General features: G+C 41.2%; 1 protein-coding gene across 1 annotated transcript; it reads left to right on the forward strand.

Annotated features, from left to right (window-relative positions):
- The first annotated feature begins 9,613 nt into the window (after positions 1-9,613).
- On the forward strand, positions 9,614-45,247 carry KCNK5 (potassium two pore domain channel subfamily K member 5). The gene is made up of 5 exons (XM_042022934.1): positions 9,614-9,986; positions 36,237-36,348; positions 37,763-37,929; positions 39,036-39,204; positions 40,036-45,247. Exons 1-5 carry the CDS (start codon positions 9,801-9,803, stop codon positions 40,848-40,850), a joined length of 1,449 nt encoding a protein of 482 aa, XP_041878868.1. The 5' UTR covers positions 9,614-9,800; the 3' UTR covers positions 40,851-45,247.
- Positions 45,248-72,089: the final 26,842 nt, after the last annotated feature.

Genomic DNA, 72,089 nt, shown 5'->3' on the forward strand with positions numbered 1-72,089 from the left:
GAGAAGAAGAAAAAAATACCCTCACTCCTCCCAAATAATCTTTTGTTGTCTTTAATCAAAATTTGCCTAAGTGCAGAAGTGTAACAAGTTATTTTCCACTTATAGCCAACCTGAGCATTAACTAGAACACAGGTGTTGTAGAAACCATGTCTTGGCCCTGTAAAAGGGCTGAAATTCCCTCAGTATTGTGCTGTGCGCAGTCCTTCAGGGAGAAAGTCAATACGAGGAATAAAGAATATACAGTATTACTATTGCTATCCTATATATGTATCTGATTCCACTGTCTTCCCTGTTGGCCCGACAAGTGTTGATATTACAGCAGAGGCAGCTTATCCAGCTAGAAAACAAGCTGGCTGCAAGACTAGCCATAGAGAAGATACTGTGAGAACAACCAGGATATGAGAAACTGCCAGAGCTCAGTGGGAATAAGTTATATGCCTAAAACTGCCCCCAGAAGAACAATAAATCTTTCAAGTTTGGAGGACTTTCTATTATAGAGGACTTCATAACTCAGCTTCGTGAATGTGACTGTTTCGGCTGAGGGCTTTGCACGTCGCAGGTGGCCTGTGTTGGTTTCAGTGGTTTTTTACAGGTGCTTAAAGAGGATTTGTGAGTTCTGATATATTGCCTCCCATATGTGAGACAATATTTAGTGTTACAGAAAGATGTGACTTCTTGTGCCATGCATTCCAGTTCATGTGTAATGTCCCACAGTCAGTTTTACCTACCTTACCAACAGAGAATTTACATAATTTTAAGAAATAAAAATGTGCTAGGAAGCAGGGAAAGTTCTACTGACTTTCTAACTCTATGCCTATGTAATATCTGCCTTTCTGTGGAGCTGAGTTTAAAAGTTGGATCAGGTGTACTGGAATCTTTCTCCTACCAAGTCTGTTTAAAACCAAGCATAAATGGTGTAAAGAGACTTGCCAAAAAAGGCAGAGAACTGGATAGGCAGCTTTGAAATTAGCACAGGAGAATATCAGAGTCAGTCTTTCCATTGTTATTTGAATGCCCTCATTACTACATGGTACAGTGTATTCTTTGGAAAAGGAGTGCATATGGGGGAACAGATTGGACAGTGTTACAGTCTGAAGTTATTTGCTATTCACTCTGCAAGGTACAACTGAAAACATAATTCACTGCAGGGACTAACCAAAAGGTGCATATTGCTTGTGTGTGCATTGGCAAGCTGTCAAGGTGCTGCTGTGAGCTAGCTCTTCCTTACCCCTGCCCCCTGGTCCTGAAGTGGGTACTCAACCATCCTGAAAAGCCTGTGCTGCACAAGTCACAAATGAAAAGACCACGATGTTATTTGGTCTGCTTCCTTAGTAGTGCTAGATCCCATCTTTTATATTATTCAAGGCCTTTTTGCTTTTCCTTTCTTTCTCTCTCTGCACCACTGTTTGAAGATATTCAGTCCTTCTATCCACATAGGACCAAATTCAAGCTTTATGTCTAAACCACAATCAATGTAAATAATATTAGATTTCTAATATGGAAAACTGCCAGACTCAGAGGAATTCTCCACAGAGTGGAGACCATAAGGAAAGCTTCAGATTTGAATTGGATCTTAAAACTTGGGATCTCTGTTCAAAAACAGATGAGTTTGCATCAAGGTGAATGGAGAAAAGACATTTTAGTTTAGTCACCCCAGATAGGAAAGCCAACTTTTTTCTGGAAAATAAAAATGATAGCTGGAGTATCTGTTCATTGTGTGGCCCTGTTGCCCACAACATGGCCAGCAAAGGCCCCCCCACCATGGCAGCCAGCCTGCACAACTCTTCCTGTAGGGCTCCATCCCACCCTTTTGTCCAGTGCCCAGCTTATGGCAGTAGCAGTCTCCCCACTGTGTCTTGCCAGTGAGGAACCACAGCAGCTTTTCCCACTGTTCTGTACTAATGACAGATATCAAAATCCCCTCTCTGCTTTACCTACGAACCCCAGTAATGTCCTTACCAAACTGCTCTGTCAGATTTCCACACATTATCATGATAATAGATATTCCAATTGTAATATTCCCACGTTTTCCAAGCAGCATGCCCTACAAGCAGTCCAGGTATAAAGAGAGGCAAAGGAATTTAATCTCTCTAAATGTCATACAAGGCATCTGTAGACTCTGATAGAGAGCTGCAAAATAACTCACTTCCCACTGCTGAGAATAGATATTTGTTAGTCAAGATATAATTGTGCAACTAGAGCTTTTCCCAGCACTAGCAGGAAATTTGGGAGGCATGTCTTCAGTTGATACATGCAGGTTTAATGATCTTGTCCAAAGTGCTTGTAAAAGACTGGTGTTGAGACAAGCCCAGAACTAAACAAGGTCTTCTTTATTGAGCAAGGCTGCTGTATTTGCACTAGACAGTACAGCAGAAGAAAGACTTCTCCAACAGCTCATTTATTTATCTGGCTTAGGCATTACTTATTTGTCATGTTTTAATAGCTCTGTGTCGATTATCAGTTCCTTTACTCAAAATGGAAGTTGCATTGTCATCTGTTTATAATAGACACACACTGAAATAACATACAACACAGTTAATGTCAACTGGCAGGTTCTGGACACTTCTGGCTAGTGAAAGTAGCGCAGTTTCTTCAACCTGGCTATGGAAAATTATGATTTTGGTAGGGCAGAGGCAGATGTCGTGTAATCTGTTGTATACCTAGTACAATAATTTCAGCAAGGTAGTCCAAGCTTGTGACACAGCGGCAGTAATGCAAGACTGTAAGCTCCAGACTACTTTTAGATTTATCTTGGAAGAGGGGGAGTGAGGGGGTGGGGGAGTGTAGTTTCTGCAGGACACATTTCTGCACTCAGATATGGGCTGCGGTAATCAAATCTCTCTTACGAAAATTAAGGGCTTCAGCCTTCTTGGTACACTGCCAGGGCAACCTCTACTTGGACAAAATGCTGCTGCTCCTCCTTCCCCTGTGAAAATTTCATGACAAAAGAAGATGATGCAAATTGCTTTATAGGATCACAGACACACCTTTATTAACTCTGATTGTCACTGAATTGCAAAAGCTTGGGGGTGAGAGTAGGGAGTAGTGAAGCAAGGGTAGAATATGAAGCAGACCTAAGAGCCAGGCTCCCCAGCCGGAGAATCTTTATTGTTACAAGTATCCACAGTCAGTGAGAGTTCATGGCTGCTGAGCTGAATGAGCTTTTGCAGATTGGTTCCATTATTTGCATACACTTCCTTGTTCCAAAGAAATCTTGCAAAAAACACATGCAGGGAAAGCACTGAATTTTCTGTCTTGACTGAAGCAATGCCATCTGCAGAGTTCGCCCATCTGCTTATTGACTTTATCTTATAAAATAAATGAAATAGCCCATTTAGTTTTTATTTCCTCCTCCTCCTCCCTTTTTCGCCTCTCTTTGGCAAAAGAAATAACTAATATTCAAAGGAAATGAATTGTGAAACCTCTAACAGGCTGCTAACCATTAGTTTCTATAACCCATGCTGGCAATGCAGTATTCCCTGGGGATGTTCAGCCTCAGATGGTCCTCTTGAATGAACAAAGAAGCTTGGGATGTTCACCTCTGTTTGGATGCCCTTAGAGAGACCCACATATTCTTCTCTCTCTCTCTCTCAGCTGCTTCAGAGATTTTTGCAGATGTACAGGTACAGTTAGGAATTGTCTATTCTTATGCTCTCTGCCTTCCCTCAACTCTGCTTCCTGACAGACCTCCCCCACACCTCATTGTTGGCACCGTTGTGAGTCTGACCTGAGTTACCAGGACTTCCCCAGAGCTCCCAAAGGAGAGCAGCAACATGGGCAGTTTGAGTTTGCTTCCATTCACTCACTGCTTCTTCACTTTCCCTGGACTTTGTTCCAGTTGTGAGACAGAATGATGAACAGAGCACTGCTGAGGTGCTACACAACAGGAGGAAAATATCCAGCATCTGACTTGCTTTTCCACCTCAGTCATGGGTTATCCTGCAATTGACTGTGACCATGCACACACACATCCCTACAAAGTCACTGAGAGCCAAGAGCATGGTGCTCACCATGAGACCTGGAAGTTAGAACCTGCAGGCAGCTTCTATGCTTAGAGCAATGACAACAGTCCTGCTGTTGACTGAAGCACTAGACCAGGTGGATTTTTTTCTGATGCTCTAACCCAGTCACTTTTGTGCCAAGTTAACTCCCAACAGTCATATCTGCAAGTCACCTGGATTTGCTTGCTGAGTTTTGGCATGTGGGAGGAACCACTGGAAGTCAGTAACACTGACATCTAAGTTCCTCCAAACTCTCTTATAACACCTCTCCTGGTGATGGTCTAGAAGGGTTCAAGGCATAAGTCAAAAGCCACTAACAGCTTTGCAGGCCCTTCACTTGCAGGACAGCTGTGGGTGTTAGTGCTCAGCCTTTGCTGCTGGTATTTCCCAATACCACACGTGACGTGGAGGGATCACAAAGAACCAGGTGCCAGGCTAAGGGGCTGTGGAGGTTGACTATGCCAGGAACTCTTGTCTTCTTTCAAAACTCCTTTAAACACATAAGAGAGAGGCACATGCATAGAGACCGCATGGGCTATGACCCTTCTTTCATTCCAGGACATCAAGCACAAAAGCAACTAGTGTCCATAGGAAACAAAAATCTTAAAAATCCATACTCCTTTAACTGCATGTAGCCAACTCTCTCACTTACTTACTCCATCTTTTCTTTCCCTAGATAAGGAACCCAATCTAGCCTCACAAGCTGTTGCTGCAGGGTTTGGAACAGGAGAACAGATGATAAAAATATGATCCTTTTCAATGTTTTTTTTGGTGTATAGCTGTCTTCATTTGTTATCTACGAGGCTCTACTCACCCAAGAGGGGGGAAAAAAAACCATCAACCTTCCCTCTGCTTTTCCTCTGCCAAAATTATGTGCTGACTTTTTCTCTATAAAGGGAAGAGATAGGTGGGAACAGAACAGCTCTTCCGGCATGTTGACTAACAAAACATGAGTGCTACACACCGTGCATGGAAGGGAGCCCAGTGTGGATTCGGGAGCTGCCCAGTCACATACAAGGCCCTTCATTGCACAACCTGGCACACAGACACACAGCTGTGCAACCCAGCTGGGAGACAGGGGAGGCTAACAGCTCCTTGAATTCTCCCCTGTAATCCAGCACTGTCACGTTCAGGCAGTAACACTGGAGAAGGTATGCACTGCACGCACTGCATGACACCAGATTGATAAAAGTTAAATTAAACTGGTTTGGGAAACAAGTTTCAGGGTGATGTGCAAACATTCATCCATATTACTGTACACAAATAAAATTTAATTCCTTCTTAATGACACAAAAATAAGACTTGAAAGTGATGTTTTACATAACAAAATAACAGATTGTTGCATATTCACTGACTCTGTTACCACGGTGCTCAGCTATCCTTGAACATATTATCTAGAAGAGTAATGTCCTCCGGGTATCATGGTGGTAAAAGCCAGTCCAGGACTGACATTGTATGAGCTGGTCTTTTTTTGTAGAGCTGTATTCTGAAATGCTTAGATCACTGACATGAATGTCAGCATGAAGGACTGCCGTAAAGCTTTTGGCACTACCAGTGAGGTCATGGTGGAACAGAAAGAGAAGGCCAGAGTATTTCTTTTTAAAATATTTTGAAGGAAGATGTGTTTCATCATCCAGTGACTGCTATGGATGGCTGAGGAACAAGTCAAGGAAATAGATGCAGAAAAACTGTTGAAATACCTAGGCTTCTTCCTGATGAAGATATTTCTCTCGAGCACTGCAGGTACCTCAGTGAAAAACAGATGATCCAAATGCATATTTTTCCTTGAACATATTACAGCCATTCCACACAGGTATTGTACTCATCACCAGTTATTCATTAAGCAGCATGACTAACATCTGTCATGTGGTGTTTGTTCACTCATTATCTGTCCATGGGTGAAGAAGTCTGTTGCAGTGGTATGCAGGTTGTTTTGGTAAAGGTTTTTATTATTTTTATTATGATTTACTATGTGTTACTTTACATTCAGGGCATAAAATGTGCTTTGTGTAAATACATAAGCCAAAAGGTATGAACAATCCCATGGAGAATTTTTGAACTTTCCACAAATGCCTCATATAAAATTCTGCATCATCTGCAGACCATTCTTACCCTCTCTGTGTGCACTGGACTGCATCAAAGAAGCCAAACTGCTCATGATAGTCACGACAGCGCACCCCTCAACTTAGTCAAACCATACGTGGCTAGATGCAAAGCACTTGAAGATAACGTTGGAGGTGTCTAAATTTCAAGTTAAAAAAAATGAAACATGCAGAGCTGACAGGCATTGACAACAGTCATCAACCAGCCCAAAACAGACTTCTAAGTGAAAAATGGCAGAGGCTTGAAGAGAGGCTCATAGCTCATACTCAGTATAACATGCCGTCTTTGCCACTACATGACAGGTTTCTTTAGCCCAAATAATGTCTTTTACTTGCTCCATCTAAAACATTTTCTGACATTTATTCATTCATTTCAGGCTGCTCTAGGAAACATCTGTACAGCAAATGTGTCTTAGACATACAGTTTGGATGAAAGAGATTTCCTTTTGGACTGGACAGCCTGAAATAATGTCCTACGCAAATAATACAAATGATTGATACTTGTGGTATTGCTCACCACAGTGCTTTCTGCTGTTTCTCCCTTGATTTTTAATGAGATTTAAAAGCCTGTGAGTGAATAACTCCAGCCTTTTCATTAACTTAGCTAGCATGAAAAGCTGTGGGGCCTATGTGGCAGGTGCTGTGGGTTGACAATAGGGGTACTGTTTAATCCAAGGGAAACAAAGAGGAGAAAAGGCCCATGAATAAAAGGATATGGGATCTTTTCTGAGGTCAGGAGAAGCATTTTAGATCAGGAGGCGCAAAGAGAGGCCAGCTACACAAAACATTCCTTCTTGCTGCACTCACTTGGCCAGCAGCATGAAAGTATACCTTGCAATTTGTTCTGCAAAAGACAATGGAATCAAAGTGAAATATCTAAGTGCTTGAAGTTTGTTGATACTCAGTGGATCACCTCTTCTTGTAGGAGTAGCTGGTTATGGTTCCTTGGGGAATAAACTATTCTTCTGGATGTTGCTCCTTACCAGGCTCACCTCTTTTAAACTCAGAGGAACACAAGGAGACAGTCTAACAAGTGCAATAGCATTTCAACACAGGGAAAAATGGTATGTGATACACAGGTTTGTTTGTTTTTAAACACCGACTGACTCAGTTACTGAGAGTACTAATTATGCAATCTGTGACTGGGAGTTTAGAGTGGAAAGCAGAAATGTTGAATCAAAATCACAAACTTTCTGTAAAATGCCTGGAAGTGTTTTTGCTCCTCTGTGCTCTGTAACTGCAGTGAGTTCAGGGTCATTCGTGTCATTCCTCATGCCTTTAAGATACTGTTTCAATGTATAAATGGGCCTTTAGAGACTTAAAGACAGATGGAGCAGAGTACAGTTTCAAAATTTAATCAAATACCTTCCAGTTACAAAGCACAGATGTTCAGGGTCAGGAACACACAAGTGCAGCATTGCTGTAACGTGTCAGGCTACTGGTGCTGCTGTCAGAATAACCTAACCACTTGCAGGTGACTCAGAAGAAGGTGCAAGAGCACCGAAAAGAAAATTGTATCATGATTTGCCTACTGAAAGTTCTTTAATACTTTCAGTCACTTGCCGTAAGTATTTATATACCTTACAATTTTTAGCTTTACTTTTAAATCAGTGAGTGAGACAGTGACAGATGCTCAAATTAATTTATGTGGCCAATGGCTTTTCAAGTTTTGCAAAGGTCTTGGGCCAAGTGATAACACCTGGGAATAATTTTCATGCGGTAATTGTGCATCATGAAATTCTTCTTTTCCTTTTAATTAAAAAATTACAGCCTTTCAACTTCATGAAGCATCCCCCATTTTTAACTTAATAAAAAAGATTAGTGGAGTTTCTTTATGACACTCATTTAAAAAATGTTTATTATGATGCTTTTTTCCTGCTATTTCCTCTAGCACATATAATTTTTTTAACTACTGCAGTTTGAAAATCCTTTTTCCTTCTTAATGTTTCCTTTAAATATCTGGGAAATCCCATGCAAAAAGTGATCACTTAATGTGCTTGTGGATTTTGTGGTTTCTCCAGTCCTGCTTTTAGGCTGCCAGGAACCTCTTGCAGATGTATTTTTATTGAGCACTATGTACATTAGTAGAAGGACTGCTTAAGGGCCATGTGATTTCCTGGGGGCAATCTCACACAAGCATCCGTTGGGCATGATTCAAAGTTTTACATAGGTATCTCCATACACCTTCTAACCAAGGCATGTTCCTCTGCCTTCCATGTGCTCTCCTTTTTGATTTTTCATCCTGTCTTGCATACTTCTTTCCTTTGTCTTTCCCATTATCCTCCATTCCCCGTCTTCCCATTTCAATTATGTCTGCACAGGCTTATCTTAGCCTTTTAGTTTCTGTACTCCAACTGAGTACCTATGCACCCCAAACCTCTTACTGCTGATGCAGTTGATATGAACGACTGTACTTCCTGAGTGTTTATTTCCTGTTGTGGGGGCTGGAAGAAAACAAGTTACCCCCACAAAAACAATGTTTGTAAGATGAACTGTGTCCGCACCAGAAGCACTGCCAGGGTGCATAACGCATCTCTATATCCTCTCCCTGCCCATTTAAACCCATTTCCAGCCCCATTCGAGCACGGAGCGGCGTGGGCTGGTGCATAGCTGTAAGAGTCTCCTGGAGAAGGCTTCACAAACAGGGGGAGCTTCAAGAGAGCTTCAGCCTGGAAGATGTTTTGAGCATCTCATGGAAAATCACTACCCCGTGTCCCCCTCCCTCCCAAACATACAGACAGCATACACAGCAATATTTACTGAAGGTACCAAAGGCATGAAAGAAAGGGAGATGCATTTTCTGCTCCGAATGATCTGTAATGCCCACGTGTGGACGTCTCAGGGAAGGGGTGAAATCTGCGGACAGACACCTTCTTTTCTCCTCAGAGCTCCTGCTCACCTTCCCCCCACGGTTCCACGCATCCAGGAAAGCTATAGACCTCGTTTCACAGCCTCCCGGCGTCGAAAACGAGGAATTCCGCTGAACCCGCCGGCATGAGGGAACAAGTAAAATAAAACTGAGCGACGTTACCCCTTCTTACCCTGACTCAAGGGAAAACACGGAGGGGAACGTACAGACGGCTGCGGGCGCGGGGACCAGCCGCGCTCAGGGGGAGGAGGCCGGGGCCGAGCCGCCCTCTCGGCCCCACACCAGCTCCTGCCAGGCAGGGCGGGAAGAGCGGAGGTCGCGGCCCCGCTCCCCTTCCCCCAGGCGGCCCCTCGGGGGAGGGCGATGGCGATGGCCGGACCCCACAGCCGCCCTCCCGCCCCGCGGGGACCGCCCGTCCCTGGCCGGGCCGCGGGCTGGGTCCCGCCGCGCCCGGGACGCCCCGCCGGCCTCTCCCCGGCGACAGCACCGCATGCGCGGGCCGGGGGCAGAGGAAGCGGGAGAGCACCAGGTTCAAATCGCTGCTCTGGAGGGAGGGGAAAGAACTGGGGGAAGGAGATCAGCCCGGGGGGAGTGGAGTGGAGCGGAGCAGAGGAGGGAGGAGGAAGAGTGGGAGGGGAGTGTGGAAGACTCTAAGGGAACGCGGCAGAAGCCGGGAGAGGAGGCACGGCGGACGGCCGGGGTAGGCAGAGGTGGTCAGGGAAGGACAGGGCGGCTTTGGGCACCCACGGCCGCAGCGCGGGGCACCCGCCCCGGCTCGCCCGCCTGCCGCGCTCCGCCAGCCCGCCCTCCGTGCCTGCCGCCGGCACCATGGTGGACAGGGGCCCCTTGCTGACCTCGGCCATCATCTTCTACCTGTCCATTGGGGCGGCGATCTTCGAGGTGCTGGAGGAGCCCCACTGGCGCTCGGCTACCGACAACTATAAGCGGCAGAAGACGGAGCTGCTCAAGCAGTTTCCTTGCCTGGGCCAAGAGGGGCTGGACAAGATCCTGCAGGTACAGCGGGCGCGGCCGGGGCTGGGGCCGGGGCTGGGGCCGGGGGGTGCCAGCAGCAGCAGCAGGTGCTGCCGGGCGCCCTGGAGCGGAAAACCCCGCGCCCGTGGGCGGGCGGGCTGAGGAACCAGCCGGGACCCGGCACAGCCCGACCGCGTCTGTGCCTTCACAAAGCCCGCTGCCGAAAAACTGTCCCTCGAGCGGGAGCGTAGGGAAACCTCTTAATCGTTCCTAACTACTTAATGACAGAGCCCTTAAATGGGTCCGCGTTGCCTTCTCTTTCCCTCTGAGTGCTAGAGGAGCTGGGGGTTGATTTCAGCGTTAGCTGGCCGGCCCAGAGGTGCCCGCCCGGAGTGTGCTCCCGCCCCCTGCTCGGCGCGGCGCCCTGAATGCGGCTCTTGTTTTAGCACCCAGGGTGGTTCCTTTTGCCTCAATGGATGTTGTGTTAAGAAGGAGGGAAGGTGAAGCTAAGAGTCTCGATCCTCTTCTGTTTGGTCTGATTTTCTTCCCTTTCTCTTTTTTAATTGTTTTCTTACTAAATGCTGAAGAGGTGCCCTGGGGGTCCCGGAGGTCAGTCGGGGTAACCGGGGGAAAGGGTGCACGGCTCGCACGGAGGGATGCTCGCAACTCTTGCGCTGTTGTACTCTAGGAGACTGACTTCTTTCCAAGCCGTAAGGAGTTGATAATCGTCCTGGTTTGGTCATCTGGCAGAATGCCTCTTCAAAACTAATTATTAATCGATAGCATGTATTAAATCCGAGAGCAGTATAAACTTGGTTAGTGCCTTTTTATGGATCCGTTAAAATGTCGTGGCAAGCAATGGTGAACTATGAAAAACAGGCTGCCCAGATATGTGGGGCTCCAGTGGTGAGAATGTTTATACCGGGTAGATTTTCTGTTCATTATTTCTGTTCATTGGGGTTTTTTTTTAAAAAAAAATTATTTTCAAATTCACTAAAAGTCTATTAAAATGCTAAAATACAGAAGAATGGCAAAGTGGCTCATTATTTTTCTTGGTGTAATCGATACTGTGCAAGCTTAGAAGAGTATAGGTTCTTGATCCCAAAAGTTTGTGGTTTAAGTTTCCTCAGTTGGTGGCTGCCTTCTGTCTGGTTCAGATAGCAGAGCTTTCTGGTAGTGTCCTTATTGTTACCATCTTAGTGCCCTGGTGTGTCTTTGTGGTATACAGTGGAACAGGTGGATGGAGGCTTGAAACCATAAAGGAATGTTGGAAAATGAAAGATATGCGATGTGTTTGGAGTATGTTTTTGCTGTCCTGGAGTCTTAACGAAATCTTACTCTAAGTTATATCCCAAGTCTGTTCTGATGTCCTCAAGAAAGAAACCTTGTTTGGATTGGGATGTGCATTAAGCCTGGTGTGCTTAACTTGCTGCAAACATAATGCAGAATCTACATTCTGCCTCAATTTAGGATGTAAATTATGTTGATATGAGGGAATCGTTAGGGGGTTTTTTGTTTGTTTGTTTTCTCCCATGATGCATATCACAATTAATCCTGAAGTGGCAGAAAGTTGTGGGTTTTTTGGTTTGGTTTTTTTTTTTTTCTTAAAAACCAAGATGACAGTGAAAATGTGGAGGGCCTTCCCTCTTCAATGCGTGTTAGGCCCTGGTAATAGTCCCATATGTGGTTTGAGTTTTCCCTCTGTACTTCTTCCAGTCATGTCCTACTTTCCATGTCCAGTCTCGATGGTCTGATGATCCCTCATAGATGGTCTGTTGTCGTCCTAAGCTCAAGTTAGCTCAAATGTAAATGCCTTTATTTCACTCTTACTGGTAACTGGAAACTTTACTGCCTGCTTTCTTTTTGACTTGTAGTTTTGTTCCTGTTCTTACTCAACTTCTATGTAAGAAGTGATGGGAAAGAGGGTAGTGTCATTTCTGACAGATGATGGATGATGGCAGGGTGAAATCTAACCTAGCTGAAGCTAACTGTGATGGGGGAATCATGTAAGGACATCGGGATTCTGTCCTGAGTAAGCTGTAAAGTATATCGGAAATAGTCATTGTAGTTGTCCTTTCTCAGCCACTCAGTGCTGCTTCTGTTGGGTTCTGCCGAATCTTTAAAACATTGCTAGCATCTCTTTCACAAATCTTGATTATCCTCTTCTCTTATTAAACCTCCAGATTTTTTCTTTTGTAATAAATCCAGAAGGTTGCTGATTTGAAAATGGGCTTTTAACACGTCCCCACCCATCCTCACCCCCACTTCTGTCTTGTTCCTCTGAGCCTCTTCCTCTAGCTTCTTCCATGGACTCCCTAAACTTGTTCTTGGGATTTTGCATAGTTTAACTCATTTCTCTGCTGTTGTCTCTTTTTAATGGGTGGTTTCATCTTGAAGCCTTTTCTTTCACTCTGTTTTTGGTCCCCACTGACACTCATATGACTTTACAGAGCCATGTTGAGCTTTGCTGTTACTTCTCTGATGTTCTATTTAAGACCCCCATTTAAAACACACCGGATAAAGTTCTTCAGCAAATATCACCAACTGTAGAATTTTAAACGGGTATTAGTAAAATGAAAGGATGCCAAGAAATGTTCAAGTTGAACTAACAATACCAATTTTGTTTCCAGAAGCAGCCTGAAAGGTGACAAGGACTGACTTATTCAGAGACCGGTCTCTCTGCTGCCCTTGTTCCCCACCCAGGTTAGCTTGTGTGTTCCTTTGAGCCTAATGCTAGCTCTAAGTGCAATGGAAACTGTGTGGAATGACTACAAAGCTAGATCTGTAGCGTTGATCTTGAGCACTTAAAAAGACAAGTAGGTTATCAGCACAGATTCTCAGCTCACCTACAGACCAGTATCTCTGTGCCAACAGTTCAACTGATTATTAAGTGAGCTGTATTTGGTCAAGTACTGTCTAAAGTTTATATTCCGTAATAAAAATTTCACAATGCATTACAGTAGAAATACACCACAATAAATGTTTACTGAAATGTGTTTAACACACGTGCAGAAATTTACAAGCTGAGTATTGTTGGATATGCTGAGAAGAAAGCCTTTTCCTTCCATGCTGAGAAATGCCTAAAAATAAACTTGCTTAAAAGCAACTTTTAGGAGTCTCTTGTGTGAAGAATCCATTTGCTTTTGAGTGTTGAGAGCACCGTATTACTTATCACAACTGTAAGAAGTAAAGAAAGTACTTAAACACTTCTTGGAGTAATGTTATGTAGACCCTGATTTTAAAGGTGGCTCACCCTGGGCAGTGTATAGGCTGGTTTCTGCCTGTCCATGTTCTTCTGGGTAGAGCTGATTGCTCAAATGTAAATGTGGCTGAGATGCCACATCATTCACATTATTTAAGCCTCCAAAGACCCTCAGCCACAACTGCGTATTTACACAAGAACTGCGTAATCTCCCATCTCTACGTACAGTTACTTTGCAAGAGAAATGTCTCATACCTCTTTAGAGTATATGCAAAAATTAACATTTTTAGCATTAATATACCATATTTATTATCATTGTAGAATCCTAAAAACAGTTTAACAGCTTTGTCTGTTGATAAAAAGTCTATGGCTTGTCATTGCCACTTGTTTCAGTGGCCCTAAATCCTGGGACTCTTTAGGAAGGGCAACAAAGCAGGGATCCATAGTGATGACACCTTTATCTACCCTGCTGCAGGAGGAAGACTGAGCCAAATATAAGGTGATTCAGTCATTTCCCTCTTCTCCAGTTCCTTACTTTTACTCTTTATTGCTCCATCCTGATTGTGAAACATCAGCTTAATAATAAAGAAGCTATTCATGCAAGGAGGTGCCCTCTTGACCCTCATGTCTATTCACATAAGCAAAGGTTTGCCTACCCTGGGCCATGTCTTATTTACCAGGAAATCTTTTACTGGCCCACCAGAGTCATTGAAAAATGAAATGTTTCCCATTGATAAACATCAAGGCTGGTGAAAAGAAAGGGAAGAATTTGCAGATGAGTGAAAATGGTTACTTTCAAAACAGCAATAAAATGAAAAGAGAAACTGCTGGCTGTGTTTAGGAGAGGCAGACAAACATACTGAGTATGACATCTTTATTTGAAAAGCATGCAAGACTCTAAACAGGTCTAAGACATAACTTTAGAAACCTAAATGTTTAGACTTAAAGCCCAGTGCTGTTAGCAAACACTTTAGAAGACTTTTAGGGATAGCTGCTGGGATATACATGGCACATGGTTTATGCTAAAGGCAATAACAATAAAGTGGATTAATAGTAGTTTCTCCCCTGTTTTTTAAGTGTCTTCTTCACTTTTCACAAGTACAGGTGCATTTGCAGGATTTTGGTTTGTGTTTGAGGATGCTGAAGCTTGCTTTTAGATCTGGATATTCTTGGAATTTGTCTTAAATTGTGAAAATTTAAGAATATTCTCTGATACTGAACATTGTTTCCCACATGACTGTACTTTCAAGCTGCTGCCTCAAGGTTTAAATCTATGTGCAGTACTTTTGAGAGAGTCTGCAAATTAGTTTTCTTGAAAACTTGAACTAGGTTTTCAGTGCTGTTTGTCAGCATTTAACAGAGATGATGGCTTTTGCTTAGGCCTTGTAGAATGATTTGGTTTTCAGTGTAAAGTTAATAGGAGCATCTTTTTCATAATATTTTTCCCTTTTTTGTGCTCTTCAGGAGATGCATAAATGAGATTCTAGACTTACTTGGGTTTGTTTGTTTGCCCTTTACCTTCTTGATCTCTTCCACTGAAGATACTAAAGGTGGGGTGGATAAATAGAGGACAATTAACTATCTAGAATGCCAGTTAACTTGTCCTTTTCAAGCCTAAGCCTTTTCCATAGGCTGAACAAAGTAAAGCTGAGCATCTTTCAGACAAGGACAAGTGACTGCCGATGAAACAAGGTTGTTAACTGTTTATAATATCTTTCATATAAAAACTTGACAGTGTAAATTAAGGCTTATGTTTGTGAAATAGGTATTCCTAGGTTTTTCAAATTTATATCTTTAATTATGCATCCTTTAAGTTCAGCAGGTATGAACTGAGATGAAAATGTAGGACCACTGTCCACGGCTGCCTAAGATGCCTCAGACTGTGAGGTATGGATATTGCCACTGCAACATTAGGAGAAAAGAGTTGAGGACAGGCAGCACAGAATCATTCAGGTTGGAAAAGACCTCAGAGATCACAGAGTGTAACCTTTGACCAAACATCAACTTGTCAAGTGGACCCTGGCACTGAGTGCCATGTCCAGTTGTTTCTTGAATGCCTCTAGGGATGGTGACTCCACCACCTTCCTGGGCAGTCCATTCCAATGCTTATCAACCCTTTCTGTGAAGAAATTGCTCCCGATGTCCAGCTGCATTACCCCACAGCTTTTCTCTGTATGTTTCTACACATAAAACCAAATGTAAGCAGACATGCTTTTCTGTTGTGTTTTCTTTTTTTTTTCATTTTCACTGTTTAACCATTAAATTGTTTGAACTTTCTTGGAACATAGTTAAACAAAGCTGATAGTGCATACACTGCAACTCTCTGCTGATGGAGCAATGGCAATCGATCAGAAGCTATAATTTTCCTGCTATGGGCTTTTCCTTTTTCCTGTTATGAACTTAATTCTTGAATGTTCCTAGTATGCTGTCCTTCTGTTACCTTAGAACTGAATGTTTGTGTTACCTTACATGTTACCTTCTGCTACTAGGTGTGTTTTTGGCAAGCTCTGCTCTAGAGACCATTGCATGCAAGTAGTTTTGCAAGTTATCAACAGCTTGTTCTAAAAGATCTTGGAAGCCCTGCTGTGGTTCATACTGTATATGTGGTTTTTGCAAGATACCTTCTGTAGCCAGTGAAGATACAGTGTAATGATGACTTTGTACAGATTTCCTTTTTTAAAACAAATTTTTGGTTTTTCTATTAATACTAATCAAATATAATGAATTGTTTTGCTTTTCTCTGAATGCTGTTGACTTTCAGAACAGTTGTATTCCTTGCTGGTAGTGCAAGTAGATGTCAACATAGGAACATACAACCCCAGAAGCAAACTGGATTACAAGTGACAGTCAATAATCTGATCAACTGGGGAGCAAAGGAGAATGCTTTTACACTTCGGTGCTTTGGTTCTGCTGATCACAGTGCCTGTGATTTGCAGAGGTTTTATTTTGTCCTGGCACTTATTTGATTCTATGGAATGAATACATATGAAAGTGTAGTTAAATTTCTTCCTGGAGTAGGATGGAGTAGTACTATGTCTTTGGGCTTTGTTTAGTCCAAAATAAGTTCAGATGACAAACTGAGTCTGCTCTGTAATATGTAGCAGAATGTGGTAACAGGACAAGTGGAAGAGTTGCGCTCTTCAGTTAAATTAAAATGCCAGTGAGGTCACACCTGAAGCACCTGTGGTGCTACAGACATCCTCAGGAGTGCCACACTTTGAGACAGATTGAACCTTTAAAATAAGCATGCAATATGCGCTCTGCATTTTGCTAGCTTTCTCTGCTGAGGGGATGCTTTGGGCTTGAAGGGGCTTTGTCTTCCTTTATTTTCTGTCTTGATTCTGTCAGGTCCCTCATCAGCACTGCTGGTTCTAGCATTACTAGGTCTTTTCTTTAAAACACCAGGTTCTTTAGCAGGGAACTTCAGGCTGGCTGTTTGTTTTCTGTGTCCTCCCATCTTACTTTATTATGTCTTTGTGTTAGAGTTTTTAGATTTTACTGTGTTAGTTATGCACTTACCAACACTTGAATTGTAGGCAGGAGAGATTGCTCCTAGGCATTTATTGCCCTAGTAGCTCTATTTACAGTCAAATCAGTAAGGAAGTTACTCTTTTTTTTTTCTCCTCCATTGTGTTATGTGAACTGGAGTGGATCAAAGACACTCTTGGGTGCAAAACAGTTTCTGAAATGTTTTAAATCAAACCTCATACACTGATTTTCTTAAGAGAAAGAAATGTGAGCGATAAAAAGGAAGTAGGAAACAAGTAATAGGTTGTGTTTGCTTTTCTAACCATGTGTATTGGTAGTGTTTCTTACGATGGACCTATTTTTTTAACCGCTGTTGTGGGATTGATTGCTGCAGATCAGTCAGTCTGTAGGACCATATTTCTGCCTTAACCAAAAGGTAGACACGGACTGTGATTTAGCAAACTGGCAAATACTAAATTAGCTTTGTTCTGTGCCGGCATCTTGCAAATACTCGGTAAGCAGTCTCCAACTGCTGAGAAACAAAACCCAGACCTGTGCGGCGTCTCTTTGAGGTTGCAAGAGGTGCAAAAATGTCCCAGTTGGACCTATCCCAGGTCTCTGAATTCTGATACTTCCTAACAACAGGTGACAGTTAACATTCATTTGGACTGCAAAGTAAGTCATAAGATTGTCAGATAATGGCAGCGAGTGAGTAATAGCTGATGGAACTTGAAGATAATTCTGCAAAGGGTTGTGAAGGTCCTGAGGTAGAAAGCATAGTCAGATATGATACAGTATTTTTGATGGCCTGGCTAAAATATCAAATTATCAGTGATTACTTCTCTGTGTGACTTCCAAATGCTCTTATTGCTGCTTTTTGCTACTCCCAACCTGCTCCAAAGGAGTAAAAAAGCTTTGGAGGAAAGTTGCTCAAGAGTCACGTTTGGTCCCTTGCTAACAAAACAGCAATTTGTAAGCAGGTTAGTTCTGGCCTATAAGGGAAGTGAGGTTGATGAGTCTCCTCCAGGCACCAAAGAAATAGGGGAGGTGTTTGGAGCCACCCAGCTGAACAAAGAGAAGGGGTCTAATCAAGCTCACTGTGATATTGACTTCTCCCTCAGCCTCTCTTGCATTATTCTGGCTGGAACGCTTAGCCTAGCACATGCTCAGCTCTTACAGTTGCTGTTAACCAGCTACAGACTGTAGTGCAAATATGTTAAAATCAAGTTAAATAGTTGACCTATGGTAAATTGCCAGTCAAGGCTTAAGGCCTGTCTTAAGTGGTGTGTACGTGACTGCAGAATGACAGAGGGCAATCTATGCTTGCCTTGCTGGCAAAGGGTTTTTGAAGGGCACTGGAGTTTATGCTTCACTCTTTCTTATTTTTATCAGTGCACTCTGAAAGCTTTTCACCTGCGTCACTATCAACTGCCCTTTTAAAATATCACTTACATGTTTCCAAGTTTTCTTATGGCTTTTCAGGTGGAAGGCAAGGGAAGGGAGAGAGACTGAAAAATTTTGAAGTTGCTTTTGCCTAGCAGCAGACCCAGTAGTCATCTTTATTGTGTCTCTATTGTATTTGTTACAGTAATACTAGATTTTCAGGTAGTGTCTTAACTGGATTGAGACTATAGGATAACAGTGATTTTCATGAGTTGTTACATAGCCTCTGCAAGGCCCTAAAGCTGTCAACTTGATTAATGAAATGAGAATAGGATGTCTTTATCTTATATTTAGGGGAAGTAAAATGTAGTTCATACTTTGAGAGTGCCTTGGTTTTATTTGCATGTTTTAATAATGCTTGTTCAGCTCTGCTACAATTAGACATTTGGTTATTTGGACAGATGTCCTCACAGCTGGCTGCTTCTTGTCTCCCAGTGGAGAGACACTGCCATAAAGTAGTTCCACACTAGACATTGACTAGGTGCTTTGAGCTGAATTCTGTGCATCTTAGGAAAACCGTCTCACTTATTTGAGGTAACTGCAGCTTTTCTGTGGTTTTGTTGACTCCCTTAGCATCTTGAACGTGAGCAGCTTTTATGCTTGAGGGTTCTCTACTTAGAAATGTGCAAGTGCTTCCCCTGTCTCAGCTTCTGAGACGGTAATAGATGCTGCTGGCCAGTCATGATGTCAGTTTCAGGAAATCTGGGCTAGGAAGGAAAAGAGTCCAACAGAAGGCAGCAACTATAAGTACTTGTGCCAGCTGATCCCTCTTGCCTTTAATACAGTAGCAAGAAGATGACAAAGTGGTTTGGCTTTAATACATCCTCAGGGATGGGACAGTTGAGAAGTGACAGGGCACAGAGTGTTATTCACCTGCCACACGTCAGTGCTGTACATTGCTCTTTGCCTGCAATTTGTCTCTTGTTAGCCGTTCAGGGGAAACCTGCAGATGTATGGGAAATTTTGTGAATCTGAAAGTGTGTGTGGTTTGGTAGTCTTAAAGTGGGAAGATTTTTCAGTTGACTAAGCTTACTTTTTCGCTTACTTTAAATCCTTTCCACAGGATATATGCAATTTCTAGTTTACGGTTGGGTTTTGACCAGGAACTAGGTGTGGTACAGGACTGAAAAGGTTATTGGAGAATTATTGAAGTAGTATCTGTTCTGCTTTCTGTCAGTTAGTGGTTGGAAGCTCTCTTGGTAAGAAAGCCCCTTCTGTGTACTTACTAGTATAGTGCAGAATATATTAAAATAGCAGAAGATTGTGTTCCAGTGCACGTGTTGCATGTGTGGTTTTTAATGTTATACAATTCCTGAAAAAATGGGGTTTGTATATATGCTGACACAACTGTGTTTAAGAAATACTCTAATGCACAGCCAGCTCTTAGCAGCAAACTGATGTTATTGGCAGTCTAATTCACTCACCCAACAGAAGAAATAACATAGACTAGGCAAATCAAGCGATTACAGGTCTGAGTGTCTAGGTCAGACGTTTCCTAGCATGTTATCTCAGTTACTGATCACACTTCTTTCTAACCTGCTGTAACTGTGCCAGAAGATCTCTGTATTTGAAAACATTTGTTCAGAGCAGCCTCTACTCTTTCCCCAGTCCTCCTCAAAGATCAGTCTTGAGTTAATCTAGTGTTGAAGAGACTTACAGTAAGTTATACAAAAACGTTTTGTTTCAGGTTAAGCCCTGGATAAAGCTAAATACATAATAACAGAAATCTCAAAGCTAAGAGCATTTCTGTAGCAAGTTTTTTCCCCGTGTTAGACCTCTTTACATAAACCCATCACCTTGCTATTCATACAAAGCATCCTGTCCCTGTTGACATTGGAAGCATGCCTTGCCTTGCCTCCTCCTCCTGCTGCCTGATACAGGAATGATACAGGGAGAGAGACTAGTGTGGTTGAGGTTATGTAAAGTTTTTGTTCACCCTGGAGACCTGGTTGTTAGTTTGGCTTAACAAGGTGGCTTAGTGAAGGTGTTACCCTAAAGAGTTAATAGCCAACAGTGTGTCTTTTTCTTGTTCCTGTTTTGTGGTTCAAAAGTCTACCTGATTAAAAATGTTGTTACAAGTAGTACTCTGCTCCACCCAAGTCTGATCACTTTCGGTTTTTTATTTGATGCTGTTGGGACAAGCAAGATTTTTATTCTAGCATGTGTAAGCCCACTGAATTGTCAGACAAGTAAGTTGTTTTACAAGGACCTGCCTTTTTTTTTTTTTTTAATACTAATTTCTCCTTAAGATAGGTTGTTAAATAGGAAGTGGCGTGTGTGATGCTACTAGCACGCTTCAGCAGCAGCTTCTAGCGTGTCTTCAGGGAAACAAGACCTTTAAAGTTGTATTGAAATTTGGGGATGAAATACAAAGTGCTTGTGAAACCAAAAGTCTATAACCAAAAGTCTAGTTCCTCCTAGTGCCTAAGAAACAAACTCTGAACAGTTTTTAGAGTGTTCTGAACAAGTGACTTTCTGTAAATTTCTTAATCTGAAGCGTATTTTAATGCATGGCCATAAATGGGGGAGAGTGCAGTATGCAATGTTACTTTGTGCTTCAATTTACTCACTGAGTTGAAAAGCTTATTGGGCCTCTGTAAGCAAAGCTGTCAAGCTTGGATCACTTGTGTTTTGACTTGTCCTAATCAACTATTCTTATACACTGTGACCATGGTAGGCTAGGGGGGAGGAGGTGTCAGGAAGCACAATTTTAAACTCAGTTTCCATTTCTGCTTCTCCTATGTAATATCAATATATTCTGTCCAACCCCTCTCCATCTAGTAAATTAATCTCAATAAACTGTGTTTTTATTGACAATAGGACTGTTTTGGTTTCATTTAAATCTACTTAAATCAATTGCAACTGAACTGAAATGTATTATTTTGGAAACAGACTGCTGCATGGGTTACCATCTGCTTATGCAATCGGTACCAGCTCTGTTGCAAGAGGCTCATGCAAACACTGTCTGGTTCTAACCCTGCCTAACATAGCTGGTGTGAGGGCTTGATTAAACTCTTGACTCTTCTGCTTCCACTTTCTTATCTCTGAAATGGGGACAACAGCATTTTCCAAAGCCCTTCTAAAGGGGAGTTGGCTACATTAGTCACCATGTATGTATTCAGATAGGAAGGAAGCTTAATCTGCTATTATAGATTATTCCAATGTCTTAATTTCAGCTGATGCAACATAAAAATTGTTGAAATACTTTTTTTTTTTTCTTTTCCCTGTCCATGGCAAAGTTTGTTATAAGCATATTGGAACAGAAGCCCACAAAATTAAGCTGTAATAATGAAAGTTATAGGTTTTATTTCAGTATGAGAATGATTGTGGGCCAATGGAAAGTAGGGACACTCAGCATCTGCAGAACAGCTGCAGTTCTCATGCAGCAATAACCTTTAGCTAATTTGTCTTCAAAACATGTCTATGTGGAACTTGGGAAAGTGAAAAGGAAGCTTTTCTATTATTGCATTAATCACAAGAGCAAGGGAATGCTGGTAAAGCACTGAATATGCTTTTCATCAAAATAGTTTATTAAGTAGTTCATAAAACTGGAATCTAGTCCTGAAATTAATAGGGGGAAAATCCATATAAACTGTTAAATTCTCTAGTCATGGTCTGTCAAAAAAGGCAGATGCCTCTTCAAAACAGTTGGTATTTACATCCATTACACATAAATAGAAAGGAGAAATAAAATTAGGCAACATTAGTTCGCTGAAGGGTAGGATCTGCAAGTATCACAAATAGGGAAGCTTCAGTATTCAATTCTGCAATGACAAAATAGTTCCAGTTAACTTATTTGCTGAATTAAGAGTTTCACTTATTATTTAACTCTGCAGAAAGTCATAAAAAGGAAATAACCTTGTTGATCTCTTTCCATTAATACCCCTCACATTGTTTGTCCTATGAATTATGACTTATAGGAAAATTAACTGTCCATGCTATACATCATACACGAGCAAGTCTTAAACAGTGCATGCTGTAAAAATATTGACATGCCTCCAAGAGGTTAATTTCCCTACAGGTTAGACCTTTTTTTCCAAAGGAAACAGTAACACCTATTTGTACTGCAGAATAGAAGTAGAGCTCCAGTTGTTGAAATTTTTTTTTTTATGGACTCTTACCACCTAAATCTCATTGACTTCATGTTTACTCTAAAATAAAAACTATTCCAAAACGTGGGGGATTATTGCAGAATAAAAAATTCTCTCATCACAATAGTTCACCCCTAGTCTGCTTTTTTACACATGTGGGCCAGGAGGTCCCTAATCAAGCATGTTGTTAGCTAGTTGTTATGTCAAAGAGAAATTAGCAGCAGGAGAGGAATGGTTGGTAGTGAGGGAAAGCTTTATTCATTCAACTGTAAAGATTCAATTTGCCAAAACCCCTCAAAATTCACCAGGTACCATTTTAACAACTGTGCAGTTTCTGATCAGAGGTCTTAAGTTTGCTTTCTCTTCTTGATTGCATGCTTGATTTCATGGTGTAGAAAGAGCAACAAATATTTCCAAAGACCTGACTACTCCGTTTTTCTGTCAGGTCATGTGGGCAATGTTGGCTTGGCCTCAACTGACCTTAGTGAGGAGGTGTGCATAGGTCCAATCCCGTTTGGGCTGAACATCCTTCTGTGAATTTTGTCCTCGAATTTTACTGCATGAAAAATGAAGCCTCAGTCTTGGGGCATTCCTTTTAGTAAAGGTAGTTTGGGAAAGCAATGGGAAGTTTCCATGAGGATGGAGAAAGGCAAAATATGGAACTCACTGCAGACCATGAAATCAACAAGCATTATCCAAATCATGTCTGGGCAGCCTACAACAGGTTTCCACAAACACTCATGTACACAATGTGAAGACTTTTTAGAAAACACATGTGTGTTTTGACTGAAAATGTCTTAAACTGCCTATTTTTAAAACACTTATTTTGTAAAATAGATGCTTATGATGGAAAGCTGCAAAAACAAATGTAACGCTTGCATTGCTTTTTACAAAAAAAAGAACAAATCATAGAATGGTTTGGGTTGGAAGGAACCTTAAAGATCATCCAGTTCCAACTCCCTTGCCATGGGCAGGGACACCTTTCACTAGACCAGGTTGCTCAGATCAGTGCTCTGTTTCCATTGTCAGATGGAATATTTTCATGCAAAATTTGCTTAATCTGAAGAGGATAGCTCTTGTGTTATGTCTGTAGCTGGAGACATAACAGCCATCTGTAAACCTTCAGTAGAATAGCACTTTGTACAAATAAGGAGTGCAAATTATCATTACAAAATCACTAATCTTTACTTGTACTTCTTTTCAATGTTGCCCTAAGATAAGGCTTCACAAAGTCAGTAGGGAAATGCGTCCACTTCGTAGAACCACTAATATATTCAGTAAAGGAAATTATATGTATTCTATATTGCTCGAACCTTACTTAAAGACCTTCTTGTTAGAAGTCTGTCAGGAGAAAAAATAAATCTCCTGACAGGTGGTGCTGCAAAAGTGTTGGTGTTCTATTTATCAGCAGAGTTCTTTCTTTCCAAGTAATTTGTTTTGCTCTTCACCATTTATCTCTTGGGTGCTCTGCATCATGTCCATCCTTGAGGGAGAGCTCCTGCATGCCTTTGAATGGAGCCACAGAAAATGGTGAAAGAGTAAACACTTTCTCCCAACATCTCTCTGAAGAACACCTTCTCTCTTACTAAGAGGATTTTACTGTAGGATAAAAATATGCTCCCCAGTGCACTAGAGTATTAATAAGGATTCCAGATCCAAAATCTTACCTCTGACACCACATGGCAGAAATATTTACATTAGCTAAACCAATCACTGTTAATCTGGATCTTGGTTTAGGCAGGGAGGTTCATGCACACTACCATGCTGAATGCTTTGATTAACAGCTATTGCCTGGTTGAGAACCTGTTTTAATTTGCAGTTTAGTTTCACTCATGCTTTTTTGTTGTTGTTATTTATTCTTGTACCAAATGGCTTTTTGTTTAAATGGCTTTTGTTTGTGGTCTTGCATTATAGTTTCTGATATAGTACAAAGAAAGCAATGCTATCTCCTCTTGCCCTTCATTTTTGCAGTACAAATTGCTTATCTTCTCTAAACAAAATGATGACAAAACCTATGTTGTTCTCAAGGGCAATGAGGTCCAGTTTCAAGATACGGAAGTTTTGGAGCTCTCCTCTTCTTTCAGGCTAATTCAAGGAGAGTTGAAGTTGGTAGCATAGACTGAAGTAGGAAATTAAAGAAACTATAGATACATTTTAAACTGTATTTTGCTAACCTGCTCTCTCTATAATTGAACTAAGTCAAATGGTTTTGCCGTGGTTCTCATCTATAGACAGGCACTTTCTGTTGTTAAATCGACAGCCTTTCCTGGAATTACTGTTTTTCTATTACTTTTCAGATATTGCAGAAGTTGGGAAGCTAGGAGAGTTAAGTTTGATCCCCACCCATTTGTTTGTCCCACAAGAGATAATTCTCTCATCGTGTCAGTGGGGATTGTTTCCCAGGATATTTTCCATTAACTTTAAAACTCTCAGTCTTTGTTCTCCATGCCAAGTGACACACAAAAAAATGTGCACTTGCATCTTGGGAAGCATCATATCCTCAGGAAAGGTCTCTTGATTAGGTTTATTACTCAGCTGTAACTTTCCCTTCAGAACTCAAACATATCAATACACTTTGTGATGTTTGTGTCCACCTTGGAGGGAAGGAAAAGGTGGTGGTGCTAGTTACCAGCGCTGATTGAGCAGCTAATCTTGCAGAACATTATACATTACTAAGACTGTTGCTCCAAGTAGAAACAACCCTGAGGACTTAGCTGTAGATAGAGTAGAATTCATGCAGTGATCAGCATTTACATCTACATGAATTTCTAAAATGTCCAGCACGTGAATGTCTGGTTTTAATAGTGGGGTAGGAGGTGGAGGATGGAGTGTGTGCAGGGGAATGTAGGAGAGAAAAAAATATTCAATATAGCAAATGCTGGCACTGTAGAGTGCCATAAAATTTTTATCCTCAAATCTTATGTATCCAGTTTCATACTGCTCATGCTTTGTCTAATTTTGATCATCTTTTCAAGCAGGGAATAGCTAGCAGAATTATTTACCTTTTCTGTTTCCAAACAATAATGTGGAATTAATTTGTCTGTAAACTCACAAATTGTTTCCACTGGACTGTGTTCTGAAGTTTCCAGACTCATAAATATTATATTTAAGCCACAATTAGAGTTTTATGTGTCTTTCAGGTTCAGGCATGTATAAAGATGGTTCTTTACATCTCCTCCAAATTCATTATTTATTTCATGGCTTTCAGATAACAAGCTAAAACCAAAGTAGAGCATATATCTTCTAAATTTGTATGTAAAAACTTCCCCCTTTCTTGTCTCTGACTAATGAGAGCTATTTCTGGATAATAAATTGAGATTGTGCTCGAAGAGCATGATTTCTGTTGTCTTATATGGGTTAATTAACAGATTGCCTTTCTAAAGGATCACTTAGTCTGATTAAATTTTAATTGAAAAACAAGAAAACAGATGAGCACTTAAAAGACTGAAATAAGGAGTGTTTGTGTGACGTGACAAATGTGCATTCTCTACCCTCATTCATTTTGCCGACTAGGAAGCATATAGAGAACACAGAAACAAAAAGAGATGCTTGTGCCTCTAGGACTGTCTTTATTGAGACTGCCCTTTGCATGTTAAATCAATTATTTCCTCTCTTCACTGGGTTGCCACTGTCAGCAGTTATGGATTAATAAAGCTTAATGCTTGGTCCCTGTTACAAATTTATCATTTTAGCATTGTTCCCACACACATGTTGCCCTTGCAAAAACATAAAACCCAGGAGAAAAACCCCTGAAATGCCCAGACTTAAATTTGCCACTGTTATTTTTTAGACTCAGTCTGCTGAAGAACTTTCTGCATTGTTAAACATGTGTAATTGGTGCTGTGTTAAAATAATAATGCCGAAGAGAAGGGGAGGAAAAGTGTTATCCATCATCAGTGCCTGGGAGAAGGTGTGGGAAAACTCCTTTCCAATTGGCAGAATAGTCAGAAAGGAGGTCTATTCTGCAGTCAGGACAGATTTTTAAGCCGCTAGCCTTAATAAAGGTAGGGAGCTGTGACAGTATTATCTCTTACGTTTTATTTATAATGGCATTGTATCTAAACACAAATGCTTTTGAAAAACTTCACTCGCGGTTTTTGGAAGGTCCTGGAGACTGTATGCAATAGTAAAATGTGGTGGGTTGACACTGGCTGGATGCCAAGCACTCACCAAAGTCTCTCTATCACTCTCCTCCACAACTGGACAGGAGAGAGAAAATACAGTGAAAGGTTTGTGAGTTGAGATAAGGACAGGAAGAGATCACTCACCAGTGACCATCACAGGCAAAACAGTTTCGACTTGGGGATATTAATTGAATTTATTACTAACAAAATCAGAGCAGGATAATGAAAAGTAAAATAATTCTTAAAAACAAATTCTCCTTACCCCTCCCTCCTTCACAGACTCTACCTCCCCCCACTCAGTGGCTCAGGGAGACAGGGAATGGGGGGTTATGGTCAGCTTATCACACATTGTTCCTGCCACTGCTGAGGGAGAGGAGTCACTCACCTGCTCCACTGTGGGGTTCCTCCCACAGGAGACAGTTTTCTGTGAACTTCTCCAGTGTGAGTCTGTCTCATGGGCAGCAGTTCTCTATGAACTGCTGCAATCTGGGTTACTCTTCCATGGGGTGCAGTCCTTCAGACACAGCCTGCTCCAGCATGGGTCCCCCATGGGGTCACAAGTCCTACCAGGAAACCTGCTCCAGCGGGGGCTCCTCCCTCCATGGGCCTGCAGATCCCTGCCAGGACCCTGCTCCAGCACAGGCCTCCCACAGGGTCACAGCCTCCTCTCAGGCATCCACCTGCTCCGGTGGGTCTCCTCCACAGGCTGCAGGTGGATCTCTGCGTCCCCATGGACCTCCATGGGCTGCAGGGGCACAGCTGCTCCACCATGGTCTGCACCACAGGCTGCAGGGGAATCTCTGCTCCAGAGCCTGGAGCACCTCCTGCCTCTCCTTTTGCACTGACCTTGGTGTCTGCAGAGCTGTTCCTCTCACATTCTCACTCCTCTCTGCTCTGGCTGCAGTTACATCTGAGCAATAACTTTTTTTTCCTTCTTAAATACGTTACCATAGAGGTGTTGCCTCTGTAATTTCTGATTGGCCCAGCTTTGGCCAGTGGCACATCTGTCTTGGAACCGGCTGGCACTGGCTCTGCTGAACATGGTGGAAGCTTCAAGCAGCTTCTCACAGAAGCCACCTCCATAGCCCCCCCCACTACCAAAGCATGGCCACAAAACCACAATAGATTCACTAACTCATAGCAAGGATGCTGTTGTTTAAATCTCTTTGTATTTACAGGTCATTCTGGGATTGGGTAGTGTGAATTTTAAGAACAGCTAATGTGATAGAACTTCAGATGCGTATAGGAATTCACCGGCATATCCAACAAACTCTTTTGCAGAATGATTTTGGAGCTCGTGTTGAGCCGTTCCAGTTTGCTTTGGGATATGTCAGTGCTCTTCCTCAGTTCTGAGCGCCTAAATAAGCCTTAGAGAAGCATCTTCAGAATTATACTAAATAGTGAATATTCTCAAGTGTGAAGGTATGTTTGTAGAATTAATATGTGGATGTTTCTGACCCCTCTTCAAACTCAGTTATGTCGTTTGAAGGACATACACACATACACAGGGCTTCTTTACAGCACAGTGATGCAGTTATTTAGTCCAAGAGTATTTTCTCTCTGATAATGACTACTTCAGTGTTTCTCTGTGTTTGGTCGTATCTTGTTTAGTAGTTTCTTGTCTTGTGTTCTTACTGGACAGCCTGTTCTGTGCTGGTTAATCAGTAAATTAAAATGGATGTCAAGCTCTAATCCACAGTTTTCTTCATAGCATGTACTTAATTACTTTCAGTGGAATCTGCTTTCAAAGTCCAGTAAAGGACAAGGTATCCCACTCTGTGCTTTCTCCCTCTAATAAAACTAACAAGACTGCTTTAAAAGAAAAGAAGTGCTAGCCACATTGAAGTCTAGGAACAGGAGTTTCCCCACTTAAAAAAAAAAAATCAATAAAGAATTGTGACAAAATTACCTAAATAAGGAATCAATAACAAGACACATGTAAAAAAACCTTCTGGGTGTGCTGTGTTCTAAATTAGCAGCCAAAAATGAGTCTAGTTTGCTGTCTGTTATATCACAAAACTATGCAAAGTGAAAACCAGGCATGTGTTTACGTGCATTCTTTAAATATGAGGCTTAGATGTGGGGACAGCTTTGTATGAAGTGGCAGGTGCTGGAAGCTCAATTAGGTAAGAAAAATTCTGCTTAGGTGAAGGTACAAGTTCCTGACAGGCCAAAGCATAATGAAGGTAAAGCAATAGAGTGTCTTGGTTCTGTTATTCATTTGTGCATTGAGAAGCACTGTTGCATGAACAGAATGAAACACTAAGAAGTTGGCTGGGTACATGAAGAATCAACAAGATTAGCCAAACTTTTTCTGCAGAGCAAGTTCAATCTTGTTATATAATCTTTTGGATAAAGTGTGTTATATACAGTGCATTTGAACTCTACATACGTGTGTCTGGTTTGTATGCTATAAGATACTGGTGGATCATTTAAAGTCACTTATAGCAAATTTAAATAACTTTTATAATTGCCTTATTAAAAGCACGCAAACAAGAACCACTGACATGTCGAAGCAGTTAAAAAAAAAAGACTTATTTCTTTCTTGTTCTTCTTTCTCCAAAGACTGTGGAAAAGTGAGAATACTCTATCTGCTGTATTGATAGAAGTGTAAAAATATAATCTCATTCTGAATTAAATCTTGCTATTGCTGGAACAAACTCCTCCCTTTGAAGTATGTTAAACCATATTTTGCCAGGATTTTTTTCCCCTACTGGGAATTTTCAAAACTTTGTCCTTTGATAGGAGAACTATATTTTAAGACGAAAGTGTTGATAGAAAAATGCAAAATATGTATCTCCTTGCAATAGCACTTGTACTGCATTTATGGAGTGATTGGTTGTGACAGCAAGGGGAAAACTTATCCCTTGCTATTTGTAGTTGATCTACGCAGGAATGTAAACCTGGGGAGTAACACTTGCTTTCCAGAGGTTTTTGGTTTTTTTCCATTTCAATTCATAGATAAGGGGGAAGGAATCCTGTATACTCATAGTGATCTCTCTAGTTTTTTGCATAATCTTCATGTATTCTTTTGATTATGTGTGTTATTTACATCTGTCAACACCAAGCATGAAGCTTGTGGAGTTTCTGTTCTTCTAGAAGTGAAAGTTAATGTTATTCCCTCAATGACTACTTCCAATTTTTTGCTTCAGTTTCAGCTTTGACCTTGTGGTGGGTGGCTACTGTCCATAACCCCATTGTGCTCTTTCTGCCTTGGGTTTTGTTTGTTAAAACAGACTGTATAAATTCTAGGATTATCAAGAGTCTTGCAGAACCTAGTTTAATATAGGCCAGCTGAGGAGTCACTCCTTTATGTTCAGTTGATCCGGAATCAGACTTGTGTCGTCATCTGATGTCCTCTTCATTTAATGTGGAATTTGTTAATTCCCACCATCCTTCTATAGCGCAGGTGCTGCTGACTCATATCCTGCACCTCTTGCCCCAACCACCTTCCAGCTCAACTCTCTGCATAGGTCAGTAAAGGACAGTAAAACTTTCACAGGTTAGCAAGACACGAGGGTGTTGCCTGTCAGACTGAGACAATGTGGTTCATTTGTCTTATTTTTCTTTCTCAAAAAAGGTCGCAAGCCATTCCCCACAGAAGACAAGTAGGAAATCCAGGGCTCAGCTAAAAGACTTCTTTTTACATCTGGCATGGTTCTTGCCCTGACAAACACAAAATTCATACTGCAAACACAGATAATGCTGAGAGGGAAATGAGAGGTCAGCTATCCTAAATCCTGCTGGTTCGTGTAATCCTGCAGAGACTGTCGAGCGGCGAAGGCAGCCTCAAAGGGTTGTACACTTGGCCCTGTGTGCTGGCCCTGGTCATATGCCAGTGTGATTCAGCTGGGAGCTCTTGAGTCCAAGCAAGCAGTCAGGGTAAGTCTATCATTACAGTAGAGGTGGGAGTGAAAAAGATGGCAGGAACCACAACTGTGTGCCTTTCTGGTGGCTTTGAGCTGCTCAAAAGGGGTGGATGGTAACTACCATCGTTTCCTGGGAGCTCTTGCCTTGAGCAGATTACATACGAAAGGTGCCAGGTGCCAAGTGGAAGAAATAAGCATCCAGATAGGGTGCTGCTGTTCTGTATTCTAGGCTGTGTGGGTCTTTTTGTATTCTAATCCTTAAAGAATTTTTTTCCTTTCCAAGAAGTGATGAGCTTCCATTTGTGTGCACAGACACGTGTATAGCAGCCATCCTAAAGATGACATGGGAATAGCTGATCTTTCTGCTGCCTCGATGAAATCATTTCACCGTATGTGAATTCTCTGGGCTTTCTGCAGCTCTGCCACGTTGTATCTCTGGCTACCAAAGTAAGCAGCGTGGCACAGCAAGATTTTCTTAGCAGTACTGCATCTGTCTTTGTAATTGAGGTTGGGATGAGAGGTGAAAGAATATATAGGTTAATATGAAGTCTTTGAAAAACTCAAACAGGAAATTTTAATAGAACATTACTTGTATACACCTCATATATCTAGACATGAAAAGTAATTGGGGAGAAAGAGTTTTTTACTCATTGGTAAAATCATTAGTTGCATAGTTGGCTTCACTTTCCCTTTCCTTGCCCAAACCCCAAGCTGCCAAGGTATTCCAGAGAGGAAAATATTTTCTCTGATGGACGGTGTCTTCCATTCAGTTGGGGCACATCAGGGGTGCAGAGTGAAAGCCAGTCACCTTCAATATCTACTTCATTTGTTTGTTGTTCTCACTTTCTCCAGTGACCATAACTCAGAACAATAGATTATGGCATTTAGTGTTATATTATATATTTGTTGTTTAACCTAAACCCACAAACTTAGTCAGTAGCTGAGCTGTAAGCCAGGATGCATATATTCGAGTTTGACTGTGAATCTACAACTTGATCTAGCTATAAAGTACTTACAAAATTCAGACTGTGCCTGTGAAATAGGTTCTGCTGCTTTTAATGTGCAAGCAGATGTCAAAGTGCAATATGCCAACAGAACAGGAAATTTCTGGCCATGGCCACTGTGCTGCCTGTCTGCATAAGGAGTCTGAGGAGGCTGTCCTGTCAATCTAGCTGTGACCACCCACAGACATTTTTCCTTGAAAAGGGTTACTGGCTGAGAGGGTTTCTTTTCCCTTTATGTATGTGTAATCAATCCTGAGACAGTATTATCCAGGTCAGCAGAACTTTGTAATGTATATCTGACCTGGGAGTCTTAACATGTGACTCAAGTTTTTTATTATTGGAAAGATATTCATTAACAATGAAATGTGTTTTTATTGCATTTAAAAATATGATTATTATAAACAGCTGACTGCTACTGTAAGTTTATAGCTGGAGCCAGAAAACCTAAGTCACTGCAAAACCCATGTGGGACAAGTAAAAGGGTGTGCAGTTTTCATGGGCATGGATTTTAATTGTTTGTGTATTTTAAGGTAACCAGGAGTTCCTTTAGGCTTTTTGTTCATACAAATGCTTGTATGACTTCACCTATCTGTTTTGCCCTGCTGCTACTGCATTTGGTTAAAGCTGAAATGAACAGCAGTATATGAGTTTCATCTGATAGTTTAAATTTAAAATTTGTTACCCTGGACAATTTTATTGTGATTGACTAAGTTGTCAGTATTATACGTACCTATGATTAGATAATTACTGCACTTTTCTGGTTTCTTCAAATTGTATAAAAGGTTTAGATGTCAGTGTGAAAAAAGATTGCTGTTGAAGCTTTTATTCCTTGTAGGAAAGTCTCTGAAGTCCTTGGTAGATTTGTAATTCAGTGTTTTTCAGTGCACTAAATCTTTACATCCTTGATAAAAGAACTTGAGAAAGAAGAGAAATTACTCCCATGTTCTTTTGGAGTCAGAAGTGAGGACAAAGCCATCAAAGGATGGGTCAGTTACTGCTTTAGTGGATTCAGCTTTTGGATCCAGTAGCGAGCTGTGATTGTCCATTACAGTCTAATACTGTTGAGAGTAGAATGAAAGCCACTGGGTCTGATTTCAGGCTTAATAATTCAATTACATCTCCTTTCTTGTGGAAAAGCAGCATTTCAAAAGACAATTGTTCATACCACTGGGAGAACCTTAAAGCTGCCATTAGACTTACACGTCAAATCTCCAGGGAATGCTCTGAATAAGATGGGAGGCTTTAGCCTCTTCAAACGAGACCTGGCTTTGAGCAATATCTGGCTGTTCTTCCTGTATGTAATAGTGTGCCTGTGGGGCAGGATCTGTTGCTCTAGTTTATATATAGCCAGTTTATTGTCTTCTGTCTTCAGTCTGGTGTATCTGTCTATTTGGCCACAAGTACCCCAGAAGTCCTTTTTCTTTCCTATTGCTTATTGTCATCAGACCCTTCCTTATTAGAGTATCTTAAGATTTCATGCCAAATATTAAATCATTCTTACTTGTTATGCAAAACCTGTATCACAACTTTTTTGCACTCCTTAACTCTTAGAAAAAAATTAGTAATGGTGTGTGCCCTGTTTGGGCCAAGACTTCGCCTTGCTATTTTTGAATTTGTTTTGAGAACTTTTCAGCCCTACTCTTACTCATATAGGGGGGATTCAAGTGGTATGTGCCTAAATGGCTCTCCTTTGTCCAAGACAGAGGAGATTTAACAACTATTTCCTGTGATGCCTGGTGAATCTGGAGTTTCCCTGGTCATCAGAGGGTTAATAAAAATGTCACCAAAGCCAGGAAACATAAGGCTGTATTGGAGCAGGGCTGGGGTTTGTGGGAAAGTGGGAAGAGGTACCTTGCAAATGGAGCATATTGTCTGCTTGGTTACTTTCAAATTACGTCCCTTTTTCTGCTTGTGTTAATGTCTCCAGAAGAGGTGGTAGTTTTAAGGCTGTTTAACTTCCAATAATAACACAAGAGTCCCTAAAACTTCTTTGCGTTTTTCCCTTGCCAAGAAGCAGAACTGGAGAAGCAGGGAATGAGGGAGAAGAGAGGGTTTAATTCTGTGAGGCAAAAGACATTTGACTGAAAATACAGTCCTGCCTTTATCAGTATTAGCTGTCCTGAGGTGAGACCTAAGGCAATGTATAAATTATGAGTTAGCTATTTTCAGCTTTTGCATTTGGGCTTACTTGAAAAGGTATTTTTAAATTACATCTTTCAAGATACTAAGAACACTTGCACTATCTACCCTCTTCTTCCTTGCTTCCTATTTTACAATCCAAAGACTTTTTGGAGGAAGTTTTCTGTAGTTTGAGAAATCAAGCGCAGCCAACTTGGGGCATTCTGTATCCTAGCATATGGAGATAAAGGCATCTCTGACATTAGAGCCTAACACATTTGCCAGGCAAAAAAACACAGCCATGTTTGCTGTTCACTTGTATAATGTCCACTCACATTTTTTGTTTTAAGCCAGAATCTTTAATTATTTCAGTATGGCAAAAGTTATGCTGCTTGGAAAGCAGCTACATATTTCCCACAGCACCAAAGCTATCTAAGCATGTTTTGTGACTATCTTCATTCCTGCAGCTGGCATGCATATAGTGCATTCAGACTTATTGCAGGTATAAAGTAACTTAAAAGACTGGACTGGAGATGACAGATAATTTTGTGCTAATAGCCAATAGCTGTGTGCAAATAGGGACAGGAAGAGGGTGTCAGCTGTGTCTGGAGAAGTATCTGTGGTTCTCTGTATATAACTTGTAGAGCTGGCCATCTGCCCCCCATATGTTAGCTGCCTGGCTGTGAAGGGCAGCTATGTCCAGCAGCTTCTTCCCCTCAGATCTGGGCCCCCTTTAAACCTCCAGACCTCAAATCCTGGCAGGTCTTGACATAATTGTACGTGCTGGGAAACTGAGCTCATGAGGTCAGACCAAAGTGGAGTAATGAGATAATGGCCTGTGACAATGGGAACTGATCGTTCGCTGGATCTCTTAGAGATCACTTGCTCTGTGAGGAAACAACATCTAAAAAACATCCAAGTCTGCTTATGGAATGGAAAATGACTGGAAAACTGGTGCTTAGTGTAACATTTAGGCAGTGGAAGAAGTCAAGGTGTGTTTTCAAGGATAATAGAGAACAGATTGTGTTTTTCAGGTGATTTGGATGTCCTTTGGGACTTCCAGGAAGTTCATCTGCAGACTGTGGCAGAAATGAGTGATTGTACTTTGATTGGTTTCTCCTCAGATGATCTCTTGTGATCCATTTTTTTTTGAAGAGGGGTGGAGGTGTGTGTTTTAGTTGCCTGCTCTCGACCTGCCTGTTCTAGGTTCTCGTTTGTACACCACTTTCTCATGATAAATGAGTGCCTTGGTAAGAATTCTGTCCTTTTCTATCCGGAGCCTGTAGGATATGGAAAGGCACTGCATGCAGTTTTGCACACACTTGTAGTTTAGCAGGAGAAAAAAAGAAAATCTAGTTCTTTACCTTCATTCACTTTCAGTGCTTCTCCTTTTATCTTCTGTAACAGCTTCTGTGTTGAAAGTGCATTCTTAATTACATTGTTTGCATCTTGTATATGCACAATACATTCACTTTGAGGGCATTTTTATTGCAGTAGGAGGGTGGTGATATGTATTAAGTCTGAAGAATAATTAAAACCTGTGTTAACTTGTGTATGTTTTCAGTAGTGATTGAACTTTGTGTTGAGTCTCTGCTGGGTCCAAGATCAGATCTTAATCAAGTAGAAAGGAAGGAAGGGGTGATGGGGGAAGGAAGAGTTGGATGTAGTTACCTTTATAGGTTCTTGCCAGTTTAAGATAAACATCACCTGTCATGTTTATTCCTAAAAAAAAAAAAAATTAAAAAAAGTACATTGCTTCCAATTTTTTAGGTACTCAGCTGAAGATAGTTTTTACGTTCAACACTTATTGAGGGAGAAACACAGAAAGTGGATAGCGTTAGAGATCAACATTTGGAGATATCTTCACCTTTTCTGTATATGGGTGTAGCCTCAGAGTTTTGATAAGTATTTACTCTGAAGGGAAAAAAGCAGAGTAACCTGATAAGGTTTTAACTGCATCATGATGTGACAGGGCAAAGATTGAAATAACTAGAGATTTCACAGAGACAATATAGTAAATTGGTTTGGCTTTTTTCTTTTATTCTGGGGAGGTAGAAATGCACATCAGCATCGGCAAGATGCATGGTTTTGATCTGAAACTTTCACTTTCTACGCAAAATAGTAATTAGGGTTTTTTAATCAGTGTGTTTTCTAGAATCTAATTTTGGAAAAGGAGGGGAGGCTAGTTCTTCCAAGCTCCTTCCTACAAAAGGTGAGTGGTTAAGAATTCTTGAGCACCTGGAGATGTGAAGAGCTGTTAAGAAACTGACTGGCCGAATCTGTAGAAATGCTGCTGACCTCACTTGCTTCCCTGGACCATTGTTAACAAGTGCTTTGCATTTGTCATGGCATACCAGATTCCAGCACGGGAGAAGAAAAGGGCCTGATTCAAGGACAATGATTGGAATCCTGTTGCATGAAATGCTGTGAAAAAAAGTTAATTTCTCTGTCTTTGAAATGTACAGTTTTACAGTTTGCTTGTAGATGGTTTGACTTTGGTAGAGACAGCAGGTGAATTAACATGAATCACATGAGCTTTGCCAAGGATTCTATGACATTCATGCCCAAGTCAAGCTGAGGCATGTAACAGTGTTTTGAAATGGATAGTAGTTCTGAAGATATCCCTAATACTAAACCAGATTCAAGATCTGCACTGGAGGTTAAATGCTAGTTTAGTCTGCAGGAGTGTTATTTGCTCTCTGGAAGAGATCCATTCGGCTTAAACTTGTAAATCAAGTAAAAGTTTATCTAATTAAAACTCCCTATTTAAATGTCAGAGCACCTGTGCTACTTTTGCTTATGTGAAACAAGTTTTTAGTATTTAATAAAAGTATTGTTAGGTAATATACTAGGCCAGCTTTCACAAAAAATTCAGAGATTATTTTGAAAGGGGGAAAACCTGAGAGGGACAGGCACATTCTTTTTTAGGCTGCCAGGATTTTATAAGATTGACAGTGAGCTTTTTCCTTACAGATTGTGTCAGATGCTGCTGGACAGGGGGTTGCCATCACTGGGAACAATACTTTCAACAACTGGAATTGGCCTAACGCTGTGATCTTTGCTGCTACTGTGATCACTACAATCGGTAAATACTTGCTATATCAGCCTTCCTAACTGTAGTTTTCTGTAGGCTTTAGTGTGTTTGTACTCTCCCATTTCTGTGTCAAGGTAGCCACTGAGTAAAGTCCCCATGGCTGGAGCTGCCTAGAGTGTGTGTTCACCTGCAGATTCATAGAGGAAAAAAACCGAGGATTTTGGCACTCTCCATGGGTGTACAGAAGAGAAAGGTGTGCCTTTCCAATCAGTAATGGATTACAGGTGCTGTTTGGGTTGGCTGGTGTCATTCCAGTTCCATTGATTCATGCACTTAAATTTCCAAATCACTTAAAATTCCAAAACAAAAGCGTAACAAAGCATGCCATTAAACTAATACCTCAAGCAAGTGCATATGAGGTTTTTGTACTCCTGTCTTGTTACACACACGCATCCTCTTGAGCTACTACTAAATCATCAGTGTTCCTGGCTTGCAGAACAAGCTAGACTTTTTATCCACCTCTTAAAAGAAGGTGAAGCAGAACAACTGTTGTTTTTTAAATATCACTGCTGATTTGTGCTTGTAAGACCCTCTGCACTGAAAGACTTCTTGCTCCTCTGATACATAGGTTTCCAGAACTCAACATCATTTGCCTTCTGCTTTTACAGAAAAATCTTTCTACATGGTGTTGTTAGATACTTGTTGCACCTACAGTTAAAAAAAAAAAGGAATGCAAAATAACCAGAGAGGACTGGATTTAGAAGTCTTACTGTTAAACCATATGCAGTACTGTGGTTTTCTTTATTATTTGAAATTCACAATACTCAGCTTATATTGTAACTTATGACAAAATGTTGAAGTCAATAACACACCTAAAGAAGAAAACTCTGTCAGAAGTTCAGAAAATAGGCTGCTGATTTTGAAGCCTGAGTCTGTAATGCTCTGTTGGGTTCTGTGACCAGCAAAGAACAAAATTCAGTTGAAATATCTTGCACTTACTTACCTTGCACTTAACTCACAAGCTCTTACCCTGCAAAGGTACCAGGTCACAAGTTAAATGTGTATAGTGGATCTTTCATGTGGGAGCTAGCTTCAGGATGAATTTTGAGTTTCATTCCATAAAATTGAATCAAATTAAGTTTTTAATAGTGCTGCTTAAGATCGGGGCATCATATCAGAAGTTTTGAGATGAGCTTTATTTTGTATTTATCCCATCTTGTCCAGAAAAAGATGCACAAAATCTAGGGAACTCGTAAAGTGCGGGTTTTTTTGCGTGTTTGCTAGAGTCAAATTGGAAGGCATCCAGATTCAGAAGATCAGCAGCTGGAGTAAAATCCCTTTTAGATGGTGAAGTAAGGAGTGCCTGACACAGTGGGAGCCCACACAACGTTGTTTTGTGCACAGGTAGAAGTGCCTTGAATTCTCTTCAACAAGAACAGACGGACCACATACTTATCTCTTTCAGGTTACGGAAATGTTTCTCCAAAGACACATGCTGGGCGTCTCTTCTGCATATTTTATGGGCTTTTTGGAGTTCCTCTCTGCTTGACGTGGATCAGTGCTCTGGGGAAGTTCTTTGGAGGACGTGCCAAGAGGCTGGGCCAGTTTCTGACAAAAAGAGGAGTAAGCCTGGTAAGCCCTTACTTGTTTACCCTTGAACAGTGTAGTTTTGATGCATGAATTAAGCTTACACTTCTTAACTTGCCTGCTTATCTTGTAGTAGGTGAACACTTGCACAACTATGAATTTTCCCAAATGATGTTGCATTGAAATAACTAAAAGAGGGATTGGGTCTGATGTGTTAGTTCTGCAAGAAGTTTAGCAAAATGAGATCTCATAGAAACCTGTGGTACTACTTCTTACATTAAAGACCTTTAGGACAAATGTACATAAGTCTTCATTTCACAGACATTTCATTCAAGCTCCTTCAGGCATGGAAATGAAAAAGCTGTCCTGCTTGGCTCCCACCTGCCTGCATGCTAATATGAATATTTCCTGCTGTGCAGTGAACTTACTGCACAGTAATATTTTGTTCTGAATTACTGGCTTGTGGTTTTTTGTTTGTGGCTTTTTGTTGGTGTTCTGGTGAGAGTTTGTTTGAGTTTTTTCTTCCCTTCCTTCCCTTCCCCACTGCAAATGAATTCTCAGTTCTAACTCTGCCCAGAGATGGGAGGCAATGCAGGGTCATAGTGCCTGGAGGGCACTGGGACTGCTTTGGGTCCTGGTTTCAGAAACAGAGCAAGAACTTTCTTGGTTTTGCACCTGAGAAGAAAGTGCAGAAAATAATAGTGAACTACATGTGTATGTGCAGTTTTGTACAGAGGTTGCATGAGTGGCAAAGGGAAGGAGACACAAGTAGGAGAGAAACATCTTAAAACTTCTGTATTCAGAAGAGTAAAAGGAAAGTTAGAGGTACTGATGGCTTTTTAGACTAGAGTGCTATGTCCATATCCCATGCCAATTTATAAAATACCAGGGACTCACTAAACTCTTCCAAGAGTGTGAAAGAAAACTATGAGGAAATAATCCTTTTTTAGCAAATAGTTGTAAGAATAGGGAGTTCTTCCTAAAGGAAAAAATGTGTGTTTATTTCAGTCACTTTTAGTGACTTTTAATTATGGTAGCTAAATTGTTAGCACAAAACTCTGAAATATCTGGTACTGTCAGATGATTCTTGGTGCCATGGGTGGGGAAAAAAAATTGAAATCTTTCCCTGACTTTTTCTTTTTTCTTCACAGAGGAAAGCCCAAATTACATGCACTGCTATTTTCATTGTTTGGGGTGTCTTGGTCCATCTGGTTATTCCTCCCTTTGTCTTCATGATGACTGAAGGATGGAATTACATTGAAGGTCTCTATTTCTCATTCATCACTATCACCACCATAGGATTTGGAGATTTTGTTGCTGGTCAGTAATTGTATTTTATGTATTACTTCATTACTTGCATAGTGTGGCAATTCTACTTCCAAACTCTAATTCGAAAAGGTGTTTTCTAAGCTTTTCCAGCACATTTTGCAGAATGGAATGTTCACTTAAGGCTCAGTACTGATCCAGTGGACTTGATCTGTCTCTTCACTGTTGGTGTAGACACCTAAGGCCTTTATTGGGTTAATTTGGCAGCCAAGTTCCAGAGTTCATAAGTCCTTCTGGTGCCCCAGGTCTCTACTTCAGGCAAGGAGCTACTGTACCCACCGTGATAGTTGTGCACGTGTGAATGGGGTCCAGTGTACTAAGCAGGATGTGTAGGCAATGGGCAGTGCTCTCCACACCTGCCTAGAACTAGTCAATGGGGAATGCTGAGTATATTCCTCTCTCCCTCCTAAGCCTCTTCTTTCTCTAAAATCCACTGCTTTGTTCAGGGCTTTAGAGGTGGTCCTTGTAAGTGGAACTCTGAATCTTTTTCTCAAGGAAGGTGCCTATATATACATTCTTCAGTGGCAGGAAGAAGACTTGTAGTTTTCAAACAGGAGAATGTTCGCTTTTATATCTTTTAAGGAGAGGATAGATATGCTGCATTTTAATTTTGTTAGTCCAGTGGTCAGAATACATGCGGCCAAGAAGTGGAAGATGTGGGATCAACTTTTTCTTTCAGATCCCCACTTACTACCTATCAGACCAGTGTTAAAATAACGAGGCTCTTTTAGTGAGGAAGCGAGTAGTTCTCAGAGTCATAACTTCAAAGGTTTATCAGCTGTAAGTCTTCTTTCAGTAATGTTTTTGTTTTTAAATTTCTTATAGGTGTAAATCCAGATGCAAACTATCATGCGCTTTACAGATATTTTGTGGAGTTATGGATCTATCTGGGACTAGCTTGGCTCTCACTCTTTGTTAACTGGAAGGTCAGTATGTTTGTGGAAGTCCACAAAGCAATCAAGAAACGGAGGAAAAAAAGAAAAGAATCATTTGACAACCATCCTCGGTCTAAAAAACCCCTTCAGATGGGTACCTCAAAGGATGTCAACATTTTCAGCTTTCTTTCAAAGAAGGAAGAGACCTACAATGACCTTATAAAGCAAATCGGGAAGAAGGCCCTGAAGACAAGCAATGACAAAATGATTATAGTGGAAAATGGCAAACAAATGAATGCCAGTATAGATGTTCAGGTGACTTACACGAAGACAGAGTCATTTGAGTATGATGAGGCTTCCCTGGACATTCAGAATGGTCATGTACTGAGACCCCTCCATGATAAACGTATTGGAGACAGCCCTCTAGAAGGAACCATGTTCGTAAATCAGCTGGACAGGATTAGTGAAGAAGAAGGTGAAGTGTGGGATTCCAGAGACTATCGACCCTTAATATTTGAGAATGCCAATATAACATTTGTAAATGAAGATGATGATGAAGAGGAAGATATCTCAGATGATGAGGAAACATCAAAATCCTCTATGGATGATAATCTTGCAGAGGAATCTGAAACCGCAAAAAAACTGGTAAAATTCCCATCCTCTGATGAATCTACCTTTACCAATAATGAGCTAGAACTTTCTGTGCCTTATGAACAACTGATGAATGAATATAATACAGTAAGCAATGTGAAGGCTGCCACGTGAAGCATGCTGGACAATGGTTTTCTGAAAGTGGTCAGTGCATATTGAACATAGAGCAAGGAGAAAAGTATGTTTGCAGCTTCTCCTGTCTCTTTGAAAACAGAAGCAAGTCCCAAACTAAGAAACTCCAGTCTTCTTTTCCCATCCTAACTTGGCTTCTGAGCCCATCAGCTTTGCTTTTCTGACAGACTTGTAAAATAACAGTTGAATTTGGAGTCCCACTCCTTCTTTGGATATTATGGTTCTTGAACAAAATAGAAAAGACTAGTTAATACACTGGATCTGCTCTGAGTTCATACATTTCATTGAGGAAATAGTTAAGGAGTGTAACTGTATACTGTTGCAAGACTGTTTTGGGCATCAAACATGTTCGGTTACTCCATTAGCCTTTCACCTCTGAAAACCTGGATTTGAATCCTGCTTTTATCACAAATTAAATCAAGGGGGTTGCCCATTGTTAAGTTGTCACCGCCAAAAATACGGCGCTAGCACGCTGTACTTAATGAGAAACTTTAGACGGAGTGCCAGGACACACAGATCTGAGCTGAGGTGTGCTGGTAGACTGAGAAGGAAGCTTCTGAAGCATCTCTGTAGAATATGTCAGTGCTTGTCAAATTGTAGTGAATTCTAATTTTATAAATAAAATATTAAAATTTAGAGTTCTAAAGGAATGGATTGAGAAGGAGCCCTCTAACAAGGAAGAATCATCTGGGATGAAGCTCACCAGTTGGACTGCTAAGCTGCACATCAGCCCCAGAACTGTTAAAAGAGTAAAGTGACTGGAAGACTTACTGATCAAAGCATGTATGAGCACAAGCAGGATGCAATGAACTTTTTTAATGTTGAAAGTGTCCTTCCACTGTCCATTTCCTAAAGGAAATACTTGAATGAACTTTATACAGTATCTGTGTACAGGTGAAGTTTCACCGATACTGTTCTTAGGAAAAAATCACCTTGGGAAGCACAGATACTCTCCAAATGCCCTAATGCCTGTCAGAAGGGACCTGTAGCACTGCTGCTGATCTGGGCAGTGTGTTAGTCAGTATTGTTGTTTGATTTTGCTCTCTGCCTTGGTACTTCAGACATGACTTGAATGGGAGATGATTTTTGAAACAGTTGATAACACTTTGTATATTTTTTTTGGTTTTAGAGTTTGACCTATGTGTGTATACAATGGTTATTCTATCCCACTTGAAAGAAGGTTGGGCAATATCAAACCTTGGGCAAACTGAGATGTGATCAAGTGACTTCAGGCCATAAGGCACTTGTTTTAGAAGGAACTTTGGCTCTAAGCTTCTAAAAGTATTATCTTTTGACTTGGAGATGGGCTACCCACTAGAAGGAAGCATGTCCGTTCGTAACATGTATGCCCAAATTGTTTTGGCTACAAAGAAATTTTACCATGGTTTTATTTTACTTTCTTTTTCCATATCTATGCATTAACCCTGACAACTCTTTCAAATGAGGCTCTTGATTATATGCTGGCAAAAGGTACTGACTTCAGTTTTATCCAATATACTTGGAACAGAAAATAGCCAAGATCTTTAAACCGTAACATATCAGGTTCTGCTGATCTGTTTGGTTTTAGAGTATTTAAGTCATTCTGGTATGTCCAAAAGTTTCCAAAGTCCAGTGAACAGTTAAAAATTTTCAGTGTCTTAGTCTTGTTTTCAGTGTAATGCTGGCAGACTCACTAGCTCTGTAAGAAGAGCTTATGGAACCTTGCAATGCTAATCTTAAATTACTAGCTCTTTCTGATAACTACAAATATTGGCTGCAGCTTCAGTTGCTGGCCTGTTCCACAGAAGGAGGAGGATATATGGGAAACTGGCACTCTGGTTGGATAGCCTTTAGATGGGAAGTGTTGAAGTTATCTACTGTGAAACAAGCGACTGTCTTTCCTAGTCTATTTCTCTCCTAGAATTTTCCACATATGTGACATTTTTTCAAATAGAATGTGAACACAATGGTGAAATTGTGGCCAGCTTGTGTCCACCTCTGTTATACTAAACAACTGTGGAGTCAACATAATTTGATTTGGTATTTAATCTGCAATTTATGATATTATTGTTGAAGAGAGATTCTCATTTATAATCAAATTTTATTTTATTTACACTACTTGGAGCAGGGGTGGTTGGATGACTTTGACTTGTATCTGACAGGAAAGCAGGAGAGGCCATATGCAGAAGATTCTTACTTACTTCTAGTAAGATACCTTAATCCCCACTGTTTTAAAATTACTCCAAGCCCTTCAGGTTTTTGTGTCTGAAGGGTTGTGGTTGACAGCTGTACTTAAAAACTGTAAGAAATGTTAGATAGGATTATGTGCATGATGCGCAGGATGCTTGTGTAGTCAGTCTAGCCTTCTCATTTTTTCTTGAAATATTTTTTTGTTTTAAGAAGTCCTCACTAACTTAAAAGAAAATGAGAAAGCACTCCATATAGCTTTTGTTGTCCTCCAACTTGTCTTCCATTATTGATGCAAAGATCAAAGTTTTAGTAACAATTAGAAAGCTACAGGACAACGAGGAAAGAAAAGACTTTCAGCAAGTGCGTGAAATGGAAAAGCATAGTCCAATCTTCATTTAAAAAAAAAAAAAAAATTCTCTTTAATACCGAAATAATACGACCCAGACACTTGGCTGGGCTGCTTTGATTGGGAGGGGGTGTTGCACACTGGAACCCAGACTCTGTTCTGCGTAGCAAAGTGCACTTGTACGCCAGAGCTGAGAATAGATGGGATCTGTTTCATATTATCAAGCTAGATGTGGCTCTCTGGCCTTTCCCAGTGTAGTCAGCATAGACTATAAGTCTGCATAATAAGTATCTTGGGATTTAAAGTAATAGTTTAAATTTATTAAAACAAAGTACAATATTCCCAGTTTTTCGGGGAAACATGATCACACCTCACAAAACTGTTCTCAAGATATCCCACCATGTGCCTTAATGTAATCTTAACACTGAGAAAAAATTCCTCTTTACACAGGGGCCAACAGAATTGGTCTCGTTAAGCCCTACATGTTTCAGAGTTTTGGAGGGGTTTAGTTGGTGCATAACTTTCATAGTGGCTCTCTCCAAAAGGCTGAACCATTCCCAGGGTTTTTAAAATTATGGTGCCATCTCAGAAGTGCCAAAGTGCTAAACAAGACAGCTTTTTGCCTGCCTGTCTTCCATGTCCTGAGAAAAGAAGCTGCCTGGGGGACCTAAACTAATGTTTTTCTGCCTTCAGATTTACATGTAGTGACTTAGAGGGGTGTCCAGGCTGGATTTTGTTCTATTCAGCTCCAAAAGTGCCTCTGAGTGAATTCCCCAGTGCTACCTGGTTGTGTCTTATAGTTATTTCAATTATTTGGTCAATCTGGAAACATTTTCTTCGGACACTAATTAAGATTTCATTTGGCTAACAATGTTAACAGTTTTCTTAAAGCTGTGGAATTGGTTTTATAGGTGAGACAGATCTCTTCCTGGAAAGAGAGGAAAGGGGGATTTTTAAACAAAGAAGGAAAAAAAGTTTAAAAGCATGTATAAGGAAGGGATGGAATAGCAGTGGAAATTCTTCTTTCTAGCTATTGCCTACAAGCAGATTTTATTTCCAGTCACATCATGCAAAGGATGGGTTCACTTACTAATTTTGCCAAGATGAGCCAGTACTTTCTTTTTTTTTTTTTTTTTAATTGAAACAAAAATCCTGAACTGTGACCATGGAAGTCTGTTCCTACAAAAGGCCTTTCAAGTGCTGTAAGACTATGTGACCCCGTTTTTCATGACATCGTTGTGATGCTTCTTGGGTTTGTATTGTGCTGTTGAAGGCTATTTTTACCAGAAGGGCATCATTTCCGGATACCCATCTCCCACCAGGCGGTCGGACACATCTGATACACTGGTACGAAGTCAGTGAGGAAATACAAAATCGGAGTGTTAAATTTTTCTGAACTAATGATTCGTGAATCTGTTGCTGGCAATGGATATCACAAAGCACGCAGAATTAAAACCAGACTGATAACAGATCCATGGTGACACAGCTGTGTATGCTAAGATTTTATTTTTCCTCCGGTTGATCTGGGAGAGTGTGTAGAGACAGATGAGGAGAGCAAAAAGCAATATACAAACAAGTCTGTTGACGAAACAAAAGAACTTTGTTGTAGACTTGTAATTTTTGTGCCTCGTGGGATTCATTCCATTTGTGATGGATTTAACTTTTAAAAATTAGCTTGTCTTTTGTATGGCTTTTGACATTTGTACAGTTCTGACCCTTATCACTCCATAATATGCCTGTCTGTCTGTTCTTTGTTGCTGATTGTCACTGGAATCACACTGTATGTAAATATTTGCTACGTCTTTGTAAAATGTAATTTATTTTAATATTTTGCAATAAAAAATTTACAATTTGTCCTCTCTGACATGAGAAGAATGGCAATCAAGATTACTTTTTACAACTACCTACTTTTTACAACTACCTACACTTGTAATGCACCTCACAGCTGAGACTGGTCTTGGCCCAAAGAGCTGGAAGGCAAAGAGCCAAAAAAGCAAGTTCTTTTATGCAAGCAGATGCCTGAACTTGTATGGGTTATTGATGACTTCAGTTCAATGGCATCTGTTCTTCAATTAGATACAGCATAACAAACTATTATTCAGCGTGGATTTTGGACAGCTGTTGAAAAATAAACTGAAGTTTATTTTAAGGGCTGTGTTTTATCAGTGGGCTGCTTTTAAAGCAGATGAACAGAGATGGGAAGTGTTAGAATTAATCAGTACTGTGATAAAATAAAATGGACATTTATGACTGGTATCTGAATCACATGCCAGAGCTATTAAAATATCTGAGTAGCTGGTAATGAAATTTCACAATATTTCTAGTAGCAGTGCTCACCATTTTCCAGGCTAGAAGTATTTGCAGTCCTTCAGCTCCAGCAGTTTCCTTGGCAACACACTGGAAAATAGCTAACTACCTGCCTTAATGGGCATCAAAATGTGGCTTGGTTATAACCCTGATAGAGATGCAGCCATCTGGAGAAATTGGGACAACCTCAGCCTGAGGAGGAAGAGACTGAACCTTGGCTTTTAGACAACTGAGTGAAATTGCTGAGGCATGAGCTAGGAAAGTGGGGAGATGCATGAGCACAGGAGTGAAGGGTGGATACTGTTGGGATTTGAGTAAGGACAGCCACTCTGCATTTTCCTCCAGCCACGCAACAGAGGGACAGTGAAGGAGGAAGAGGTGCCCAACTGGTGACTGATGCCAGAAAGAGCCAAAGAGGCAGGTGGCAGCTCCTCATGGAGCTGAGGGCAGCACATAGTATGGATTCTGGTAAGCACCCAGTAATATTTCTGTCAGCTCCCAGCAGGTTGGAGACTATTGTTCACCTTCTGCCCTCGGTAGTGTCATTAATTTATAGAGGGTAGGGTAGCAAGAAGTAGGAAAACAGGACAAACCTGTATGTGTTACACACCTGTTCTTATGGTCCATGCCTGGCTGCAGGGTTCTGTGCACACAATAGCTTAATCGGTAAAATCACAGACCAGCTGACACTGAAAAAGCCTGAAATCTTTTCACTGAATATGTATCAGAGGCCTTTACAATGCCTGGTGCAACATGATACCAGCAACCTGCAGCTTGTAGACACAGGGAAATCAAACCTTTAATTCTGGGAGATGAAGAGAGTAGAAAGGCAGGACGAGTTGTGGTTTAGGACCATTTTAAACAGGGAAATGCTACTCCATTCGGGGCAATTTCCTGTAGCTGGACCCAGGTCCTGGAGAACCCATAAAATACCTCTTATGCAAGGAAGTGGTGGAGCTCTGTTCCCTATAGATTAAAGAGGAAGAGTTTTCTTTTTAAGTTCATCTCTTGTGCCTGTCAGCAAGGGTTGGCTGGTTTTGGGGGTTTTTTCTTTGTTTTTTAGCTTTTTTATTTTGTAAAACGTATTTTTAGCCTCATCCTGCCCTTGGTAAGATAACTAATACTGTAATACATAGGAATAAAAGGTTGTGCTGAGTACAACGTTCCTTAGATTTTTACTTCTTTTTGTTAGAGAATTCCCCTGACCTACACCCAGACTGGGCCTCCTCCACATACCCTGCCTGGCTTTACAGGGTGATTGTGGGCTGTGGCTTCATCCCTGAGGAACAAGGGGAAATGATGGGCCAGTGGGAGTAAACCTAGACCTGACCAGAGTGACCTGTCTTGCTGCGAGCAAAGCCATGGCATTGCCTCTGCCTGGCAGGCCCTTAGCTCTCCACTCAGACTTGCTCATCGCTAGATCTTGTGCAGCCTGGGATACTCAAGGGGGTGCTGAGGGATTGTTTTTCACTTTGTTTTTGGCTAATACCTGCTTTTGCTGACTCATGGCATGAGGGCAAAGACTTAAGGAAAAAGGGGTGCAATACTGCCCTTTACTACTGACTCCCAAAGAAACAGACTCAAAAGGGGTCAGGGGGATTGCGGAGGGTGAGGGGGGTTGATGTTTTTTGGACAATAGGTGTCCAAGGAGGTATTCTTTATTCTGGGGTGAACAAAGTAGCCAGCACTGGTTATCTTGGACTACACAGCCAGCCTAGCACAGGGAGTGGTACCACGACTGATAGGAGCATAGAGGTACAAAACAAAACACCCACAAATACTCAGCTAACTGACCAAGGAAATTTGCTATTTCACACCAGCAGGGCTCCTCTGGAGAGGAAGAGTTAATGTGGACTGGGATACTGGAGGCATTATCCTGCACAGAGGCTCCCTGAAAGTCCGGTGTTATGTTGTAGTTGGGAGGGCTTCCTCTGATAGCCAAGATTCCAAGTACAGCCCACAGCCAGAACTCCTTCTGCCTAAAAAAAAAAAAGAGTAGATAGATGGAAAATATATTAACATATGAGAAATATTCTGATGAAAATGTTCTGATAATCACTTTGGATTTTATGAGTTAAACTGAAACAACTGTGAAGTCAAAGAGTTTTGGTTCTCTATTTTTAGAATGTTTTTTATGGGACGCCAGAATTTTTCTCCTTCTTGTCGCTCCTTGCTGCTCATAGGAAAGAGCAGAAGAGTGATAACTCACTCTTCATATTTTGGTGGTTATGTTGTTTCCTACATGGAGAAAGCTGTGGAAAATACAACCTGTCCCCCCTTTTCTCCTTACTGGGGTGGGGCTGTGAGTGACAAAGAAAGCAGAACAAAAAAATTGAAAATATGAATTCTGAAATTAGGGTGAGGAGGTTAAAACACAAAATATCTTAAGTACAAGTCAGTATTTCTCCTACGGACATTCTTCGACATTTCCCATGCTAACCTTTAACAACATTCTTTTGGCTACTCTCCTAAATATGCTAAACAAAAGAAGCACCCATGTTTTCAAGTTAGATCTATACATAATTTATTTGGTAAAAAATAAGTACTTTGACACAATTTTAATTGTATTTGAATATAAAAGTATAATGTGGCGCAATAATATGCCTATAATTGTAAGGAGAATTAATACACTCTCTGTGAATGACTGAGAGCAAAAAACTCCTGTTTAAGGCCTGTCAACAGCTTTGCACTGTTCTGTGGACTTTTAGCTTTGGGCACTTGTTGATCACATTTCTGTTTATCTAGTTAAGTTTTTGGGTGTATAAGGAAGTATCATGATTCCTAATGCCGCTAAGATCAGAGACAAAAATCCCCTTCTGTGCTGATTTGTGGGTTGGGCGCTATCCATACCGATCAAAATAAACTGGGTGCAGAGGAGCACTTGTTCCTACATACTCCTGGTTGCTGGGCAGAACTGCAAAATATGTGCATACCAATGTGAAATAAATCTGTGTTCACATTGAAATAGAAGTCACAAGCTTCTGAAGCTGGAGTGTGTTTATTCATAAAGCTCTGTTGTCCTTCTCTGGCAACCTTTGTATTTGTGGCTTATGGTAGTTGGCAGTTACCAAAAAGTAAGGGAACAAATTAACACTTCACATGCAGACAATCTCTTTTGATATATTCTATTCCTCTCAGCCTGGGACTTTTGCCAACTCATCTGTGGCACAGCTGGAAAGAAAGGAAAAATAGTAAGCTAATTGGCCCGCTTTTTAATTGCTGGTTAGAATGGGAAATTAATACAAAAGCAGAAGTAAGCAACACACCTTGGACACCTGAGGGGGACACTGCACTCTTTGGCTGTTTTTGTGGCTGTTAGTTTTTAATAGATGATAGAAAATGGGTGGCTTAAAGTGAGGAAGTCTTGCAAGGGTGGCTTTCTTTCATACAATGAAGAAGACTCAAGTCTTAAGGTTTTCTTCTGTGCTGCGTTTCTTCGGAAAGTGAAATTCACCAATGTAAATTGTGAGACTGGACTCTGAGATATATGATAGAGATCAGGTGAAGGCAAGAAGGTAAAGCAAATACCTGCTTTTAAAATTTAACCTTCAAGTTATCTGTAGTTCTGGGGTGTCAGTTCTCTATCCTTTTCAGCTGCTTAAATTGACATTTAGCCCCAACTGGTAATCCCAGCATGTCAGTCACGCAAAGTTAAAGGGATGGGATGTTGAATTAAGAAATTTTTTTTTAGGGAAAGAGATAAAATTTGTATCAAGTACAGGAAGAAATCAGAACTACAGTAGCTGAGGAATCTGTTAATTGTGGGGAGATTTGCTCTAAATCACTAGGAAATTAGATTTCCGGCAAATAAGTTCAAGCAGTTTTCTGAAGATGTTGTCTGGCCAAGTGACACTGATGTCTCTGGGGGAGTTTAATTCTACAATGTTTGTCAGTAGATGCAAAGAATAATCTAATGGAGGAATAACAGCTGAAAGATGCAAGATTTGCAGGAAAGAACTGTCAGCCTTTTAAAACATGTAGGTTTGAGACAGGCTTCTTTGAGAGAATGCAATGAAAATAAAAAATGTGGTGGAGATGGATTGAAGCTCTAACTGGCTTGTATTCAAAAGCTTCTGACCCCAAATATTACTGTGCCTTCCAATACTATGTGTTTTTGGAAATGCATGGGATAAATTTATCTTCCTCTGGCACAGAGAGGGAGGGAGAGACTTTGGGGTTGTCAGAGTTTATGTACTGTAAAATGACCATTCTTGAAAACAACAAGACAACCCAGGGTGAGGAGAACTGTGACTGGTTTCAAACACACATTCTACTCAGACCTATGCAGTAATGACCCAACTAATTTTTCAAGGGAGGATACCATTCCAACCTTTTGGTCTATATCTTCTGGTTCCCGTTGCTTTTCTTCCTGTTTATATGTCTTAATTTTCCCTTCCCTCAGCTGTGTTGCAGCTGTCCCATTACAATTCCCATGCCCCCTAGGAATGCCACAGCTGCCTGCAGGCAGGACACTGCAGCCTCTTGGCATTCGAGGCTGACAGCCAGAAGATAGACTTGGCTTCTCCACTCAAGCAATGTCAGTCTGAACTGCTTCAGCTACAGGAGGCGGACACTGAACAGCCAAGGCACTCAGCTGAGCAGCCATGGCTTCCTTCAGTGAACAACTCAAGCTTTTGCACACTTTCAGCCATGCTGTTAATATCTGCTGGGGATTAAGATTTGTATGAATGTAGTTCTGTAAAGGGCAGGGGTAGAGCTTCACTACGAGGCCATGAGGTGGACTGGGCAAGCCTACTGAAATACAGGGACTTGTTAGTGAGGCTCCAGTTCAAAACAGGTTTTGAAAGAGGCTATGCCCGCTGTGAATTTTAGTTGCACCTTTTCTAGCTCCCTGTTCCTCCTCTCCTTCTTCCCACTCCAGTTCCCATTTACTGCCGCTCCTACGCTCCTCAGTCCCACTTCATAACCACAGTGGTCTCTACTGCTGCAGCCTTTGAACTGGGAGGATAAAGCTTAGCTCTTTTTAGTCTGGAACTCTCCAGAAGGCTTCCAAACCTGCCAACTTCAGCTTGTTGCTGTGTGTTCAGATCTCTTGGCATGACTACCTCTGTCGTTTTGTGACCTAAAATCATGTTACCATTGCACCAAGTAAGCAGCAAAGTTATCACCTGTTTAAATAAATCTTTGGCTCCTAATCAATAATTCACCAGAAGAAAAGAGATTGAATAGAACAAAATATGTTTGATTATTTACTAAAGACATAATGGCCTGGAGACTGAAAACAAAGAGTGGGACTGAAAACCAGATGGCAACCAATATGATCTAGACAGCCTACATATCGAATCTTTAGGGTACAGAAAACTCCCACAGTGGAATCTTTTTAAGCAGTAGAGAAATCCATATGTGCTACTTTCCCAGTTACAGTAATTCCAAATAAATGCTGAACTGTGACTTTAAAAATACCATAGATCAATGTCAGGAACCATTTATGTATAACACTTGAGTGTAAGTGGCTTCAGAATGCCAGTGGGAGGGGAGGAGTGGGAATGGGGTGTCACTCCACATTTGTGCAGAAGCCCCCACCACAAGATTGCAACCTGTGCTATGAAGGAGTCTATAGAAAGCTGATGATGCGTGAGAGCACAAGCCCATAGCATGGACATTGCTGGTACCACGTGCCATAGCTGAATTCCAGGGTGTTATGCTGCCAGGGAGTGTAAAGTGACCATTTCAGGCAGGGACAATCAGCTGATTACAAGCACGGAACAGACCATGAATAGTAGCTGCCAGTGGCACCAGGCAGGATTATTGGAGATATTTGTACAGTTTGCATAGCTCTTGGCTGGTCAGCTCAAACTGAGGCAGAGGAGTCTTCTTCAAGTATCAGAGATATCTAGCAGCACCAAAGTAATTGTACACAAAAATGAAACCCTAGGAATGAGATAGTGAAACAGGATGAGATAGTGACAGTCCCCATCTAGAACTTTGAAAAGGAGGAGGAAAATGGAGAAACCCTCACTCCTGAGCATGTGCACACAGTAGGTACTCTGCATGAGGGAGAATAAGAAACTATGTCAAGTACAAATAAAAAAGATTCTTCTACATCCCCATATCCTGCTAAACAGACCATTGCTTGGGCTTATGTTTAGGCCTGGCTAATATTTGGAGTGGGAAGGATAAGAACATGAGTTTGGGTGGATACAACAGTTTTAGAACACTGTCTCTTGTATTTCTTGTTGCAGCCGAGGGCCCTGAAGTATCCCTGTGCACTGGGACTCTGGGATGGGACGTGTTCCCTTAGCAGGAGTCCACAGGCAAGGAGGGCAGGGCATGTGCCACCATATGCCACCTGCTGGGAAAGGACTTTGAAGAAGCAAGAATTGTCATCACTTCACAAGAAAGAGCTGTTTCCTCTTTCCCACTGAGTCACTACAATGATCCTCAAGGGTTAAAAAGAGGTAAACCTGTATCTTCATACTAAAGGTCTCCATTATATGACATTTAAGCAAAGATTGATGTGCAGATGCTCATCAGAAGCATACAACCCTCTGTTGTTGAGAAGACTCTCCAGGAGAGCTGCCGACAATTCCTGGAGTGATAACCTTGTTCCCTGTTGTTACAGACTGTGAGGTGTCTCACGTCTCCTTGCTGCTCTACATTCACTCATCTCCTCACAGGGAGACAGTGGTGCTGTTTCCCTCAGGATCAGACCAGAACTTAGGTGGGTCTCCTTCTCAGAATCCCTCATGCAAGGTTCATTTGCTCTCACCTATTTTTGATGCTGTTAAAGCCTTGTGAGGCCATGGAGTGTGAGCAGACCTCTTTCCTCCCGAACCCATTTCTCTTTGCAGTGAGCAAACCCATAGGACAATGTGCTGACAATGAGGAGCTGTCTGGTTGTAGCTTTGGCGAGATCTACTGGTGTTGTTTCCACCAGCTCCCTTAGGAGGTTTTTTTAGCAGGTAACATAATTTTTCTTACACGTAACATGCAACTCTCTGAAGTTTAATTTTGTGATCATTTTATGTTCCCATTAGCAAGTAGAAATAATTGGTTCCTATTCTCATCTTCATTTTAATTTTTCACTGTTGTGGGTGCAGAGGCCTCTGGGCAGCAAAATAGGAAGAAACTAATAACAGAATTAATGAGAGAGAAAGCAACATGCACCAGTATAGAGCCCATATTAGGAAATTCTTAAAATCCCATCCTCCCACCTCAAGAAAGTAATTTCAAACACTTTAAAGATAATTAAAATCAAATCAAATACCTAGAATTGCATCAGAATTCCTACTATATGAAAGGATCTGGGAGGTGTCAAAGATCCCCCACCAAACACTTAAAATGGCTTCCAAAGCCATGATTCCTGGGATGTATGAGCAAAATTAGAAAGTGTGAGAGATGAGAAGTATTGTTCCACTCTCCAGGATGGTGGGGCTAATATGGGCTCTAGCATGGGCATAGATCATCAGATTTTAAGGCAGCTATAGGTAAGCTGAGAGCAGTCTGTATTACAGCAACAAGAAAATGTTTTAACAAAGGATGACATTCGAGAAAGTCATTAGAAAAGGCTGAAAACGTGTTTATTCAGACTAAAAAGGAAAACAAAAGGGCCAGTACCTGTAAGTTTTTGATGGGTAAAATACTGCTGAAGAGTGCTAAGCAGGGGCTAAACTGTTCTTTCGTAGGCCTTGGAGAAAACAACAAAAGAAATCTGTCAACATTGCAACAAACATGACAGAGCCTAGTGCTACAACAACATGATTTCCAACTGTAAGAGTAATGAACTCCTAGATGGACAAGGACTTTAAATTCTTGGAGAATTTCTAAATGGTTTAGGCAAACAGCTAAACTGTCAGGTACAGTCTTGCTACATGTACAGACACGCAGTACAGGAGGGCATATTCAGTTATCTCGTGAGGTCCCTTTCAGCTGTATGTTTCTGTAGTTTGTGTCCATTCTAGCAGGTCTGATCTGTTTTTATCACTCTCTAAAGTATTGCTCTTATGTATAGTTAGGGTTACTCAGACTAATGAGACTCTGCTATAAATCAGATGTAATATTTCATGCACACTGTAGAAATAACATATTCTCTTCTACTTACTTAACTGGCTGCCCCAACATGGTTAGAATGTACTAACATAAAAGAGAACAAAAACATGTAAATAATAAAACAAGGAGACTTCATATCCTTTCTATTTCCTTCACTTGTTGTCAAGGCCACTGGAAAATGGTGCTGTGTAGGACCTTCCAGTTCAGTGTCTGGCTCTCCCTTCCAGTGTCAAGGGTTTGGATGTAATATTGTTGAGGCAAAGATTGCTATGTCTATGCCAGTGTATTCCATCTCCTTTTCCACTTGAAAGAGTGAATGATTTTTTTCTTTTCAAGCAGCTTCTCCTTGAACAGTGTGTCCTCCTTGCCTACCTTTTCCTCCCACTCCTTAGTCATGTTCCATTGCTTTTCAGCCACATGTATGGATTTGTGTGAGTTGGATGAAGTGGTTGTACTGTACATCAGTTGTCATGCATGCAAAGTCGCAAAAGTAATCTCTTGATCATAGTCCTCTGGATTCTAAATTTGGTGGCCTTTCACTGCTGTGTAACAAGTCCCTGTTCATCTACCTCACTGCTTAATAGAACGGATTGGAAAAGAGGTAAGGAATTCTGTGAAAGGCTTTGCCTTCCAGAGTAGCACAGATGCTTTGCACAGTCACAGCTAAAAGGCAGTAACTGGTATCTCAGAGGAACATCACTCCCTTTGTGGGTGAGAGAACTGGCAAAACCTCTGACTATTGGGAAGTTTTATGAAAAGGGTTCTCTCAGGAAAGAAAGGAAGAAGCTTATTTACAATTCACTTCCATTTTTATCACTGGTTCGGTTTTCTTTTTGTTGTTTTTTTTTTTTCCTTTGAAAGGTTTTACATCAGCTCTTGAGATAGACAGACAAATTTACAAAAGCTTATGCTATTTCTGTTTCTGGAGCAGAGGAATTAACAATCTTCTCAGATACCTACGTTTTGCTTGTAGAGAAGGGAAGCATATTATAATGAACTTACAAATCAGCTGGACAGATGACTTGAAATTGCGGTGAAAAGAGAAAAAAAATGCTTTACTAAGGTATATAGAGACTATCTGAAGTACTTACTGACATGATGTTTTATTCAGCTCAGAGAAAGGATCTAAATAAGAGCTGCATTTCTTATTCTTAATTTATTGGGTTATTTGGATTACAAGACCTTTAAAGATTATTCATGCTACAGCTAATTCCATTCCCCCAGAACAGAGCCAAAAAACTTCTTTACCCTTGTATTTAAAAGTTTTCTGGTAAAGAAAAGGGAAGTGAGGTCCCACATGATATCAGTGGAAGACCCTTCCTTGAAGCCCATGTTAAGCAGCAGTTCAGGAAACACAAAGGGAAAGCTGGTGAAGAAGTGGGGGTTGGACCAGTGTAACAGAGCAGCCTCTGTTCACAACAGATGCAGCAGCCAGGCCTGTCCCTTTCCTAGGCATGGTAGGGACCGACAGCACCTCAGGCAGACAGGGACACATGTCTGTCCCACTGAGGACAGACAGACTTCTGTGCCTGAGTCCTGCAAGGCTCAGCACTCGGCTGTGTTGCATGGAAACTTGTGCTCACAAGATGCGAGAAGCAGCTAAGAAAGAGGTCCGGGGGCACCTCTTTTTCCCAGATTCCCATACATTTTTGCCTTTTCTCTTAGTTCATGCAATTTTTCTGCTCTGCAGGGCAACCTGCGTGCTTGCTCGCATCAAGCCTAAAGCCATCCTTGCCCTCTACTGGCACCCTGTAGAAACACAGGAACACATCAGGCAACAGCTCCCTCTCTTCAGCCAGTCAAAATCCCCGGGCAGGAGGAGCAGGTACACAGACTCCACGCAGTTCCTCATGGGGTGGGGAGCGAACCTGTGAAAACACTCAATGAGCAGCTCCCTACAGCATCTGCAGCAGTAGCGTCCTGGTGAGACAGGGCACAGCAACCCCTTCTGCTCATTCTGTCCTGATGTTTGCAAGGGGAAAACCCGTCACTTACTAAAGTGCTATATGATTTCAGGTTACTTATGAACAAACCACTCTAGAAAACAAGGAGCAGCTCTGCCAATTGCTGTTCACAGTGTTTCTTTCCTTCATTTTTAAGGAAAGCACAGTCCAGTTGGTTTGTAAGCTCAGGGAACACAAGCAAGAGTGGTCTAAGAAATTGCTTGAATGGCTACCACGGGTGTGCAAGCAGGCTGGTAATGTTAGGTGGCACTTTTAACTCTGAAGGGTCACACAGTGCTTGAACATACTGTAAGCTTGACTCCTGCAGGAAAGCCAGCGCTGGGGTAGGATGCAGTGGCTGCACAACAGTATGTAGAAATCTGAGACAAAGTAGAAAAAGAATTGTATTCACTTGAAGATATGTGACACTTTAGTTTGGCAACAGATTACTAGATAAATGGAGTCAGCACACCAACACGGCTGAAAATGTAGACCACAGTTTCAGTATTCAGGCTGACCTGCTCATAGGATCACAGAAGCATACAATGGTTGGGGTTGGAAGGGTCCTTAAAGATTTATTTAGGTCCAACTCACCCCTGCCATGGGGAGGGACAGCTCCCACTAGACCAGGTTGCTCAATGCCCCTTCCAACCTGGCCTTGAACACTGCCAGGGATGAGGCATTCACAACACACTTCTGTCTTGCAAGGTTTGGACAGATCTTTCATATCTGCCCCAGTTGTAAAATCCTATAGATTCCAATTTCTGATAAAACAGGATGTGAAAAGCCTCACAGAAGAACAAGTTAATACAAAGTAGTTTGCAGTAGTTGGATGGCTAATGCTCAATTAGCTGCTATATTGGTCACTATAATTTTCTAAAATTCAAAGTATAGAAAATGAATATGAAACTATGTACAAGTAATAGTTTTCAGAAAATAATTGTTTTCTTCCCTCAGTCTCTGTGTCCATGATAACAAATAGCAATGTACACCTCCAGCAATGGCACAAATAAATAGAAAACAACAATTCTTTTTTATCAGAGAAGAAATGTTCAAATGGCAACTGTAATTAAAAACTTGTAATGCCATTTGTACTCGTTAACTGTTCATGTTTAAATCAAATTTATCAAAAGAACTTATTTTTCTAAATTTTGATCTTGTTTTAGAACAACAGTTGGAAAACCTGGATTATTCTTTGAGACACTGTCGATGTGCACATTACTGAGGAGATATGTGCACACCGTCTGCCACGGTCAGATATTTTGCCTTGTCCAAACCCCTATAGCAGTGCCCTTGGAGTTCTATTCTCCTTAGCCATTCCCAGTTTCTCTTCTAGTATGCTTTTCTGCAAGCTGTTTTGATCAGTCTCCAGCCTCCATATTTAAGATGGAATTCCGCTCCACCTCTTTAAATCTGCTTCTGTTTTTTGCCACCATAGAACCTCGAAACCATCTCTCAACACCTCAAAGTTAGCAAGGTCTTCAAGAGGAGCTTTCTTCTTTGGTCTTTGTCTGAAGAAGCTGCCATTGTGGTGGTACACCACCCTTGAGCCACAGAGAGGGAGCCTCAATGTTGCTGTTGGATCCTGCTCCAGCACTAAATCAACTTGGTTTTTTCTCTGCTTCACCTGGAAAGATCTCTTTGTCCTGCTCATGACTAACTGCCATACAAGCATTTACCTTGAAACTATCTGATCCATCAACATCTGACTTTACAGTAACAAACCCTTCCCGTGATCTTGCCCACCAAATTTATGTCTGAGACAGATGTGACAGGACTTCACCAGACCTTCTCAGCACCTAATGCAAATATTTTTCATTCCTTCTCTGAAACTGTGTAAGTCTTTGCAGTAACAGACACTGGTCTTTGGAACATGTTTTGGCAGAACAGCATGTTTAACTTTGCACCCCAGACATCATTCCAATGTGGCACTGTCCTTGGATGCTCTGGTGGCTCACAGAAAGCTCATATACCTCAAAAAGCAATTAAGATCTGGGTATAACTTTCAAAAGCTGTTTCTTTTCTGTCACTGGTTTTCATATGGTTTACAAGGAACTTTTGGAACTGATTTACCACCAAAATCAAACCATAGTGCTTGTTCCTCTGAACTAAAAAGACAAGTGTAAGTATCTGAGATACTCCATCCAGTTACCCTAAAGGCCAGATCTTCCTCTTACTTTTGAAGACCTTCAGAAATGTCCCATACTACCACTGGTGAATGAATGCAGCTGCTCAGCTAGTTACTTCATGTTGACCCTTATCTCCAGCTTCTGGTCTCCCACCCTTTCCAACTTAAGGTATTTCTCTCAAGATTGTGCTGCTGTTCCTTTGCTACTGTCTTGTCTGCAGCATAGAAGAAACAGCAGAGAAGCACTGGTTTGGGATGTGAATGTTCACATTACCATCAAGCTTCACTACAGAAAAGATCTGAGGCTTTTGGTGAGCTTGCATTTATCACCAGAGCTTTCATGGGAGAGGCAGCCCATCGGCCACCAAATTACATCATTGGAAAGACATAAAAAAAGAGCCAAAATATCATCGTATTTATCAAACAAACATCTCCTGGATTACTTGTTTTCTTGCCTGTAATAAGCTCCAAATGTACCCTGCTTCCATAGGATCTAAGAAGTGACATCTTAGGTAATTTTAACAACAGCTGAAAAAGTGCATTTTTGTTCCAGTTTTTGTATTAGGTAACAATCTCTTTCACCCTTTGGTTACTAATTTCTTCGATTACAAAGGAAGAGAACAGGTTTTCCTCTATAACTCACAAATGAGGCTTTTATTCACCCAGTAACAAGGGTTCCTGAGATGAAAGCAAAAGGCATCTGGTCTATTGAAGTCACCAGCAGAACTCCCACTGCCTGCAGCATTGTCAGAATTTCACACTGAGGATTAGGTATATCCTAATCTGTCCTGATCTTCTATGCTAAAGACTGGTAAAACAGCATTTAAAGTTTTATCAGATTAGACACACACATACTTAACAAATAAAAGGCCTTTTAAAGATAAAACCTGTGCCTCTATGAGGCCTGAGTCATGATGTCTGAATGTTTGGAGACTGTGACTTAATTCTGCTGAGAGGGATACCTTGTTCAGGCTAATGATCTCACTGGAGCTGATGCCTGAGGAATTATGCTGGCAGCAGCAAAACCAAGAGGCAGTTTACCTCAATAGTCTGAGGTAGCGAAAGTTTGGCAGGCCTGATTCCCCTCTGACTCTTCGGATTCACCAACTCCCATTAAATTAGGTATTTTGTTCCCTCTTGTTGCTGCCTAGGTATAGAAGGGGAATTTGCTTATGCTCCTATAAACATGTGTTAATAACTTAGTCTTTGCAATTGATAGATGTAAAACTATCCTGGCTTGGAGCAACTCAGCAAGGTCATTTCCAAAGCAATAGTTTCTCCCTTTTATCCTTCCTACCAAGGGAGTACATTCCTGGTTTCTTTCCTCTGGGAAAAAAATACAGCATGGAGAGAAACAAATAAGTAAAATACAGTGTGGGGTGAAACAAGTAACTTTTATCACTTGTTGAAAATTTGGTTTTGCTTAGTTTGACTGATAACAACTCTGTACTTGAGAAAAGCCATGTTTCAACTCCCACTGACAGATGCACAAGAGGTGCACTCTTACTGCCCTGTAATTGTACAGTGAAGACATCCCAAAATGTGTGTCTGGCCTGCATACTTTCTGAATTTTTTTCATCCTGCATCCAAAAGAGAGGGCTGAAAATGCCAGAGCAGAGAGTATCTTCATCTTCTGTGCAATCAGACATATTCCAGGAGCATCACAGGTACCCTTTTCACAAATACATCCAGCTTCCTTTTGAAACTAATGAGGGGTTTTGGCCCTAGAAGAAGGCTGCTTTGAATTCTCATTCCTTTGGGGTCTGGAAATCTGTTTTCCAGCAGAGATCTATTTTTGACTAGTTCTTACCTATTTTTTGTAAGCTAACCTTATCCTCTAGCTTAAGTATTCCCTTCCTTTTGAAGTGTTATGGTCCAGTGTATTTACTTACAGTAATTGTATCCCCACTCCACCATTTTGTGCTTATTTTGTTAGACTAAACAAGTTGATGTCCTTCATCTTCTCCTTAACCAGCATATTTGCCTTACTCTGCTCCACTCCAGTGTGCACAGCAGTAGTTGGGAATTTTTACAGATTAAAGCTCATCAAATAAAGATTCCTTTTTCACTCCAGGAAATTCAACAAGGAACACTCTATTATAGTAATAAACTCTAGGTACTATTGTTATTGATACTATTGCTATTTTATCAATAGCAATAACTTATACTGTATCTGCTTTTCATACTCTAATCAACAGATGCATTTACTTATTTATTCTCCCCTTTCAAGGGCAATGCATCAAAGTCAAAGCATCATTTTTTGTCTTCAGTTTACTGATTGTCATTTTTTCCAGCTAGAATCATTATCCTGGAATCAAAATCCCTTGGTTCTTTATGATTCACACTGTGTTTTCACATTCTTAACACACTTCAGTGTATGAGAGCTGACATCACATTTTAGGTCAGACTTAACTCAAATCTGGCTGAAATTTCCTCTAGGGAAACAAAACCAAACCCTACATATTCTAGGAAACATCCCTGCAAGCAGCAGAATGGAGATTGAAAGCAAGAGTCGATTTCACCTGAAAACCAATTTGTTTCATGTCTCAATTAGGAAGGCAGGAGGGAAAACCACAATAACTACAGCTACAAAACCCTTGATGCAGGCAAAGTAACAGCAAAGAAGTGTATTTTCTTCTGGTGTACTTTACAGTGCATGGGCACTGACTGAAGCCGTGTTACCAAAGAACTGCAGCATTGTGCCTCATCTGCGGGGTGCAGGCAACGCTCCGTGTCTGGAGAAAAGACCTAAAACAGAGTAACAGTCCTTGGGACCACAGCTGGGGCTGGGGACACAGGCTGAGCACTGAAGGCAGACTCAGAGAGACTCAGAACATCTGAAATGTCTTTTCTAAGAGGCTCTGAAGACACCCTAAAAACAGGGATACTGTCACGAGAGGGGTGAGAGGAGCTGCTTTACCTGCAGTACCTCATGCCATTGGTGCACAGACACTCTGCTGAGGTCTGTTGCTCTGGTAATCCACCTCTCATCCCAGATCCAGATCTCAGCTTTCCCAGCAGGGAAGGCTGTAATTCCCAAAACACCTGGATACAAATCAGCCAGGCTTCTTATGTCAGACTGATGCCTTAGACATCTTCATGCTGCATGAGTTCTGTGAGCCTGAAATATGGCATTCACCTTTGGTGTAAAATCTGTTCAGATCTGCCTTCACTCACCAAAAAATCAGTTTCCAACCACTGTGATTGCAAGGGAAACCTGAACATTAGCTGATGCATCAGTATTTGCTACCTGAACAATGGGTCTCTAAGCTACTCTGCTCACCTTAGCAGGTATCTGAGTGTTAGTGCCTTGTGGTGAAAATGAAATATTGGTGGATTTTAGGAAGAAGAACCAACTAACTTGTTTATCATCCTCATCCCACACTGTCTCTCCCTCCCTCACAGCTGCTTAAGTAAGCAGATGTCCTCATTCCAGCTCTATCTCCTTTTGATAATTCTGCAATACTGTCATATTTTGTCAACCTAGTTTTGCAGCACACTAAAGTTTTGAAAGTGTGGAGAATTAATAAACGAAATTTCACTTCTGCATAGAAATAATATTTTATCACCCTTCTCTAATGTATGCTTAGTTCAGTAAATAAATACGCATTTAAATAGAACAGCAGCTGAGTTTTCTCTTTCAATTTGATATGTTCCCAAATCTAAACCTTGTTGGAAAGGTGGATCTAATTTGCTAAAACAATGGCTGATTTAAGTAAACATCAAGAGTGACTGCACTGCCAGGATCTTTGTGCTGATGACTTTTAGTAATGGAACATCATTTTCCTTTCATGAAGTGCTTCATGTAACAAGGACAACAAATCTCTGAGGCCTCAGTGTGAGAAACAGAAACTGAATTTCACTGGCAAACAGATAAAAACTACTTTTTTTTTTTTTTGACCTCTCTCAGTGAATGCATTGTAAGGAAATCTGTAAGGCTATACAGTGAAAAATATTGAAAACACCAGAAACTTCTTCCCACCAAAATGTTCACCTTGTAAACCTCTGCAAACATAAAAAAATATTTAAAGATGTGTATGGCTATGGTATTATCCAACATTTTTCTTTACCCCTAAAACTCAAGACAAATGAAAGTACCTGGGAGTGCTTTGGGAAGAAGGGAACATCAGCATCTGGGAATGATCTGCTTAAGGGAATCTGTTGTTCTTCCAACAGCTCCCAATAGCTCCAGGTGAAACTTAGAGGCTTCCTTTACATTTATACCTAGCACAAGGATAATCTGAGTGTTGATATTAACCCACACTAGATTATCCTTCTAGTCCCCTGGGGATAGATGGTTTTGGTTGTGAGAGGTCCTTATTCCTACATAGAATTTCAGGTCTCAAAAAGCCTTTTAGAAGTGAGGATTTGGCTTTGAGTCTTGCAAAACAACTGCTGAGCATCCATCATGAAGATACTCATCAGGCATTTTTTAATATATATTTCAAAACATCTGCAGGAAGAGAATGCAACAGGCAGAGGAAGTATTGGGAGAGACTCTAATGGAGCTTGAAAGGAGACCCCAGCTCTTACTGAGTCCTTCCTATGGAATGTCTGACTCTTGCAAGCACCATGTTTGCTTCCTTAAATGTATCAGCAAGCTTGAGTTACCCACCATATGTTATTTTAATTAACAGACAAAGCAAGAGCTCTTTGGAGTGTCAGGTGCAGCGAGTCCTGGCTCACTGGGTAATTTAGAACATATTCTAGTACATCTCTGTGCCACAGTTGTCCCAGATGAAAAAAAGGAGTAAAGCACTTCAAGTTCACTCTGTTGTGAAGTGCTTTGAAATCCACAAGATCAAAAGAGCTTCAAAGCAAAGAGCAATGTTATCAGTGTTATCACAAACTCCTCATGTGTATTGCTAATTTCTGATTGCCTTTTGTCCCCACCTCCCCAGAGTGACAACTACGGAAAAGGCAGGCAGGTACCACATATCTTATCAGCAGTTTCAGGTGAAGACAGATGGGAATGGAGAGGGGAGAGCTGGAGACAAAGAAGGGAAAACCACGCATCAGTTTGCGTCTCCAGATGAGATTAGTCTTCCCTGGCTCGTGATGTCCATCTAACTCAGACATTACCTGAAGGTTAATTTCAAACTGAGAGAGCACCACAGCCCCCAGTACCACGGCTGAGCTTGCAGTAGTTGCAAGTGTAGCTGACAGAGACAGTAAATTATGGCTCCCCAGTTTAGACTGGACTTGCTGGTTCTTGCCGTCTGCAGGAACATGTCCTGAGCACCGAGTGATTTAGAGCAATGCTCTGAATAATCAAGGGAATAATGTGTGCACCCACTGCTATATTATACTGATGCATATGATAAATGAATTGACCTGTAATTTCCTGCAGCATTAGCTAGAGCAAGTATTTCCTTTTGTAGATTGTATTTATGGAAACCTGGCTGTAGCAGGTCAGAGTGACTTGATACATGCTGATGCAAGCAAGGATCTTTTTAAAGTCAGACAGGCCGGGAAGAAGCTTTCCTCCCATCAGGCTCAAACATTGTTCTGTCACTTCATCTTCTGCAACTATGAGAAATCCAGGTAACTGGTCACTGTCAGTCACATCACATCCACATGCAGAAATGGTCACAGCTGAATTAATTGCAGCAGTCAAGATGTATCTATTCAGAAGTGTCTTTGAAAGGATCATCCCAGGTCAGTGATGGTAAAGAAGTAGCACTGGTAGCCAGTTCAACACGGGCAAAATTTGGACCAGCCGTAAAATTCAATAATTTTTAAGAGTAATTTGGTACTGCAAATCAGAATAATTTACTGCCATAGCTCTAAATAATAATTTTTTGAGACAGACAGTACAGAAGTGTATGTGTATATAAGGAGATTCACACTTTTATCCATTTGGAAAAGAAGAGCAAAAACTCATATAAGAAAAAATAATATGCTAAAGGCAACTATCATCTACCAGCTGTGTCTCTGTGAGGCTAAAATAAATTAATAATCTTTCTGATTGCAGACAGCCTTTATAAAAAACATAGGCACTCAGTGTCAGCTACCCTAATTCATAAGAGAGCTTACATAAAATCCCCAAAGTCTTTACTGAGCCCAGGCTCAAGCTTCCAGGCCCACTCCTGTGCCACTTCTGCGTCCCACCAGGACCCAGCCGTGCTATCAGGTACCTGCCCTGGACAGTCTCTTGAAAACAGGCAGCAAGATGAAGCATTACCTGAGCAAACTTCAGTGCAATTATCTTCATTTAAACAGTTCACTGCAGTAATTCCCCCCCCCCCCATATTCCTATTTGTCTCACAAGCAGGGGCTGGGGAGAACATTCCCCGCCCTCAGACACAAGTCATTTTTTGAGCACGAGTTGTACATATTTTGAAACTTTGTATCATGAGTAACTCTCTAGAGCCCCGTCATGGTCCAGCCCAAATGACCAGTTCCAGCAAATTTCTGATGTGCCACCCTGTGTCCCCTGCACTTCCCTTTAATTGCTCTTCTCTTCCCTCCTGCCCCTGACCAGACTGCTGGGAGGGTTATGGTAGTAATGGGAGAGAAATGGGGAGATCTTGGTTGGTTGGGTTGGTTTTGTCATATCCCTGGCTCTGAACCCTGCCCTTCCTCCCCTTCCTTCCTCCCTCCTGCTTTTCATCTTGGCGCAAAAGGAAGTGGCACTTGGCTGCAAAGTCTTCTGTTTTGCCTCCTCCAGGGGAGGATTAACCAGTCTTCCTCACACTCCAATCCGTCCTCTAGCACATGACAGGCAGCTTCATCACCCTCCACCTCCCACCATTTCCCTCTGCTACCACGTGCTGCTGCCCACAGCAGGCAAGCAGTCACCGGCAGGGTGTATCCTGATGTGTCCTGACACTGCTGCATCTTGCTAATCATAAAAAGCCCAAACCAGCGATTCCACAGAAGAATGTCTCCATTAGAAACTGAGAAAGCGCACAAGGGAGCGTGGCTGAAGCAAAAACTGAGAGCTGTTTCTACTCCTTTGCTACAGCCAGGATCTGCCAGATGTTTGTGCAAAGTTCACAGCACCACCTATAATGATGCTCCTTTCCTCTCCCTCTTTAACTGTGCTCAGGAGAAACCTGACACTAAGCCCATGGTCTCAGCACTGCAATGACAAAAGCTTACCAGCATGTATGCAATCAGCCTTCTTTTTCTCTGTCACCTCAATATAAAATAACCCACTTCTGCTTAGTAAGTATTATCAAGAAATTTTGGACTGAGATCACCACTGCCTTACTAAGAAATGCCTTGCAATCTCCACCCAAATGGAAAGAAAGGGTGATTGTTCCTTGGGGAAGGTGACTCAAGGTTTGGGGGCAATGCAATGTGCCTTTTGATCACTATGTTAAACAAACAAAGTCTACAACGCCAATACTCCTTCTGCAGACAACGACATTAGCAGTGCTGCCAAACACTTGCACAACATTTTCGACTGACAGATGCCCAAATGCTGTGTAAGAGCAAGGACCAAAAAAAAAATCATAACCATTAGCAAATATTTGAAATACGCCTGTATTATTAATCCTGCTTTAGTGGTTGTTAGATAGTGGTATGCAAAGTCAAGGAATCAATCCTGCTGTGGAGAGAAATTCAACCACACAACCACAAATAAATGTCACATAAACACCCAGTCCACTGATGTATAACTTAGATACCTTAAATATTGGAAGCATTATCCTGCGATATATCTCCACTGACTTTTGTTGTGTTGAGTAAGTGGAATTGGAGGGAAGTTCAATTAATTCACAAGTTGTTGGGCTGAAATATTATCTGGGCCTATTAGCATAAATAGTTGCCTATCTTGTTGAGAAGAAAAGTATTTTAAACTTGAAGTAATGCAAGTGACTATAATATTATAAAGAAGCTGAAGTCTTCAGTTAAAGGTGAAGGAGCTTTCCTGGTCTGTGTACAGAACATCCAAAAATTTCAGTGTCTCAAATTTACCCAAAATTAAGATAATATAAAAGTGCATCCCTGGTGACATAGGCCTTCCAAATCTTTAGACAAAGGCAATTCACAATTGCTATAACAAATTGCAGTCATTGAGAAGCATGATAAGAGCTGTGTGGAAAGTGGAAGAAATTTGAAGGAATATATTTATTCCAGATGAATGTCATCAGCTTGTCTGATAATAGAATTCAAACATAAAAAATGTCATCAGTTGCTCTCCTTGTCCAGTACAGGCAGGACATAAAAGTGAAGAGATCAGCACTCGTTCGAAGGCTTGAAAAGAACTTTCTAAGTTCAGGAATAAGCTACCCTTTTTGGAGAGTCTGATTTTGGAGGTTTTTAAAACAGCCCGGTGCCAGGGAACATCTAGGTGTTCCCTGCAGGTGATACCTTGAGGTCCTTATAGATTTAAACTTCTGTGATTCCAGAATATTCTCCTGAAGTTTCAGCTTTGAACATTTACCATCTTTTGAACCTTTTTTTCAAAAAATTAAATAATTTTAAAAGGCTATTTCATGCTGTCTTGGTGTGACAGGTGCATAGAAAATATTGCTGTGAGGCTTTTCCATAATTAGGAAGTTCCCTTAGGTTGCTTGTGGTTGCTGTCCCCCAGGCTGAAGACTACAGACCCTGGGATGGCTCCTCAACAGCAGCAGCCACCACAGCTGCTCTTGTCCCTGTAGCTCTTGTCACTTAGTATACAACTAATATTTAGTCCAGTCACCACAGCTGGTAGAAGCAACATATATGAAATGTGCTCCAAGTAAATAACCTAAAGCCAAGTAGGATTTAAAACCCACAGATAACATCATTGCAGTAAATTCTTTTTCAGTCCCCAAAATTGCACAGTGTCTGAGTGACTTCTTTAAAACCTGAAAGGATTGGGAGGGTGTGATAAGAGAGTTAAATTTACTGAAGATGAGGTATCTGTCTAGCCCTATGAGAAGGCTGATGGAACCTGACAGGAGGTAGGAGTGGCCATTCTGTCTTTAATTGCCTTGTTTTTTAATTTAGTTGAAATCACACCAAAAAGAACAGGCAACGCCTCTCAAAATTCTGAGGAGCTGAGGTCTGTTTCCCCCAGTCACCAGTGACTTCCAGGAATGTACATCTCATGCACACATACATCATCATCTCAAAATACATGTGTTTGTGGAGGAGACTCAGTGATTCAGCTGACAGCTGATCTGAAGATGTGGGATTACATGGTGTGTTGACCTGATTCAAGAAGCTCACTACTGGGGAAATCTTGGAATAGAAAGTGTCAAATGACATGATTAAATCTTTAATTAAAAATCAGAGATCCAGGAATATTTTACATCTGCTATTCTCAACCTCTGGAGCATCCAAGTGTCTTCTATAGATGGTAAAGCTCATGTCTGTGCCAAGCTGTGTGTGCTCTGCCCCTCATCCTCCCAGCCCACCCTTGTGAACACTGCAAACACTTGCCATAAAGTTGCTGAGAACAGAGGAAGGAGCAATGCCAGCTGATGAGCACCATGGTCTAGGAGAGGGCCTAATTATTAGGGACTTGACTAGAGAGTAGTACTTGCTTGGGGTGTTGTTTGGATGAGGGAGTCTGAATTAAATCCTGTGCGAGGAAGAGTGCACCGTGTCCTGCATTCATATTGCTCTTACATCTGGAAACACTATGGCATCAGCACAAAGGCTGGGAGAGGAATATTTAGGTCACTTCAGTCCTGATAACTCACAAAGCTGCTAGCACAGCTCCAGTGTACAAGACCAGGGCCAAATACTTAGCACAAGTAAATGTTCCCATCAGTGAGTGATGCTGGATGAAACGATGTCTGAAGATTTGGCTTTCAGGTCTACATAGAGTGGCAGGATCTGAACTGTTTTCTTCTGTCTTTTTCCTGTCTTGTACTACATGCATCAATGGGAGAGACCACAGAGAAGTTGGAAAATAAGCTAAGAATTATTCTCCACTGAGTCATGGTACTGAAACAACGAGGACATAAGTGAATATCCAAGCATGCAATAATGTGGTTCTACAATGAATGCAGCAGTTAAAAAACGCTCATTAATGGCATTTCTGTAGTTATGATTAGCCACCATAATGTGGTAGTCTTTAAGCTGTTTTACTGCAGGTTCAGGCAGCTTTATGCTGCACAAAAGATGCAGCCCAAGGAAAGAGGAACAAAATTGCTTAGTAATACCGATTCCCTTGTCTCCCTGTGGACGCACTCACCCACTCACTCTTGTGTAAGCGACGGTAACTCTGGGAGGGCTGTTTTAATTTCTAAGAGGCTCATCAGTGTTAAACATCTGTAACAAAAATGCTGCTCACGCTCAGGTCCTGCCTCTGTACCCAGAGTCAGAGAGCAAATGATGAGGTGTGGGTGGGCAGCAGCTGATCCAGGCCTGGGCTGAGCTAATTCTCTGTGCTCATTACAGCCTCTGCCACACCACAGATGGATTTGAATGGAGAGTAAAGGACTCTGAACTGGTACCTTAAATAAGCACTCAAGCAATTCCAAACCAGGTAATATAAAAAACCAGGCCATTTCAATTATGCACTTTCAAGTTTGGCAAGAACAGGAATAGATAAACTCCTACTGCAGTTTGAAAATGGCAAAGATAAGAGTGTAGCACAAATATTTATCATTGTTTCAAATATCTCCTCCTGACTTTCAGTAAAGATTTTAAATCTATTAAATTTTGTTTCCCAAGGAGGTTTAGGTGAGATACATCTTTTTATGGAGGTTTCATTGTTTTCAATGCACACACACTTTTTTTTTTTCCCACAGAGACTTTAATGTTTTTGTTCCAGATACTGTGTTTTCTTTTTTGCTGATTTTGTCCATTATATTATATTTCAGCCTATCACGCAACCATAATTTTCTGATTCCCTCCTTAATAGCTGTGGAAAGCAATTCTTCCCACCAACCAAGTAGTCATGACTTTCTGCATACTACTGAAAAGGGGTAAGGACCATGCCCTTCCAGAAGAGGGGATATGTGTCATTCACTGGCATATAACAGCAGAATATTTATGCAAAGTCTGTGGTTTCTCCTCAAATCATAGGTAGTTAATATTTAAGCAAACTGTATTAAATCTTTCTTTGTTGCACATAATTACAACATTCCTAAGGAAGGAGGAAAAAAAAACAGGCCATCAAGATGACTGAGGGGTTTTATGACTAAAGCTACCTCTTTGTGTTTACTTTGGCCTCAGCTCTTGTCTGGACCAGACATAAAGAGCATTTCTTTCATTTGGTGTTTACCTGGTCTTCTCATGCACATTTCAGGGCAATTTACAAGACAAGAAAAGGAGCAACTAAAGCCCTCAGTCCAGTGAGTTTCCCGCCCTGTTCTCATCATAGACAGCATTTGCAGCTTTTCTTTTTTGCAAAGAATTTTATCTGATTTCGTTACCTCCAAGAACGAGTTGTCTCATAGTGATGCAAGTTACTTCTTCATATAGCAGCTTTTGGTGAGAGCAGTGTCCTTCAGGATGAGTTGGCTTAGCACCTAGCAGCTTGTCCACCCCTGAGAATTCAATTGCCTGAATATTATTTCCTGAGATTGTGTACATCCCCACATTTCTTCAGGGGCTTTCTCCTCTGTTGAAATACTGTCAGCTTCATTTTGGAGAAAAAAACCAAAAACCTACAAAACCCCCACCCTGTTCTTCTTTGCAGTGCAGAAAAACAAGGTGTGTGTGGCATATTTTGGAAACTGGACACTAATATTGCCTGTCCCACACACAGCAAGCTTGAAATGGCTGGTGTGCTCAGTCTCTTCTACTTATGGAGCAACATTAGTTTTATTAAGACTCAAACTAAAACTTTCATCATCAAGACTTTGAACAGAGGAAGTTAGCATTAGTTTATACTTCCTAAGTAGTCTGATGCTATAAACCACTCATCATTGGCTCCTGTGTCATCCAAGTTCTCAGTAACTGGATCCAATCTTCATGGGGAAAAAGAGGAATGAGAGCTTCATGGTTTTAACAGCTGCCTCTTAAGTGAGTCACAGGGTGACAAGAAATAACATTTGGTGACACTCTTGCGGTTGGGACACTGTGTGTCTCAGATTGCTCAAGTAGTTTTCATCCATTACTAAGGAAGTTATCACTGAACTTGCTTATTCCTTTAAAAATTGTTTTTCCGGCCATTTGTGAGCTCCAAGTCAAGAAGTGGAATAATCTCTAAAGCTATGACAGCATCAGTGTACCATTGTTTGATAAAAAAGTCATGTCACTTTTACACCACAAAACCGCAAATAGTTTTCTGACCAATTATGTGCTATGGGTTTGACCTTTATCCTTTCCCAACTCAGTGCTTTGCCTCTTCTCCAACTGGAATTGTTGTGTATGTAGGTGGTTTGTGGGGAATCTTTTTTACCCAGTGCAGCAGCAGCATTAGGAATGTTGGTCATATGCTAGGTCAGCTTACAGTTTGGAAATGGCACCATCCAACCACAGGAAAGTAAACAATGATTTTAAAAAGCACCAAAATAATGGGTTTTGGAAATTTGTGGGTATGGTGGGAGTAAAAGCGGGAGAAGTAGGGGGAAAGTAACTTCTTCAATTCCTGGGGACTATTTCCTTTTTATACCATGGCACATGTAGCTGTTACTAAAATATGGTGTGCATTTTATTGTACTGCACTAGAAAAAGAGCTCAACTGAATTTTTGAAACAAAACCAGACAAAAAAAAGGTGCTGGAGCATTGGGAGAGCTTCCACAGGGAAGTGGTCAAATCTCACAGAGTTCAAGAAGCATTTGGACAATGCTCTCAGGCACATGGTGTGACTCTTGGGGCTGTCCTGTGCAGGGCCAGGAGTTGAACTCCCATGATCCTTGTGGGTCCATTCCAACTCAGGGTGTTCTATGATTCTGTAAGTAAGCTGGGAAAAATATTAGCAATTATTTAATAGCATTTAATGCATGAGAGGAAGTGGTCCATTCTCACAAAACCTTAAAGATGTGGTGATGAGAAAAAGTGAATGCATTCCCTTCTGTACTATCAGGCCTACAAAACTTCCAACAGCATGTTCCAGTGCTCCATACTTTTATCTCCTGAGGAAACTCTACAGTAACAAATAGAACCGTGGTGCCTCTGATACTGCATTTGCCTTCTGTGTCCAAACAAATCCACCTCGTGTCTGACCAACCCTGCATTTTCATAAAAGTTGTTGTGAAGAGGCTTAATGAATAAATTTACACTCAAATATAGATTGAATCATAAGTTTTACATTCATGGTGTGGACAGAGGAGGAGCGCTACTTTAAAAACCAATGAGTGTCAGTTTTTCCCTGGATGAGTGGGCGTGGGTTTTGGGCTAAGGTTTTAGGATAAGTCACGATCTGTTTTGTCAGTTGTGTGGGCTGGGCAGATGAAGTGGCTGGTCTGAAAGGCATAAACATCATCTGTGGAGAGAGCTTAAACACCCCCACCACACACAGGCCAGTATCAGAGGGGCAAGGACCAGAGGTGCTGTCAGAAGAAGAGATAATGGAAAGAATAAAGGACCTAAAAAGTGTATTGGTTGGTATAGTGGCATCCTAAATATTTTTGTTGTCTTTGTATTCCCCTGTATGAATTCAGAGCCACATCCTGTGGCCCAAACTGTTCTGGTAGCTCCAAGAATTGCAGTGTTCTTTAATTTTCACCAAATCCTTGCACAGCTATACCTGCATTTCCTTCAAATGAGGCCCTTCCCAGTACTTTACCTCTTCTTAAAATACCCCTATGTAAACTCAGAATTAGCTATTTTGAAAGGGATGGGACCTGAAGGTAAGAAGATGAAGGCTTTGTCAAGAGATGCCTTCTCTTTCCTCCATTGCCATGATTTTGACCTTTTAGAAGGGAACACGAATTCACGAAAGAATCTGCAATAAAAGGCTGTGAGGAACTTCCCCCCCCTCAGGTTTCTTTTCACCTCTTAAAGCTGTATAGTCTCAAGTGCACATGGTTCATGACATCTCTGCCACAACTAACACACAAAAGAGAAGACTGATAGCTAGCAGTCCAGTAGATAAAATTTAATAAACTCATAGCAACATCTGAATTATTCTAAATACATGCCCCAATCATATATATCTCAATTTTTGGCAGAGGCAGAGAAGTTATACAGTGTTTTTTTGGATTGTAGGACTCAGAAAATAAGAGGAGCCAAAGAAGAAAACATGAATGGAAATTTAAAAAAAACCAACAACCCTTCACCTATGGACAGGTGAGCAGCTTTTGGTGTTTAGTATTTGCTGCTAAATTCAAAGGAAGACATGGTGCCCATCTCCTGACTTGCTGTCCAGCATTACCACAGGTATTGACCACAGTTAAGGATAGATGTGCTGCTTTGCTCTCTGCTGTGATTGAATAATATAGGTGAGGTTTTCTTTCACTTGATAATCTACTTTATTAAT

The sequence above is a fragment of the Corvus kubaryi genome, unplaced genomic scaffold, assembly GCF_017639235.1.
Source record: "Corvus kubaryi isolate FWS band 111438036 unplaced genomic scaffold, C.kubaryi_AGA036_p1.0 37232, whole genome shotgun sequence".
Lineage (NCBI taxonomy): Eukaryota > Metazoa > Chordata > Aves > Passeriformes > Corvidae > Corvus > Corvus kubaryi.

Coding starts and splice junctions, on each gene's coding strand:
- KCNK5 (XM_042022934.1), top strand. CDS start 9,801: ATGGTGGACAGGGGCCCCTTGCTGACCTCGGCCATCATCTTCTACCTG. Junction 37,930..39,035: donor CAAAAAGAGGAGTAAGCCTG/GTAAGCCCTTAC, acceptor TTTTCTTCACAG/AGGAAAGCCCAAATTACATG. Junction 39,205..40,035: donor ATTTGGAGATTTTGTTGCTG/GTCAGTAATTGT, acceptor AATTTCTTATAG/GTGTAAATCCAGATGCAAAC.